General features: G+C 42.9%; 2 protein-coding genes across 3 annotated transcripts in view; both read left to right on the forward strand.

Moving 5' to 3' along the window:
• Positions 1-30,372: 30,372 nt before the first annotated feature.
• Positions 30,373-55,345, forward strand: arhgef39 (Rho guanine nucleotide exchange factor (GEF) 39; the record flags this gene model as incomplete). Its single annotated transcript, XM_080851253.1, is given in 11 exon segments — positions 30,373-30,531; positions 31,168-31,262; positions 34,822-34,942; positions 37,416-37,534; positions 44,679-44,749; positions 47,345-47,475; positions 50,038-50,256; positions 53,564-53,652; positions 54,712-54,883; positions 55,005-55,120; positions 55,306-55,345. Coding segments are annotated over 11 exon segments (1,329 nt in total). The 5' UTR covers positions 30,373-30,375.
• An 8,953-nt stretch (positions 55,346-64,298) lies between these two features.
• dennd5b (DENN/MADD domain containing 5B) overlaps positions 64,299-72,089 on the forward strand; it is a 62,334-nt gene continuing 54,543 nt past the window's right edge. For both annotated transcript variants that reach the window (XM_080851250.1, XM_080851251.1), the window contains exon 1: positions 64,299-64,613. In XM_080851250.1, coding sequence (XP_080707376.1) covers positions 64,505-64,613 — 109 coding nt within the window. In that variant the 5' untranslated portion in view covers positions 64,299-64,504. The remainder of the gene's footprint in view (positions 64,614-72,089) is intronic.

Raw genomic sequence — 72,089 nt, forward strand, 5'->3', positions numbered from 1 at the left:
AGAAAATGAGTGTACACTCTCACCGAGCCAGTGCCTGCTTTCTCCAGCGAAGCTGCAACTGTCACAACCTTTAGTGGGGTTTATGCTGGCGTGCTTTATCGAGTAGCTCTCAATCAAAGCTCAGGTAAACAAAAACATGACGGAGCTCGAGCCAAAGGGCACCAGGGAAGCTGACCCTTTTTCACTCCTGATGGGTGCTTCTGCAGCCTTTAAACAGAAAGTCCACTGAAAAGAGCAGCAAATTAAAACATACATCGCAATTAGTTTGAATGGTGCTCATCTCCATTATGAAGGATAGACCATCAACAAAGAGAGCTCTCTCCCGCCCCCACCACCCCAGAAAAAGACCTCTACTGGGACACAATTTACATAAAAGTCAGAGAAACACTCACTGATAGAATGGAGTATCTGTATGACATCTGCTGTACCTTGCACAGTGTGAACTACATGCAGCCCTGCCATCAGGGTCCACTGCATACAGGCAGCATGTCTATTCATATATAATATATATAATATATAGTATATATATATATACAGTATATACTGTTATTCTACTGTGCTGACAGATGACTACATCAGAGGATGTGTCAACAAAATGAATCAGGCAGATGAGAGAAATTACACAACAAAATAATCTTTACTCTATTTTAAACAGAAATCTGAAATGTTTCTAAATTGAAGCCACATTAATCTCTTAACAAGGCAATCACAATGCCACCAGCCAGCCTGATTGAATACTGGTGATGATTGTCATAAATGGCACGGTTGTCTGATCAAGTTTCTTCATTCAAACTAACGATGACAACAACCAAAAGGAATTGACGACGGCTAATTAGCAAAACCATAATGTTTCCCTCCTTTTCAGAAGCTCCCTTGAGGGCATTTTGAATCATTATGCAAATTATGTTTTGAAATGTCAATTAGCACACTAAGCAAGTCTTATGATTTATTATTTTGAAGAGAACTTCTTTCCGCACAGGCAAACTTTCTGCCAGAAGTCACCTGAAGTAATGAAGAGAGGGTGTCTGTCTGGGGGTGTGCATGATACAGACTTGAAATTCGACTTTTTTTCAACCGCGGTAACCTAACTTCTGTAATTAACACAAGTTCTAGTGATGATTTACAGAAAATAACGCATTTATTTACAAAAAATGTGTAACAAAAATATTTAATGTAAAAAAGAGAGCCACTGCAGAATGGACAAGATGTCTAAACTTACTACCATCTCTTGGCATTTCCAAGGCATGGCAATTTGCCTTGTTCCTAAAATGAGGCTCCACTTCCTTGCAGAGGGTGAAGTGCTGGTTTTTAGTGGTAGAGAAATTGCCCAATAAATCAACCAATAAAAGACAATGTTGGGTGTCAGTTAGGTTTTGTAATTGAATAATTACTGGACAGCACGCCATGGAGAAGTGATTACGGGCACGGTTCTCCAAATGTCAAAAAGCAATTGAAATGAATTACACAGCTTTAAAATAACTCCCAAGATAAGGCTACAATAAAGCTGTGCTCCGTTTACCCTGTTTAGCAAAGCTTCAGTCTCTCTTTTTCCCCCCTCTCTCTCTTTCTCCCTCTCTCTTTTTTTCTCCAACTTCTCCTCACCTTAACAACCAAAGAGTCCCTGGCTCTAAGGCACACAGTACACTCCTAGACAGGGTGTAGTGTATGGAGATACACATACAAATTCATTACTGAAACAATCATTCAGGCCAGGAATGTGCCTCTATCCCAGACCACCCTGTTAGCACTAACTACCAGGCTAACCCTATTTGTTCTGCTAATGCATACACTATCATTGGTGTGTCAGTAGGCTACATTGATATATTGCTATAAAAACGTATAATGTTATATTGTACCTTCAGATAACGCTAATGATCTTTGTCATTGCCAGTGTCACACAGACTACAGTGTTGTACATCTGAGTGTGGCCAAGGACACTGCTGCAAGAGTGAGAGTCTCGCTTGATGCTCGGATTCTGAGAGGTCCATCAAGTAATTCCTGTCTGCTCCATTATCACTGGTCAAGTTGACTGGTCACGGTAGGCCAAAATGACCCTTGGACCACCGGGAGATGTCCTGGTGCTCCCAACGGGCTGTCCGCCTATGCTCCTAGCTTTAGGCAAAGTGGTTTTCAAGGGTGCCACCTAAATGATTGTAATTATTAATTAACCTGAGTTGACGCACCCCCCCCCCCCCCCGTCCCCCCCCCCCCCCGTCCCCCCGTCCCCCCATCCATTCAAGTATGACACACAGACAAGCCTGAGGAAGGTGGCACTTTATGAACAGTAGGCATTCAGTGGTCAGACTAACTTTTTCATCTTGATGATGTCATCTCCATGCTGGGAGAAGAGTCTGTAAACTCTCTCTGACAGGGCTTAATATGAACCTTTTCCTAATGCTTTGATGTGATTCACATTGCTGAGAACCTGCATGCCTTTGACATTTGAAAAGTGTTGCCCAGATGATAGAATAACTCTTAATTCTAACTGGTTCATCCATTATCCAGAGGTACATTTCATGCCCTAAACTCGTTTCAAACCTCATTAAAACACTTGGTCCTAGATCCTATCATCCTGCTGTTCTGATCTTTCAGCAACATGTTCTTAAGAAAGAAAATGGAATCCTGCAAAAAATAACTCAAACCAAGACAGATTTCGACTTTGATTAAACATTGAGGGACATCAGCTTAGAAAGAACTGAGTTACGTCATTGCTCTGAGTCCACAAGACTCTCGAGGAAGTCTCCCCTAGTTATTGTCCACTGGCTGCAGTACACTGTCTGTTGCCCTCCTTTAAGTCTCAACTGGACCCTGTTGGCCTGAAAAAAGGACTTTGATCATTCATGACCAAAAACAAGATGGCTGCCTCACACAGCCCTTCCAAGCCAAGGAAAGGGACAAAATGCGAAGGCAGGGAGAGTGGGACTTTGATTGGCAGCTCGAACCACATTCAGAATATCAAGGTCATTGTTAATAAGATCGCGTTGATTTATGTTTTGTACAGATCCACTGGGTCTGCTGTGATGATGTCCCCAGACAGGGTATGCTCCCATTTTGATGCAAAGTCTGAAAAGTGAATGCATAAAATAATGAGAGCAAGTGATAGACTGAATCTTCATGGGTAATTTAGATATATTTCCTTTTTATTTGCTTTATATGCATAACAAATGGAAGCGTGATAAGTTGCCCTTGTGAATGAATAACTTGTATGAACTTTGCAAAAAAAGTAGGTTATGGTTTTTATAAACTTGAAAATATTGTGTATGTAAAAATAAGGCTTTATTAATGCCATTATAAAGTAATATTCCATTGTGAGTCTAATGTCACTGAAGTTGGGGTAGCAGTGAGTTAATAATTCGGATTGCATGTGCGTGTCCTCATGAAACCTTGTCCTGAGGTAACCTGCTTTCTGTTTTAGGTCAACATGATTGTTGCTGAGTTCTGATGACCTAATGAACTTATGTACATGAAGGCATTTGGTGGTGTTAGTAATATCCTCCTGAGGACCAACCCATAGACTTGTGTTCTCTGTTGTACATTTTTTTTAACCCCAACTTGTAAGGAAATCACAAAAAAAAGAGAAATGGGATGACACTATTTTTTTTCTTGGTTCCCAGGAGGATATGCCTATTTCCTGATGTATTGAACCAATTGGTCCTCACGCAGGGAAGTTACATACGTACAATGGCTCTATGGACTGCCACCATGGTCATGAACACACAGTGTAGAGTATATGAAGCGGGATAACCTTACCATGAAAAGAGATTAAACCAAATCAATATATATTCCTAGACAAAAGTTAAACAGTCTTAGCCATGTAGCAATTATGATATTTTAGCTAGAGGCACCCAGCTACCAGACCATGGTCGTTGATGAGCCAGGCTGGGAGGAGCTGAGAGTGTGAGAGTGATTCCTGTTGAAAGTCTATTACACCCCTGAAAGAAGATGTTTCAGTATGTTATGATGAATTGTCATTCATCTTTCATAACGTTAGATACTCTAGTTTAACCTCACTGAGTCAACGGACTTCAGGCTTTATGTGAAATTATTTGCTTAATGTTGTTGTGTGATTCTGTTTGGTGGAATGACAGATCACATTATAATGATGTAATGTTTAGGCTTAGCCCTATAAATAAAACAAGAGTCTCTTAGTTTGATAGCTTCTCTGCTTCACTTGCTCTCGTGCTCTTCTCTTTTATTGTTATTTTTGCCTCATCTATAAAGAGGATGTCTTTTTTTCGTTCATGTCTGTAACGCTAACTGGTTGAGTGGTTTATCTGGAAATTGCAATACATTTTTTTTAAACTGTTGGCTCCATCTGGTAATTTCAACATATCATTGGTAATCGAAGCACTGCTAGGACCAAGGTGACTAAAATAAATCTCATGAGATATGCCATAGAATATGACTGATGAAATGTACTGGAAGTAACTCAGAAAAGAAACCTGATTATTTATGTCAATTCTCTCCAGACTGACTGACACCATTCTTACCTGAGCTTTGACTTTGCCTGAGGTGATGTTACGGAGGATATCACATTAACACGCTAGATTTTACACTACACTATCATCATGTTTAGTGTCTAAAGTTTTTCTTTTCAACACCTAGTGAACAGCAGAAGATGATGGTGTACAAGAAGGTGGTGTGGTTTCACAGGATGCTTAATGAACCAAATGAAAGGCCAAAATCATGGCAATCTACACTGAAAGTACAGCAAGTTGTCAGATAATCTAAAAATGCTCATGTTACAATACAACACATTGTCATCCTTGTGAAAATAATTAGAGCTAATTGCATAGCTGAAAACCCTTGCATATAATGGTTATAGTGGGTAATAGAATGTGAGTCAAATTACATTTTTGCCCATTTCACCAAACTAACCAAATAACTCAGTTAGCTGTGATATCATGCTGTGTTAAAACAAACTGCATTGTATGTTTGCACTTTTGGGTGTAATAAGGCAGTCAATGTTTCACCACAGGGCTGCTGGTAGCCCAATTAACGCTGTCAGTAAATTTCATTGGCTCCATTACAACTAACCTGTTTCCCTCCGCAAAGATAAGCACTGTAGCACTCTAACTTTGACCACTGGTGGTTGAGATCCAGCCTTCCTGGCTAATATAAGACACATTTGACTAGTCAACAAAAACCTCTATAATAAAATAAGAATAAGATAAGTAAGAAAAATAAGAAAACCTCCAGATAGGAGTCTTCACCACTGCACCAAAAACTCTCCAAGGAAAAACTGTAAAAGTGTGATGTATTTCCTATTTCTCTCTGCCACAGTTGGTAAAATGTTTCATTATTTATCCAGTATTTCTTTAGGTAGTCAGTTTCTCTCAGCCTTTGGCTTTGTAGCCACACTATTAGATTTATGCTAAGTGCACAAAATGTATGAAATCACCACGCATTTAACTCAAAATGAATTATGAAGTGATGTCAAGGACACTTGCTCCCTTCAAGGATTGAGTTACTGTTATGTTTATTAAAATGGACAAGTACATTGCAAAGCTGTTAAATGTTAGTTAGCAATTAAAACACTGTCAGTTTTCTATTACTTTTTTTTTTTTTTTTAAGAACTCCCCATGATCTCCTAGATCTCCGTTCTAAATTACCTTGAGAAGACTCTTTTTGCCCACAATGATCAAATGTATTGTATTATCCATTATGACTGAAACTGTTTTGTTTTGCTTTCACTTCTACTGATTTACTTTAAAAGACCTTTAAGGCGCCCCTCCACCCCTTCCCCACTGCTACCCGTTGTGTGCTGCTAGTGAGCTCTATCAAGTGGTATAAATCTTTAATTTTAAAGATCAGCATTAATAGCCAAAACAGCCCAAACTCCTGGCTCTCCTCCTCCCTTTCATCCTCTCTGCTGGTGGAATTCCGGAGGGGTCTGCGCTCAATCGTTTGCTCCCCTAAGTACACAAAATTAGCTGCTTATCTGTTGATCTCCGTACATGATCCCTATGAAATCCTTTCAGTGCGTCCAAGGCTAGCGCCTGCAAAGGAGCCTGCTAGAGGAGCCAGCCCCTGCCTTTCTCCCTCGCTCTGCCCACAGAGAGAGGGGAAACTGGGCCTAATTAAATTGCTCTCAAAGACAATAAGGACTGGGCTTCTTCCTTTTACAGCCCTCCCTAGTCACCACCAGGGCTTTGGGCTAATGCTAAGCCTCAGCTTTTTACCTTGTTGATACACAGGGGCTCAGAAATTGAATTGTCATTAATCTTTTTTAGCCCCATGCAAGGTAGCAATATTTCAGAAAATAAAAAAGGCAAGATATACCAGCTCAAGGGGGGAATGAAAAAGAGTCAAGTTTGAGAGCACAGATAAGGCTAACAGAGTTAAGTTTTACTCACTCCTCTGCACACATTTTATATTCTGAGTGTAGTTGACACTGTGTGCTTCTAAGTGTGCGAGCGCAGAAAGTATGTGCTGTGTTTCTACTCTGCATGTTGTGTAGCATAAAGCAGAAGGTATTCTGCCTCCTTCTGTCTCCATGCTGCATTCATTCTGCTTTTTCTACTTGGTTTGGTCACAACACTGGGAGCTGGCTTCCAGAATTAGGCTGAGCATCACTTGTGCACAGGGCCAGTGAAAAGGCAGAGAGTGACTGCAGCTCTCATTAGCCGTGCTGGCTAGGCTATTGATTGCACCGGGCCACTGGGGGCTCCCTACCTGCAGTTGACTTTGTGCTTTTGCAGGAGTTGTAAGGGTCGGCTGAACAACAGGGACTATGCACATCTCAAACAAGATCTATGAAAAGCCTATCAATTAGGCTTTGAAGGTCAAGCAAACTCTCTCTCACTCACAACTCCTCCTAGATTCCCTCTTCAACTGGCAGTAGGCTATACTCCTTCTTTCTTTCTTTCTCTCTCTCTCTCTCTCTCTCGCGCGCGAGCGCATCATGCCCTCCAAAATACATCTGAAGACTCCATTCAATTAAATATCTCTCGGCTCCAGCTGCTCCCTAAGTGAAAGGTCATCTAAGTCCAGAAGGCTAAAAGAGAAAGGCTCGGCTTCTTCAGAATACCCTCTATCCCCCTTCCCCCCCTCACCCAACAAAGCCTCCCCCAAGCCTGTGCTCTCTCCTAATGATACCCACTGGTCAATCCCTAACTAGCAGTGACAGTTCCCCCCAGAAGCACCACTGTGGACGAGGAGCCAATCGATCAGGTGAAAAAAAAAATACATATAATGATAACCCGCAGACATAATGTCAAGCCCTTGCACCGTCCCAATTGGTTGACATTCAGGTAGGCAGAGGGGAGAGCAAACTGCTCAGACATCAAACAAGAGGTGCAGCAGTGAGTCTCGGTGCACCAACAGAGGTCAGCCAACCTCTCTCCCCTGAACTCTAATTACCACACTGTGGCCTGAGGGAGGGGAGAACGGGATGACCAACGACGTTGAATGACCCTCTCTCAGTAACTACATCACCACAGTATAATTGAGCCTCATTACTAGATCTACAGTGGAGCAAGTGTACACTGCATACATAAAGAGCATAAGAAAAGGCTGCAATATTGAAGGGAACATGGACATTGCCCGTGGCTTGTTCTCCACACAGTGTGTCTGGATCATTACCTTGTTTGTGAGTTTTGAATGAAACCCCACGTTAAATGCGATGTTTTTCTGAAAGCATGATTTGGCTTCAGACAAGGTTAAATCCTTATCCAGGACAGCAGCAATTATTATAACAGGAGTTGTGTTTTGCTCCTTTCACCCTTGAAGTAGAAGGCTGGCTCTTCACACTCAAATGTACTGTAGAAGACAAATGACTCCGCAGGGACAGAGTGTGCGTGGGTTCGTCTTACCCAGGCAATGCTTTGGCAATCTATTTTTCCCTTTAATTGCAAGCAGACAAGTGGAACCATACATCTGCTCAGTGCTGCTCGACCCAATACATAAGAGCCATTGATCAGTCTGGCTTAAAAACTGGTGCCACTTTCCAATCCCTCACTGAGAGCAGGCTAGGCATTATCAGACGAGCTGATATGATACACCAACTCAGCCCTGGTTCCGTCCCCCCTCCCCCGCCCCCTCCTCCCCCCTCTGGCCTCCCAGCCCACACCCTCCTTCATTTTGGGGCGTCTCTTTTTGGATATAAGATGGACAGACCGGCTGACTCCAGTGCTCGATGAGAAAGTGCAGTGCTGGGCGGTCTCTCTGTCCTGAAGGCCCATCAATAGCCCCTGGGATAGCTGCTTAATGGCCGTCACACAGGATGGCTGTCGCTCCTCCACTGATTAGAGCGATACAGCAAGAAAGGAGAGAGCAACTATCCACTACAGCAGAACCTGTCTATCTCTCTTTCCCCTTCTCTTCCACTACAGCAGAACCTGTCTATCTCTCTTTCCCCTTCTCTTCTCAAACCTGTCTATCTCTCTTTCCCCTTCTCTTTTCAAACCTGTCTATCTCTCTTTCCCCTTCTCTTCTCAAACCTGTCTATCTCTCTTTCCCCTTCTCTTTTCAAACCTGTCTATCTCTCTTTCCCCTTCTCTTCCGCAACAGCATAACCTGTCTATCTCTCTTTCCCCTTCTCTTCTCAAACCTGTCTATCTCTCTTTCCCCTTCTCTTCTCAAACCTGTCGATCTCTCTTTCCCCTTCTCTTCTCAAACCTGTCTATCTCTCTTTCCCCTTCTCTTTTCAAACCTGTCTATCTCTCTTTCCCCTTCTCTTCCGCAACAGCATAACCTGTCTATCTCTCTTTCCCCTTCTCTTCTCGAACCTGTCGATCTCTCTTTCCCCTTCTCTTCCACTACAGCAGAACCTGTCTATCTCTCTTTCCCCTTCTCTTCTCAAACCTGTCTATCTCTCTTTCACCTTCTCTTCTCAAACCTGTCTACCTCTCTTTCCCCTTCTCTTCCACAACAGCAGAACCTGTCTATCTCTCTTTCCCCTTCTCTTCTCGAACCTGTCGATCTCTCTTTCCCCTTCTCTTCCACTACAGCAGAACCTGTCTATCTCTCTTTCCCCTTCTCTTCTCAAACCTGTCTATCTCTCTTTCCCCTTCTCTTCTCAAACCTGTCTATCTCTCTTTCCCCTTCTCTTCTCAAACCTGTCTATCTCTCTTTCCCCTTCTCTTCTCAAACCTGTCTATCTCTCTTTCCCCTTCTCTTCCACTACAGCAGAACCTGTCTATCTCTCTTTCCCCTTCTCTTCTCAAACCTGTCTATCTCTCTTTCCCCTTCTCTTCTCAAACCTGTCTATCTCTCTTTCCCCTTCTCTTCTCAAACCTGTCTATCTCTCTTTCCCCTTCTCTTCCACTACAGCAGAACCTGTCTATCTCTCTTTCCCCTTCTCTTCTCAAACCTGTCTATCTCTCTTTCCCCTTCTCTTCTCAAACCTGTCTATCTCTCTTTCCCCTTCTCTTCTCAAACCTGTCTATCTCTCTTTCCCCTTCTCTTCCACAACAGCAGAACCTGTCTATCTCTCTTTCCCCTTCTCTTCTCGAACCTGTCGATCTCTCTTTCCCCTTCTCTTTTCAAAAGTAGAGGAAACTGTTGTGATCAGGTTTCCTTTACTATCAATACTGTCCCCTTCCTGGCCCCTGCCTATTCCAGTCACTCGTGCTTTTATAGCCTGCAGTTCTACCGTGCTTGGGCAACCAGTGGTAAAACAATAGCTGGCTAATTCTCATTACAAAAACTATTATATTGTTAAATTGTAAATGTGTCTTGAAAATAATTGAAAGTAATAGGCCAGGTTGTTTTTGAATGTTAAGGATGGTTACTTTGGGCACTGGTGCAACCCTTATATGTTTGCTTAAAATTAAATTACTAGATGTAATACGTAGAGTGAGAAAGTGGATGTTAATTAAATCTCTTAGTGATCACTATAGACGAAAAACTGGGAAAATGATGTGCAAGTTATGACTAAATGAAAACCTTTGAGCAATTCTTTGTTTGCTGTTCTCTCTTATTGATTCCGAGGTCATACATTCTCTCGTGTCACAAAGAAAACAAATGTTGCTGTGCTGTATGATTTCTCATTATATCCCTGTCTCCAGTGGTCCAGAGGCACAGCCTCCAATCAATGAAGCATGGGCTCTATGAATTGCCATTGTGATGATTAGGTATCGACCCCTCTCCTTATGGGAATGCTTTATGTGACAGAGAGACTGGTCGCATATTCAAATATCACAGTAGCATATCATTTCAGTAAACACTAAATCCATAACTGGATTTGGATTTCCTGTGCTGGGAGGAAAAACTGAAGATATTGGCCTATGAGTGTATTGGATAACACAATGCTACTGTTCCTGCTTAGAGCCGCCAAAGCACTGTGTATCAGGTGATACAGTAAGGCCAAAGATCCAAAGTTAACATGAGCACCAATCAACTTTTAGTTTAAGTCGAGAAAGTTATTATTATTATTATCATCAGATAAGTGAATTATTTAATTTAAGTGCCTGTAATTATGAAATGACTTTTCAGAGCGAAAAGCGACATTTCAGGTGTGATGTGGTTGTACAGATTGATAGTCATACTGCCAATCCAAAGCTGGCTGTGCAGAGGCCTCTGTGTTAGGTAATTGAATGCCCCCCTCCCAGAGACTGCTTCAGTCCTGCCACACTGCCTCCACCGATGGAACCAGAGAGGGGCTCATTTTTGGTCCGATTCTGGCTGTGCCACATTTCTACAGGTGCCACCCTCAACGTCTTTCATCTCCTGGGGCTCTTCACTCTCGCCTGCGTTTGAAAAGTCCCACTTGCTCCCTTTGATTGAACTCATTGGGATTACAACAGAGTTAATGGCTCCTGGGTTTGTCCACTTATTACCATGTGAACTCCCCCTCGGCTCCCCATTGTTTTCCACCCTTCCATAAAGATTACCTCCTCTCGCTGCAGAACTGCTCTATTGTCTCCGCTGGAGCGTGGGTGCCTAATGAAAGCAGAGTGGCAGCCTGCACAATAGAAACGGCCGCTGTGGCAAGAGGTGGCTCTGTGTTCATTAATGAAAGCGCTGGAACTGCCTTTAAAAATAGAAATGCTGGCAGGTCTTAGATTGAGCTATTAGGGACCTCATGATTGTATGTGAGGCTCCCCACCCTCCCCGGGTTTTAAACCAGCAGGTAACAGAGAAAATTGTGCCATGGAAGCCTGTTGCAAAACCTATGCATGTCTACAGTACATGCAGAAAAATGGCAATAGTTTGCTTTGTTTGTTTGCTGAAGTAAACAGCCAAGGTTTGACTCCTAACATTGTTTAGATAAGATGCTTCCTGCTGTGAAGCCATTTTTGCTTTTTGATGTGACGGCAGTAGGCATAAGGAGGTGCAGAAAGTGCCTTCGATAACTGAAATGGAAAACTATGCATGCTGGTCTACATCTATTAGCACTGGCATAACTACCCGATGCAAACACAGGCCATTAGATACATCCAATTTGATTTTGATTTTGTTATACATTTTTATGAAGAGATGTGCAGCTTTCAGAAATAGATCAATTGGCCGTCATATTTCTTTTCATTGACTTTTTGCATTCTACTGTAATACCTTGAGGACAACTAATGAATGCTTTTGATGGGAAAAGGGCCATAAATGCTGCAAAATTCATTTAGTCATCACTCCAAGGACAGCTTCTCTGAACAAACTCACGCCACAGTCAAAGACACCACTTAACAGACACTTAATTCATTTTCAATTTGTTTACAGTCCATTTACTCTCACAGTAATGTCAGGCTCATTTCATGATTTTCAAAGAAATGCCTTTTTTCAGATTCTAGAGTAGTGCATACTCCGTCCTGAATCAAATTAGGTGCTTGAGTGGACAATTTGTTCCTTGTATTCATGATGATCAATAATCAGGGTACTTCTTTACCATGGAGATCTCTTGCTTAACATTCTTTTTCTAGCAACTTAAGGTTTGCCTGTGAATGATGGTGTACATCCCTCTTCCTTTGTACCTCATCCAAAAAAAATCACAAAACATAATTCTATCTCTTGTATTCTTATAATCTTATATTCTATTTGCCCTAGCTGGTCCCATTTGCTTTCCCAACCCTGGACCTAAGATAAAAACTTTTCTTTCCATCAGCATAACTCACTGAGATATGAATAATATGTATTGTATCAGAGACACCAAAGCTATCATGGGGGAAGTAAGATACATAAGAGGGTTACACTTTGTTTGATAATAAGCCCGATAGCATCTTTAAAAAGACTTTACAAATAAAGGCCTTGGTACATCAGGGCACACAGAGGACCACTGGCCTATTAATTCCAGCTCAACTTAGCCTTAGACATCACCTTAAACATTTGCCAAAGAGAAAAGGTCAGCGGCACCTCTTGCTAAAACCTTTAGCGGTCTTTTGCTAGCCACTAGGAGAGCTTGGCACTGAGGGACTGTCAAAACTGTGAGGCCTCTGCCAAGAGAAGTGTTTGCAACCTTTAGTGTCCTAGCATCGAGGGGGGCAATCCATTTCACCTTAACAGCACTTTAAAGGCCATATGTGGTGTTTATGCTTTGGGTTACCCTTTTGGCTGCTCTGTCAAGGCCTTGGGGCTGATCTCTGACCTGAATACATATGACCAGAGAATGTTGTGAGACTGCTTTGGACTAAATGTGCCATAGAATGCCTCAGAATAATGTTCAAAGTCAAGGCAAACCTATTAAACAGGATGAAGGTATTTAAGGAATTGCATCAGACTAATACATCGTATGAACCAAACCTATCCATGTACCATGCTGCATAACATTTGATTACACCATCAAGCGTATCTTAATGTTACTTGGACCTCCTGTGTTCTGGTATCCAAATGCTATCCAAATCCCTGAAGAAGAACCTGGTCTGTTTTATGACTTCAGCTGAGGTGAGCCTATTGAACATGCCATACCATGGACAGTGTGACATCATTTCCCTCCATTACATAGAAATGAAGCCAAAATTAGTCTTAATGAGAGCTGCCCTTTGATTGGAGCCAAATTGGAACCAGATTCTGTTCAGTAAGTGCTTTTTGGAGCCAGAGCATGCGTAGTAAACTAGATATTGGTCAGGTCTGCCCAGAATCAACCAATTTGTGGTTAGATTTGCTCAATGTTATAGTTTGTTCTGGTTGCTTCACCTTTGAAATTAGCTTAGACATTCAAAGATATTCATGCTTTTTACAGTCATTGGGTGATATACAGGTGACATGCTACCAAGGTCAAGTTCAAGTTCAAGTGTTTTTATTTGTCACATACAATAAATTGAAGTGAAATGTAATAGGGTATATGCTCCACACTGTGCAAAAATAAATCAAATATAAAATAAATGAATTTATGAAGATAAAATTAAAAATGTAAATAATATAAAATTTAAAAATAACTCTAATAAAAAATTTGAATTTAAGTGTCTCACTGCCTGTGGATAAAAACTTCTCTTAAGTCTCTCAGTCCTTGAGTGTAGGTTTCGTAGGCGTCTACCCGACGGCAACAGGGTGAAGAGGCTGGCATTGGGGTGTGTGACATCCCTCTTGATATTTTTAGCCCTCGACACCACCCTCTTGTGATAGATGTTATTTACGTTGGGTAGGGACGCTCTGATAGTGCGCTCAGCTGAGCGCACCACCCTCTGTAGGTTGGCCTGGTCTTGAGCGGTACAGCTTCCGTACCAGACGGAGATGCATCCTGTGAGGACGCTCTCCACAGCTGAGGAGTAGAAGGTCCTCAGGATGGGAGGGGAGACCTTGAATTTCCTCAGCCTCCGGAGGAAGTACAGCCGCTGCCTGGATGACTTTATCCCATGTTGTGTGTGGAGGGTCCAGGTTAGGTCTTCAGTGAGATGCACCCCCAGGTACTTAAAACTAGGAACCCTCTCCACAGGCTCCCCATTGATGGTGAGGGGGGTGAACCCGCTGTCCTGCTTACGTCGGAAGTCCACCACCATTTCCTTAGTCTTTTTTATATTTAGGGCCAAATTGTTGGACTGACAGCACAGTGCCAGGTCTGCCACTTGGTTCTGGTAGGGCTGCTCGTTGTTATCAGAGATAAGACCCAGCACCACAGTGTCGTCTGCAAATTTAATGATGGAGGTTGAACATCCGGAGGCTGTGCAGTCATAAGTGTAGATGTTGTACAGCAGCGGGCTCAGAACACAGCCCTGAGTGGAACCTATGTTGAGGGTCAGCGGCCCAGAGGTAACACCACCCTCCACTTTCACCACCTGGGGGCGGTCAGTAAGGAAGCTGAGCACCCAGTTGCACATATGGGTGTTGATCCCCAGCGACCTCATCTTGTCGATCAGGCGGAGGGGGACTATGGTATTGAAAGCTGAACTGTAATCAATGAACAGCATCCTCACATAGTCCCCCCCCCCACCATCCAGATGGGTAAGACTGGTGTTTAGCAGGTTGGAGATGGCATCGTCTCTGCTTCTTTTTGCTTTGTATGCAAACTGGAGGGGGTCGAACGAGTTGGGCAGGGAGGTGCAGATGTAATTTTTCACCAACCTTTGCAGGGATACCATGCAGGGATGAAGTCCTCATGCATTCACTGGATATATGGGAACGGGGTTGTAGCATTGGGTTGGGAGGCTTGAAGAGAAACCTCTCTGAGATCATACGTTACTTGGACTTCTGAAGCTCACATGGGAAAATGAGGTGTCAAGGACACTGGACCCCAGCTGTCAACTGGCTGACAGTCACATGTCAATCATTTCTTCAAACAATTATTGCCTCACTTTCTCCAACATATAGACATGGGTTTTCATATGAACATTTGTCTCTGAACAATGTGTGTTGTAATGGTCTAATGTTTCAGAAGAGAACACTCTCTACTGCGTTAAAAGTTCAAACCCATAAGCATTAATAATTACCTAGCAATCAGCCATGTTGCCTACACTCCTCTATGTGCAGTCAACAGAAAACACACATCCGGTGGGGGGTGTTCTAATTAGGAGTGTTTTGCATGATTTAATCGATCGTCAAAAAAGTAAAATATCCACAAGGTATTAATTACTGCCTTTCTCCACATCTTCCGTTACCACATTCAGTATTCATTCAAGTGGGACACATTTAAAGTGATAGTCTCTCCACTATGAAACATGAATGAGCATCCAGGGTGGCCCCAGCTTCTAACAATGCCCTGAGTCAATGCCTTCGGCGAAACGTTTCTTTGGCTCATCTCTGTACAACATCCCTCCAGCCAAGAACCGTTCCCTTTTCAAGTGTGTTACACAAAGTGGAAATGTTGAAAATGCAGAGAAGAAGAAGGACTGCACACACAGATACATGTATCAAAGGCCTGTTGGCGTCAGGGGAGGGGAATACGCACACCTTAATCAAGACAAGCAACCATATTTTATTAACCAGCTATTTATTATTGAGTATATATCAGCTATCCATTATTTAGTGGGTGTTGCCTACTTCTTTCTTAGCCCTAAGACTGGTCTCAGAACAGAATACCTAGGGGCTGCGTTTTTTGGATTTATTTCCCTTGTATCACTGCAGGCATTTGTTGTTAACTTTCCTGCAACGTTCAAGGAGATGGACTCTTACTTGTGATGCATCCAGTCTTTTAACCAGTGGTGACTCAATCATTTTATTATCATATCAAGACATTCTTATGTCAGATATGATAGAATTGATACTATTTTTTATTTTTACATTTCATGGGCTTCCAGAAAGGAAGTACCATTGGTAATGTACTGTATGTCTGTTCTGAACTTCATACATGCAAGTGCAGTGTGTACAACTTAAATTAGGTTTCCAAAAATAACATATCCAAACAGTGGGTATAGATAACTGAGATTTAAACTTTACATTCAGTCTCTGGCTTCTTGGACACATTGAAATTGGTATGTAGATTGCAGTGGCACTCAAAGCTTCAGGAGCACCCTGTGAGCGCATATGAGCAAACAGTCCATTTGGCTCACTAGGTTGCTTGAGAGACATTTTAATTAAAACTGTGACATTGTATCATAAAAACCAGAAATCTAATCACGACGGAATAAGTATAATGTAATTATCAGCCAGGCTATAAATAGCTTTAATTTCATGCTTTGCGGAAAATGAAATGGGAATGGCATCAGGGTGTTTACCAAGCTTGCCACCACCCCCAGCCAGTGCCAAGAGACACAAGCCAAGTCCAATTTCCTCTCTCTGATCGCACGTCTGTCCATTCATCCATCCATCAAACGCTCTCTATCTGTCATTGACATCGGGTATCATAACTGTGCTTCATCTGTGGTCCCTCAGAGGTAATGGAGTATCACAAGGTACTTAGTGAACTGGATAACAGACAAGGGCTCATTTCCGTCTTAGAACCTGCCATGAAGCAGATGGTCTAATTCTCAGATCTATCCATTTGTTAATGACATGAGAATAAAGATACATGTGAGGTAAGCACAGCCCAAATTGGATGGCACTGTGGCTCGAAAACTTGAGACCAATTTAAACATTGTGTGAAAACATACTCAGGCCAAACAGGGCTGCTGTACCAGGCAGGGACTGAGGAGCAGAGAGCATTAATGACTGGCCCACAGAGAAAGAGTGAGTAGGGGGAGCAGGAATCCCTGATAAGGAGTCACCAGTGGCACAGGTGCAAGAGGTGAGAATCAAAACCATGTGTGTGCCTAATGATCAGAAGGGGTCCTTGAAGTGGTCCTTGGGGAACTGGGAGATAGAGGAAGAGAGGACCGGGCCATGAAAGAGAGGCAGCCAAAAATGAAGGGAATAAAGGGATCTTGGTCACAAAAACACGTTATAAAATATAAACTTGATACTCCTGGTTTAAATCTAAAGTATGTGTGTAAAAAGTGAAGGCAAACACTTGCGGTGAATATATATATTTTGTAATTTCTCACCAATTTACAGCTCCAGGGCTGGTGCTCTGCAAAAATGAAGTAATATACTGTAGGTGAGGTGAGTTTAAGAGCTGATCCTAAGCACTAGCGTCACAGTTCCTTTCAATTGATTGCCATTAAGCAGACAAGGCGGCAAAGAAATTGAAGATTGCAGACGCTCCCTCACCTTTGGTCCCTAAGGGAGGCCAAATGGAAGCACGGTCTTAATTATACCTACAAAAGACCACAAACCTGTGGTGCCCTGAGAATGAGCTCAGTATATTGATGCACACATTTGTATGATGGACGAAGTGGGGCTTTGCACAGAGCAATCATAAAACGGAGGTCTTGCGTCCATTAAACCAAGTTATTTTATGACTGAATTAGCCCCCGTTGCCATAAAGCTGGTGATGATTGGGCTGCTTCTAAAAATGTTAATTCCCTGTTTATGTTTATTGCTGTGTGAGCCCTGAAGTCTTATTTACTCTTTCATTTTTGCATTTCTGCTGGCCCCTCGGCCTGCTCCTCATTGTGCCGTCGCATTCATTTCCCCTGCAGTGACATTGTGATGGCAGCAGAACAGATGGAAATACAGGATTGTCCCGGCAAAATTCATCATGAAAAATGCATTCGACACCTGTGTAATTTGCCTAATCATCTTTTCCTAATAAGCTCCCCCCATTAATTATGCACGACTTCCACAATGCAATCAAGATAAAAGTAAATCTGATGACTTAATACCCTTTAAAATAATTGGTTCACCCCCCTCCCCCCCATACACACACACACACACACACACACACACACACACACACACATACATCCCACCCCACGGCTCATCTCTGGGACAGCTTTCCTTTTGATTCCTCCTTTCTTTCTCCTTCTGGACTTTAATTGGGATTAGAGAATCTAAAATGCATGGTATGGCGTGCACACTGTGTCAGGGGTGTTCCTGACAGGGGTTAGGCCTGCTAGGCGGTTGCGGATAGGATGTTTCCCTGCTGATTCTGTTGGGTAGAAATCAAGACTCTAAGCAGACTTAAAGAGCCCTCTCTCTCTCTCACCCCCCATTTTAAACCCTCTCTCTCTCTCTCTCTGCCTCCTCCTTCTCCTCTCCCACCGTCTCCCCACAGTTAGCAGATGCAGGTGCAGATGAAGGTGCGGCAGCTGTAAGTGCCTGTCGGTGGGGCTTTTGCGGGCCTAATGAGAGTCAGCCTTCACGAGCTCGCTGTCTTGCCGCGCGTCCCACCTGTCACATTGTAACAGGCTGTGTGTGCCTGGAATTAACGTGCGCAAAAAGCAAACGAGGGCGCATGCTGAAATCTCAAGCAGACTCTCCACATTTAAAGGCTGGTCAAGCAGAGCCCACTCACACAAAGTGGCCAGAGGAAGGTGGTATTTAGAAGTCCTGCTTTATGAACGTGTGGTGTTGACACTCAAAGAATACCTGAACAGGACTTTGCTGAAGAAAGGTGCACCATAGACTTCAAAGAATCCTCTACATGATAACATGCTGTATATCTAAACCTTTTGTTTGTCCTTGTTTTACTAATCCTCTGTGTTACTTTTCAATGTCTTTAACATTCATTTTTTTTCCTTGGATTTCCTGTTCCCACGTCTGTTCCTTAAATTTCCCTTCACACAGAGGCAATGATTAATGGGAAAACGTTTCTTTTGTCCTTGGTATGGCTTGCAGAACACTGCATTAAGGGGACATCAATAGCCAATATAGATACAGGGATGGAGCTGGGCTTCAGAGGATGCAGAGTTCCAATTCATCCAGCTGTTGCTTTTGCAGTCTTAGGGCTCACCTGCTGGCTCCGTAGGGAGCTCCAAGTCTTTTGTATTCCCTTCAAAGCGTAGTCATTAGGATTTGGCCATTAAAAGGGAAAGTCCTTTCTTGGGGAACATATAAGAGAACCGCCACCTACTATGAATGTATTATCAATTTAGTTCAAGCATGTTTTCACCTCAGTTGTGTTGGATATTAAGAGAACAACTAATTCAAGTAGGAGGGATTTTAAATTTCACCATTTGCAATAGCTATTATAATAATACTACAAAACGTCTGGTGCTGTAAAAGTTATATAAACCGGAATACTGTCAATTTAAAGAAGCAGTAAGGAGTTGTGGTTGAAAACTACTGAAAAGGCATGCAAAAGCCTTACCAACAACAGCACAGTTGGATTGCTAGCATTTTTCACTATAAAGTCCTCCTGTTGTTAAAGCTTTCACGTTTTCACGAGGTGGTCCTACCTAGGTGGCTAGTTGGAAAGACAGGTGTGTTTATCTGTCCCTCACATGACCATATACCAAGATGATACTAGAACTAGTTGCTTATAAACAAATGCTTAAAACGTGGCAAACTGTTGCATCCTGTCTCTTTAAGGGATGACTTTTTAGATATCTCAAATGTCAGAGGGGGAGGTGGGGGGGTGTTGTTGCACCTGTACGCCCTTCCATTTACAGGCTCAACAATCTCTTTGGAACACCAGCATGCACTCTGACGCTTAGAGCACCGAACAGCGCTCGTAGGAGCTTTTACTTCATTAATTTTGAGACTGCTGAAGTGTTAATCAATGCTGTTGCCAAGGTAACGGAACAAACAGCGAAAAACCAAGTCCCCCACTAATTGTGCTTTATTGTTTTAGACAGAGAGGCAGAGCAGGGGTTGCTGCGTGACTTCTGTTTACAGGGATGATGTACTTGTTTCTGCTTCTCCATCACTTCATTTGGAAACTCACAACTCACTGCAGGAGAATGTTTCCGTCAATTTAATTAAGACACCATACATGTCAACTCTTATGGATCCATTTAGATTATACACGAGAAAGTGCGGGGTGCACAAGAAAGTTTCGGGTGGTCTCCTGTGCGCTCCACATTGCACCTGACTATCCTCAATGGTATCCCATTGCCCCTGACTATTGCCACACTTGGCATTTAATTCAAGAAAAACAGTCAAATTATTCTATGCAACTTAAAAATATGCAGCTCCAACACAATGGATCATTTGAGATGGCATCTGCATAATTTGCTATGAAAAGCTACTTATTTGCACACGCGTAAACTGAAGCAATCCACGTACTAAGAGCTTTTATTTGTAATCCTTCCTGTCCACACTCAAAAGATGGCATTCACCTCCCAGAACATGAAAAATGCTAACAAGCTTTTCAAAAAGTATAAGTCGGAGAAAATCAATGGGAAGTTTTAATGGGTTTTATATGTGTAATGATAGAGCAGGTGAAAGGGCCGGGGCAGGGGTTAATGGCACTATCAGGACATAGACCAAGTTAAGTGCAAAGGAAAGGTCTACCACCAGAGGTTAATTAACCTTTCTAAACCCTAAGGTGTCGGAACACACATACATATTGAATGGAAGCTGCCACAAAAAGCCTGTAGGTCATGGCTAATACATTCTGGGAGTTACAATTAAAACATCATCAGACCACTCAAGATCTCGATTTAAGAGCCATTTATGAGGCGCAAATTCAGAAGGCAATTTATTGCAGTCAAAAGCTATCTGAACGGGGGGCACTCAGGTTAGCAGATATATAATTTGAGTCAATGGCATAGCAAGTAAAGGGACAGCAAGGCCAGCGATGCAAGCACAAAGGAATTCACACTTTTACAGGCAGTCACCGCAAAATCCACTTGTGTTTTTCCAGTTGTGTTGTAAAGAAAGCATTAGTCCAAGCTCATCACTTTTAAAGCATATCTTTTCAGTCAAACTAAATTTGATTTCTGTGTAGGTCTATTGTGAACACATTCAGTGTTTTTGTAGTGGAGGGCGGTTTTAAAATCTAGTCAGTAACAGCATTCAGACTGACTGATTTTACAGGAAATGCTATATAACATGTTCTGAGAATTTGAAGGCCAAGACTTCTTTTGTACAAAAGGCAAAAGATCACTACTAAGAAAGGGCACAGAGCCTCAACTGAGAGGCTGAAGAATTGTTAAGTCTTAACTAGAGTGTGTTCGGTGTATTCCTGAACAAAATCCATATCATCTGCTTGGGGCAAGTAAGGAGAACCAGGAGCAGTTCTGAGCATATTCATGTAGAACTTCCACACTTGATCAAATAGCAAAACTTTTGCTTTTAAAAGTCAGATCCAGCACATATACTGTACGATCAGTCCCTGAGTGACTGGTATCACCATCAATGCCTCCACTTTGGAGTCATTCCCAAGGCAAGCCATTCCAAAGGGAATGCACACTGGGAAACGGCTTTTTGCACACCCTGCCTTCCAGAAGCTTCTGAGCTGCGATGCAGCACTGGCCCGGAGGAGGGATGGAGAAACATGAAATCGCGGAGATGAAGCTCCCACTTCCTCCCCCCACCCCTCCGCCCCCCAATTCCCCGTCTTCCATCCTCTCCCATGGGCCCACCAGTCTACACCCTAAACAAAGACAACAAAGTAATCCCCACTGGAACCCGGCCATCCGTGGCCGCCTGTGCACCAGGAGAGGCTTCTCTCCACCCATGTAGTAATGAACCTGCAAGGCTTCTCCTGCTCTGTCTTCCTCCTTGCGCCGTGTTTTTGGCTGCACTTTCTTTTTTTTGCTTTAATTGTTAAAGTTGTCTATACAAACCGATATTCACATTGCCACTCTCTCCCTTTATTGCTCTGTGCGCATTTGTGTATGTGTGAGGTGTTGCGTGCATGCATGTGTGTGTGTGTGTGTGTGTGTGTGTGTGTGTGTGTGTGTGCACACATAGTTTTTGTGTCTGTGTATGTAAACCTCAAATTTGTGACTGCTTGCAAGTCTTGCACCCACTCTCCTGCGATGAGGACTATTCCCTTGGCAAACTCTTTCCAAGTAATTGCCCTGTTTTCCCGAATGCAGAGAATCCGGTGCCATGGCGATGCAGCGCTTTAATTTGCTGGTAAATAGGCTTTCTGCTGAGTTTAAAGGCATAGAGCCCGTTGTGGGATTTAGCTGTGGGGAGATACTCCGAGACAGGGAGGAATCATTAGGAGAGTAAAGCACCTTGGTTATGGCTGCATATTCAGGAAATGGAGTGGGAGGGTAATTCTGCAAATGAGATCTATGATGATAACAAGACTGACCCAGCACACACTTCAGTGCTGTCAACACAGTCTTGAATGCAGATACTATAGGATGGGGGTATCTCCTGGAGGGAACTTCCAGTGTTTCATTTCATTTGGGTGAATGCTGAAGCCCTTGGATGTAGGGCATTTTCATGACTCTCTTCACATAAATGTGATATTTCTGAATAATGCAACAACCTGGTGAAGAGGTCATTGTTTTGTTGATGGCATATTTTCACTTGCACCTTATCTTATCTTCTCGTTTGCCAGGTGAAAAAAACATGGTTATTTTAAAGGTATATAAGAAACAACTCCAATTAAAAATTCACACCACAAATGTGGACAATTAATTCACATTGAGTTATTCCTGTTGATTATGCTATCTGGCGACTGATACAGTATATGTATTTGTCCAAGTATTCATTATTTTTAACTGCTCACTGGCAATGTCCCTAGCAAGCAGCACTGCTTGGGTACAATTAAACAGTTCTTAAATATGTGATTCCATGTTCAAACACAAGCCTACTATTAAAAACAAATATAATATTCCTCTTTGCGTCAGTTTTAATCTATGATACAGCAAAGTTCATAATTCGTCACATTTCAATACAGACTTTTTTCAGAATTGCATTTGTTGTTATAATATAGAATTAATCACATACCTGCGACCGACCATTTTGAACAGGATATTTTGATATTCCCTGTCACTGGCAGTTCAGGTTATAACACTTGCACCTCTCATCAATTGACTCCAGGCACAACAGGGAGTCAAAGTTAGTTGTTATTCTTGATCATCCTTAGCCAAACATCAACTTATAACTCCAAAATAACTTGGTAACAATATTCAAAACAGCTTCAACAATTCATGATATGTCCATTCATTGTTCTGCTATCAGGGATTCTCCACTGCAGTTTCAGGTGGCATAGTCTCTGGCTCGCTGAATTTTGGTAGTGCTGTAATGTAGGGTGCAACCATGTTCAAAGGAGAGTAAATCACAATAATTAAAACTGACATTTCAGGAACAGCAGAGAGCTAATAATATGTCCCAATGAAATAAGCAACAAGACTCTCAAACCTTCTTTGCATGCAATCACTTTGAAATAAAGGCAAAATACCTCAGGAGGATAAAACAATTATGATGAGATAAAAGAAAGCTAAAAATAAGGTTGCACTGAAAAGGAATTTGCTGCTCATGTTTGTTCTTGTTGACTATCACGGTTAGAATAGTCTGACTTCAATGAAATCCAAGAGGTCTGTGCACTGGTAAAGCCCCTGAAATTGCAACACAAGCTCTGTTTGGCAGTAAGATGGACAAAAAAGTGAAATCCAATGACATATTCCCCAATGTATGGGCAATTCAAGTCACAGCATATTTTAGAAATAATACTGATATTTCAATATTTTCACTGCACAATGCTTAGTGTAGAGTCCCATCCAGTCCATGAACTCAAGCACTTTCTGGCAGTAGACTGAAGCATGGCATTCCCTTGGCACTAGTTTCTCTTTCAAATGGATCTCCATTGAGAGACTGTGACCGCCATTACACAGTGCATGGAGATTATTATATTCTTTCCTCTTGTTTGCATATATAACTGGGAAGAATAGCACTTAAAGGGAGAGCAGTGGACCTCTGTGTATTGCAAGGACACCTCTCAACAATTCCCCAATGCTACCTCAATTCAATAGCAGCTCTTTCTGACGCTTGATGTTTGAGTGACAGGTTTCGAGTGAGCTAGTGTCCCCCATCGTCAATTAGGTGCAAACCTCATTGACACGCATAAAACCCTGCCATCCTCTGCTTGTCGTAATTGCCGCCATGACAGTTTATCATTATCCATGAAAACCACTGGGTTTTGCCAAACACAATGCTTTTCAATGGTCCTTTACCACTAGAGTGTCATTCAATTTTTGTGCGTGTGTCTATTTGTTTCTGTGTGATTATTTTTCCCAGGGCCAAACAGTCATTTCACTTTAATGAGCTCACCATTTTCAAACATACAGAACACTGACAAGTATGGAGTGCCAGGTTGTGGAGGCTGATTGAGAGCTTTAATCAAGGTCACCAAAGGTAGACCACAGGCGATTACTGCAAATTGCTTTTGAAAATCATGGGCAGAGTTTCTCTCCATTTGTATTTTTCACCAAATCTTTGGGGTTTGTTTGTTTGTTCAACTCTGTCCACAACCTCATTTCCATTGCATGGCTTAATCTATTACTTGCTGTTATGGCCATGTAATTAAAGGTTTTACGTTTGAAAACTTTCGTGGACGTCTAGTGGAGGTATGTGAGTATGCAGTAGGTTCTAGCAAGATCAGTAATTAGCGACTAAAAGGGCTTGGACTCTCTCAGCCTGGAGCGACGCTACCTCAGACATGGCTGAAACCACTTTTATAATACCCTGAAGATATAATAATTCACACAAATTAAGATGAACTAGTTATATTCTTTCATTCTCTTAAATAAATGTTGACATGTTGATTTTAACGCCATTTGCCATACATTTATGTGAGGGTGCTTTTATAGACTTGGCAGTAACTGAGCAAAAAATAAAATAAGATATCCGTATCTTCATCAAGACAGGGATCATCACCTGTCGGCTGACTGTACTCAGGCCATGTTTATTATGATGATACTCCTTTTTGTCTGTGCTTACATGATTCACCTTGTTCTAGACTTTAGGCATAGTTCTTCATGACATCTTCAAGCCAAGGTAACCCCTCAGGTTTTGAATTATTCATGACCCGGAATCCAATACTATTGAATAGAGAGAGAGGGACTCAAAAGTTGAATTACAAAACATTGCATTCTTTCATCTCATGAAGTTTTTGCAAGGAGCAGGGGTCAATTAAGAGTCCTCTGGCAACGGTGAGCATGAATAATGCACCACAGGCCTAAAAAACCTTGGGAGAGTTGCTTTACTTGTGTAGATTATTGACACTCATACATTTTTTTCCTCAGGTAAAAAAGGCCCCTTTGTCTGTGGTGTCTCTTACCGTTCATGCCTCAATAGCCTACAGGCAAAATGGGCCTAATTTGCACAGGTCTGTTTGGGGGCCAATTATTATAATACCAATGCTCTGCAAACACAATAAAATGAAAATGGAAAAAAAAAAAACAATAAAGAATGGACCAGCCAATATCGTCATACATTTTAATGAAATACTCATTAAACATGCATTTGAACAGAATGATGATACTGTACTGAACATTCTTTACAATGTTTCACTTTAATTATCATCTGGTAAAGATGTCACTCGGATAATATGGATACTCAATATAATGCACTGGTATCAGATTCTTGTATGGCCAGTGTACACACATTAACTCTAGAGCAGTTTCTCATCAATTCATAGTTTATAATTATCTGACCTTGTAAGTATTATGTGGAAGTATATTTTCTGTGTCTTGAATCTGTTATATCTTTACAGAAGGAACAGTCCCCAAAAATGTCCCAGCAGTATTGTTGAGAATGGACAAGCACTGATTTGGTGTATGCAACCACATTTGCAGTTCTGTTAGTGCAACACAAGTACATGATTGAGAGGAGGGGGGAGACTTTCCAGTAAATTCAAGTAAGCAACACTCATATTGATCAACAACATATAGATACATCATTTTGGATCAATTGGATCACCACAAATCGATGTAGTAACGTCTCCCGAGACAATGAATAGATACTTTGGAGTGATTGAACAGTGTAAAGGCTGTGGACACGATTCCTAAAATCAGCTCAGGTAACACTAGATGTCAGTGTTCCTGCTGAGTACAATCATAGAGCACTCACACACTTGCAGAGGTTGTGAGGCAGTGGAAATGAAAGAAAACTAAGTTAATACCTTTACTTGCATGGTCCGTGGTCTATACGGATTTGTTAATCTGCAAGGGACTGTCTTTGAGGAGTTAGGGCTATTACTGTTCCACGCCTGATCAGGGGGCATCACTTTCATCTTACCCACTCATTTTCATAATTAGCACAAATTTGCTGAGATATGTTTTCTCTTTCCTTCATTTCCTAAGATGTATCATCTGGAGTATAAATTCCCCTTATAGACTCCTGCAGAGCAAAAGTCACAACAAGAATTTTCTTCTCCAGCCTGACGGTAAATAACTTTGAAGGCAAAACAGAGTTAAACAAGGCTGAATTTCTTTTTTTATTATTTTTTTTTTATTTTTTTTTTACAAAACACACGAACACAGAAAGGCATTGGCCAGATTTAGAATGCTACAGACTTTCACAGTTGTTATTAGTACACAAAGACACATGCCATCTCCATGTATCGGTGCTACTTTCTATATTACTATATATTCTATAATACAATATATTACTTACAACCACTATTACTTGCAAACAAATCATGCCACGTTAGTGTTCTTGAGTTCAAGGTGGGCGGTTTAGTTTCGATGTTCCCTTTGGTTTTCCCTTCCTAAGGGCTCGAGTAATAGCCAATGGTGCTTGACGTAAACCCGGAAAACTGAAAAGCGCGCTTGGATTCAATTTTGAGACGCAAGTCAGGTCAGTTTGTTCGCAAACACAAATAATACTTAAACCTTTGCGCAACTAGAATTCGTCAAATTGCTAATTTAAGTGTACGTTTAGGACGCGGCATTTAGGTTACCATGTCCGAAAATCCTTCAGCTTGCAATGACTGGGCGAGAGCCAAGTTAGACTACTGAATGTTAGTTTGTTAGCATTGTAGCAAGGAGGGGGTAGTCAGTAACGGTCAAAATTGTTTTGTAGCCTTACGTTATATTTACATCACTCTTATTTTATGTGTCACGGCTGATCGTACATTGATGAGCAAAACACGTAACGATGATAATGTTACACTATTTCTAACAAACCAGCAGAGTGTAACTGTAACTCTGGTAGGCTAACTTGTAACACTGGGCAAGTATGACTAGTTTGACGTAAACTACTGTCGTTTTACACTACCGCGTAAGTTTAGTAAGCAGATGTGGGGGGGGGGGGGACTTCCAGAATAGTGTTGTCTGTTGAGTAAAAAGACTTACCGGAGCAGGTTTTAAATGCGGAAGGTTTCAGCCTTGAAGCAATGTGTGAACCTACTCTTTGAAGTGAAGGTTAAATTAAATCCGTCCTTTGTTATGGTCCAGTTGCTCCATATCGTAGGCCTATGTAGTGTCTGTATTAGCCTGCACACGCCACTCATATTAGGCAGAACGGCTCTTGCATCTGTTTTGGGTTTAAAATTGACTGTTGGTGTTGATTCGGAGGCGATAACATTGTCACTATTGCGTAATATCCGTGTCAACCCTCTGGTGCGTTATGCCACATTTGATTATCAGAGGTTAACATAGCTGCCATCCAAAGCAGCTGACCAGGGTTTGATTCCTGGTCAGTGTAAGTGGTTTTGAACTGAACTCTCTTGTACATACTTCAGCTTTACCCTTTAATCAATTTATGATGTCACAAAGTTATTGGCTAAACATATGGCCTACACCGACTAATCTGTCATGGAGGTGCTCCTAAAGGGGCTAATGGGCCCTGTGAGGCAGGACCTAGGGAGAGAGCTAGTGACCAGAGGTGCCCACATCTATTGCCCCCTGCGTTGACTGGGTGTCGCAGGATTCACCACAGCAAGGGAGGTCAAAGTTGTGATAACCAAGTCAAGTCTTTTATTGTCAGATGCACAGAACAACATAGTCAGACTGGGCACTGAAATTCTTATGACATTCTTATTTGCCTTCTAACCCTTGGTGATAGAAAAAGGAGAAGTACAGCACTACACACACCACAGCAGTAGATGAAAATATAATGTTCTTGGCAATTTGTGTCATGTTTTCTTACATTACCAACATCAGAGGAAATATTTCAAAATGCAATCTACTCTTGCCTCCTTTAAAAAGGGCCGAGCAAATCTGTTCAGTTCATTTTTTGCTGAGCCGTTGGCCACTAACCTTGCCACAAAAGCAAGAATGTGGGGCTTCTGATGTCGGCCATCTTGTCATTCAGTGCAGAGAGGGACCTTTCTTCCTGACCCCCTCCTCCCTGCTTGTTGGCGTTGATCAGACCGGCTTGTTTACAGTGTGTTAGTGGGCGCTTGACGCAGGCCTCCCACGGGGCCAGACAGGGGTTAATTGCTGCTAAAGCGGTGGTCTCGGCCCACTCCCCAGCACCACTGCTCCATTAGAGATGACACTAATGAGGCAGTGCAGGGAGGACACCCCTGAGTAGAGGGACCGCATACAACACAGGAGGTGGTGGGGAGGTGGTGGGGAGGTGGTGTGGGCTGGATGGGCAGGAGCAGGGCTGCTGGGGCTGGGGTGTATGCTGATAAACCAGAGAGCTCTGTGGACTGGGCACTGGTCTCAGAAATAATGCATTTGGCTCATGGGAATAGCTGCAGTGTGTGGAGGAATTGTTTTTCCAAAAGCACACACAGGCTTTTGATTTAGTGTGTTTATTTTTTCTTTGAGATCATGGTTCATGGAGATCATCATCGTTCTGTTCCTACCCTAGGGCCTCATGTACAAGCATGGCAAACGCCCAAAAACTTTGTGCATGCCATTTTTCACTCTCTCGGCCGGATGTATCAAGAGTTAAAGAAATGTACATGTAAGCCTGCACAAATGCTAGACAATAGTGAGTCTAATAACAAACACAGCTTCAGGCTTATTAAAGGATATTGCCAATGGCAGTATAGAAAGTCTCAGTATTCAAAGAGACCTCCGGGGCATCGCTAGGCCTATTTTGGGGGGGGGCATTAGTATTATTTCCAATAATACAATATGATAGCCGCTAGAAACAATGGGGAGTGTACTTTTAAACTACACCCCATTGTGTCATCATGCAAATGTAACATTAATGAAATCATATTAATGATAATAAGTCTAATGAAGGCTACAATTAAAATGATTTTTGTAAGTAAAAGAGGTAACAGCGAAAATAATTATGCTATGGTCAATGTGTTGTGAAAATCAAGTTTTGAACCTTGTTTACATGTCCATATGGTGTCTTTTATATGATACGCAACATATCATGAGCTTAATAAGCAGTCAGCGTCATGACTGAAGATTTCTGCCTTGGATCTGCAGTGCACCAAGACCGCCTTAAAAACACAGAAACAGATAGCCTGGATTTCATACGTACCAAACCTAAGGAACTTATCCCATCAGGAAGGATGTGTAAAGTCTGTTTACATGTATGATATTACTTATGATGAGCTAGTTGGCTTTCTTCAGACCTTATACGATGTTCAAAACTTTTCTTTCTAACGGTCGGCACATGTAAGGGAGCTATGCCATCACTAGGGGCATCTACTACTCTACTTCTTGACAACAGGGGGATTCCAGACGGTACAGGATTATCCATATGTCAGCCAGGTGTAGAATGTTCCGATATAATGTGGCTGAGGAAGCTAACATTAATGATCACGTTGCAGCAAGTGTGGTTGTGCAAATGATCTGTGATGCAGAAATGCGACTGACTGATATAGTGGCAAGGTGGCCTAGATCAACTCGTGATTCATTTATCCTAAGTTGGCAGGGTTTGGTGGCTTGTTGGGTCACAATTAATTTGATGTCGAAATGTTTTAAATTTATGTGTGCAGTTATTTTGATAGATTTGTAAACTGCCTATCAAGACTCCGTGGATACCCAGTTAAAGAGGTGGCTGCTAAACCCCATTGGCCACTCACAGACAGGCCAAGGATTATTTTGTGTGGTTCTTTGACCCCACCACACAAATCTGCTGTAATTTCACAAGTCCTTCATTCTAGCTCCGTCTCACAGGGCCCAACGGTCCCCTGTTGGCGCACCCTCATGATGCGGCATAGTCATTGTAGGTCGTATGTTTAGGCAGTAACTTTATGACATCATAAATTGATTAAAGTTATTGACCATAGTCAATTATTTTAAACCAGGCCTGAAGCACCTACACAAAGACAACCTGCATTGACTAAGAAGAGAACCAAACCCACCGAACCAAACCGAACCTACAGTAGTACTGTGCCACCAATACACTTGAACATTAATTTAATCCTATCGCCTCGGAATTCCATACCAATAGTCACACTATTGACACAGGTCCGTAGCAATAATGCCAATCTTTTTCCCACGGAATGCCAATCTTTTCGCCTTAGTCACTTCGACAAAGAAAGGGTGCGTGGAATTATGGGTGTGCGTCATTTTTCCAGTGAGCTTTCCAGTGTTGTGTGTACGCTATGTCCAGTGTGTACGCCATGTTTTAGTAGGAATCCTACACAAGGTTTTGAACATGATGTCCCTGGTCCACGTCTAGATGGTGTTTGCATATTTATTATTATTTATTGCAGAAAAAGTAGCTAGTAAATAAAACTAGTACAGTATCTACTTGATTTGTTAGCATCAGTAACACAGTAAAGAACATCATTTGAGGCATTGAAGAAGAACATGCATAGATGAAAGGATTATGACTACTATGTTCTATATCAGTATCTGAGAGATGGCAGAGTGACCATCAAGATGACCTTTATTGGCATTTAGGTGTACGTGTGTTCTCCAACGCTTCCTGATCTGAGGTCAGCCTGTCTCTCTCTGTTTTGTGATCCTAGTGTCCTGCACCATGAGCTTTGCTCCGAGCCCGAGCCCGTCCTGCCCCTCTGGTGTCCGCAGCATCCGGGAGCAGAGGGAGCGCTGGGAGAAGAAGAGGAGCTGCGCTGGCCGGGAGCTGGTCCAGACGGAGCAGCGCTACTGTGCACAGCTGGAGCTGGTCACCACGGTCAGTGGACACCACCTGAGACATTAGGATTCTGTGTGAAAGCACAGAGGCCACTGGTCACTTTATTAGGATTAGGACACGAATAACAACCTATATCCAGCCATCAGTGCCATGGGGTTTTTCTATGTAATGATGTTCTCCCAACTGCATCTCACCCACGTTTACTGCTGTGTATGGTGACCTCTATGACCCATTGGCAGCTTTATGTTTATCTTATTACGCCCTTCTCCAGTTGTTGTGTAATTACCTTCCACTACACTGCACTGTTCACACCAGCCACCACCACCCACATTTCTTTTCATATAGTTTAGCATATGTGTTATATTAATGAATCGTTTGATTATCTAAAGTAACGCCAATTTATGAGAAATTGCATATTCTGTGCTGTGCTCTTGTCCACCCCACCCCAGCCCCCTGGTAATGGTGAAGTAGCTCAACTCCACACGCTAAGTTGTGAAGAGTAATTGAGATGTCAGCCATGCTGAAGTCTCTCCCCTCTCTCAAGGCCTCTTTCTCTCATTGTTCCAAGGGTATCTCTATAGAAGGTGGCTGGCTCAGCAAGATGAAGAGTCATACACAAGAGGTTCAGAAAAAGATTTAATTTTCCCCTCCTTCTGTTCCTCTTCTTTTCTACAGTACTTTGTGGAGATTCTGAAGGCCAAAGGAACCCTGAGGCAGGACATTAGAGAGAGCATCTTCAGTTCAATTAAATCCATTCATTTGGTAAACCAGTAAGTGTGCTTTAAATAATTAACTGCATATCTTCTCTGTGAAGAGGGTGGGGGAGAAATGGAAGGGTGTGTGTGTGGCGGCGGTGGGGGTGTTGGGCAATTAATAAGTGTCTAGCATGAGAGCAAAGTTTCAGATGAACTTGGAGATTGTCTGGCTTTTCTTGTCTTATGATATTCATACAAATGGGACTGAGAATTGATGTTGATCTTCTCCGAAGGCCTTTGGAATGTTTCATGTTGCCTTGGGGTTGTGTTATTCTTAATGCCTACCTCTCCATCACTTCTGTTTACTAAGGCGTACTTTTGAAAAACACAGAAAACCTCTGACATGTTAATGGATTTACTCATCTATTGCAACCTCTTATATAACCTCTATAGTTACTTTTTGTTGGAGGGTCAGTTTGACAGGCTTCAGAAATCAATGTGCCTGGGCTAGAGCTTACTCTTTTAATGGGCGAGCCTTAGTACTAATTCATGAGGCCCAGTCTTTGGGCCTGTAGACTTTCTGCTCGAGGGAAGTTTGGTACGCGAGCCAGCCGGCCAGCACAACAGAAACTGCAAACGAAAAAGCCAGAGACGGGAGAAATGAGAAGGAACAGATGAAATAACAAAATTGGCCTCAAGTGCAGCCTTGGCATTGATCTGCGAGCTGGTTCTGGAGAAAAAACAAACAGAAAATGAACTCGCAGGTGTCCAGAAGTCCATGCTGGTTAATGGGAGGATCATCAGAGTGCCATGGATAAGCTGGCTTTGGCACTGAGTTCTGATGAGGCAACACACGTTCTGATGCACTCAGGCCTCACACATCTGAGTAAATAATTACTGGCAAACGAGCAGCTCCCATGTCCTGGCTTCCAGTGGCCCTAGAGAAAACAGATCTGCAAACAGACTCTAGCCTGGCCGCATTAAATCGAAGTGCTTGCTAGATTTGCCGTTGCCTGGCCAATGAGTTTTGCCATTTTTGGAAAGACAATTCGGGAGGGAGTGAGGTCTACCTCATCAGACTTGACATCAACCCAGGCGTGAGTTTCTGCACCATTTTGTGGAGCAGCACTCCAGATTAGAGTTTACGTAGTCTTTGGAACAACAGGATCTGGAGGCTTCTGACAGCCAGGGAGGGCTTTATCACCGACCGTCTGATTGAAAATTATATTTACAGTCTGAATAATGAATCACAGTGGCTCCCTAAGGCTTCCATCAATGCAAGACTGACAGGCATCCTTAGTCTGCTCTCCCCAATGAAGATGGAGAGAGGAATCTCCAAGTCTGATGTATTGGTTAAATTGGAAACCTATCACCATGCATCATCATTATGATCAGTTATTGAATCTGTGAGGTGGTGTGTGTGTGTGTGTGTGTGTGTGTGTGTGTGTGTGTGTGTGAGGGAGGGTGAAGCGCAGTGGCACCCATTCAATTTGGATTCACTCAGAAATGGTAGTGCTCGAGTGATGATTAAAAAATCATCCTGAACTGGAGCTACCTCTTTGGTGGATTCTTACTGAAGCACTCATTGAATGGTAGAAGTGGTCAGTCCGAAACCAGTTATTTTTGTCTTCATATATGCTCCTGTAAATATTATAGGGGTGCTTTCAAATCTCTATCTCTGCTGAATGACCTGTTTTGATGTCTAAGATGTGCTAAATCAACTACTACCACTGTAGCTTGGAAACCACACTCACAAAACAATACATATATTCAGAGAAATAAACCGACTACTTTGGCATGGCCTGGTAAAAAAACGCCCAGGAAGCTACAGTCACATGCACGTGAGCAGTTGGGGGTGGGCGGGGTAACTAGATGCCATTGACACCTCCTGTTTTGTTTGTGTACTCTTGGGGTAGTACCAACTGTAATACATTCTGATTTTATTAAACAGTGCTGAACAGTAAAGGGAAAAAAAATAGAATATATTGATACACCAGTGCTATTCATCATCGTTTGGCTGTTCATGGAGTGCTGGGACCAGGCATGGTAGGAGCAACCCAATTATCCCTGACTGCTCCATAACAAACCATAATAACAAACTTGAAAGTGCTGTCACTTTACAGAGTAAGTAGCACAGAATCAAAACCATATTTGAAAGATGAATATTCCGAAAGAGTGCGTCTAGGGGGTTTCTTAATGAGAGTAAATGTGGTATGAAAATAGATCAAAAAATATCCCACATGACGGAAGTCGGTCCTTGTCACTGTCAGAGGGAGAAAAAGAATAAGCCGTCTAACCAAATGTTACACTCTGCACTGATTTTAGTTCTGAAATGAAATGTCCTGTTTTTCTTTATTCTGTGTGTGTGTGTGTGTGTGTGTGTGTGTGTGTGTGTGTGTGTGTGTGTGTGTGTGTGTGTGTGTGTGTGTGTGTGTGTGTGTGTTTCATTGTATGTATTGTGATTGTAGTGCATCACTATGTGTTTGTGTTCTTACTTAACTACCTGGTGACAATAATTAGTATTCTCTTGCTCCAGCTCTCCACGCATGATGTTTCATAGGCTGTCATTGTTTGGCTGAGGCCATACCCGCCCCAGATGTTGCAATTGCTAAGAATTAATGTGGATTAACATAATGTAGGAGGAATGCTAATGTTATCTTTGTCGTCTTCCCGATGGCCCGAGAAGAAAATTGCCCTTAAATAAATATATAAATATAATTCATAATTTTATATTTATCATAATAGCCTCTGGCTGTATGGGGGCGGGGGGATCGGCAACTGATTTTTCCCTGCCCCATGCCCTCGTTAGAACTCTCTTGGCGGTGCTGGCTTTGCCTTATTACAAACAGAGGCTACCTTGGCTTGCAACTTCATTAAAATGTATTTAAATCAACTTCAGCAGCAAAGTGCTCCCTCTTCAAGCATGTAACAACGTTACATCTCGGGGAACATCATTAGAGAGAAGGTGTGCGTGTGTTTGTGCGGCCCTGTGAGTGTGTGTTTGTGTCTGTGCATGCACGCCTGTTTGTGTGGATATTAGCGTCTCCAAGTTTGTTGAATATGCTCCCTCACAACTGTCAACACGCTCACCGACTTCCATCCGTGCGGATGCCTGTCTGCATTAGCTCTGTGCCTTTAAAGCCATTGTTTTGTTCCTGTCTCTTGGTGAGCATGTTCTCAAAGAGCCCCGTCAGTGCCCGCAGGGGGAGGCCCACTGCCTGAGTCCCACATAAACACCCTATCCACCGGGAGCAGACCTTAGACGACACCCCGCACGATTGACTACCGACAGCTGCATCTGTCAGGACTGTCACCTTTGAACTCTGCTTAACCTCCTCATTATTTTTTACCTAGAAGGCAGGGTTACCGAAACTGTGCCGTGGCAATTATATTATTTATCTGATTGCAGAAAAAAAAGAGACATGAGTTGGCAGTGTGAACTTCTATTCGCCCAGGTCATATTGGTACATGAAGGCCAGGAGAGGCTGTGTAAGGCTTAACTGTTCCCCAGTTAATGACTCTCATGAAGATCCCTGAGTACCCCGCTGGGTCTGGTGTATATATCTCATGAATGCGTTGTGTATATCTCATGAATGCGTTGTATATATCTCATGAATGCATTGTTTGTCATCAGGACTCTGTTGGCTCATCTGGAGCAGGGCAAGTTTGGTCTGGGCTTTGAGCAGTTCTGCCCACAGCTGCAGCATTACAGCACCTATGCTGACAACATTCAGAATGCAAACAAAGTCCTACAGGTAAGAGAGCTAAGACTAATGATATTATATGTGATACCCAACTGCAGATTACCTTTTTCTATGTTTGTCTCTTCATTGGCTTGATTTTTTTTTTTAAAGGGTTTAATTAAAATCTATTGTTCTGAATAATGACTTGTCAAGAAGACAAGGAGCCCTTTTGTGTGTTTTTCCTTTACAGTTGGAGGATTTAAATACGACTCCGCATCACAGTTAACTAATGCTACCAGCTGTCAATATTTATTCATGAATATGCATTCATCATGGATCTATGCTAATGAGTTCTGTTGCTTTCCCTCTCCAATTAGTCCCATCCTATTAGGCCATTATGTGCAATTTCTCCCGGAATTACCCCTTTTCTCTGCCGCTAGTGTGCTGTCTTGTTATGTCAGTCACTTGAAAATCTATTAGGGATAAACATTGGAGACCACTCTCGGATTAAGGCTGTGAGATGACACCTGCAACCTCTGTGTCTCCAAACCACAGACCAATTGTACCTTTAAATCTCTCACCTCTGTGTAAGTCCACAACCCCCATCAAGTTGAGTGGAGATGAAATAGCACAGGGGAAATCCATGCGCTAATTAGCTTCTCCGTTAGTTTAAATCCTTACACATCCTCGGTTATAGATGGCTAATCAACTGATTTGTGTTAGCAGGCCCCGTTTTGACATGGTGGCTTCAGGTTGATCTGGTCCCAAATATAAAGTAATTCATGTCTATGTTTTCGGTGTGCGTGTCTGTGTTGACCAGAGTTGTTTGCCATGAGTTTGAGTGAATGGTGTTTACGGTGTATTCCTCGCCTCGCAGCTTCTCCACTCTCTGAATGAAGACTTGCTCTGCTGCTAACATGTGCTCTTATTTATGTGCAGGAAGTCCTGAGTCTCAGTGATATTAATGTGTTAATTAAGAGAGGCGATGTGTCTGCAGCAAATTGACTGATCCCATTGATTACTGACTGAGCTACACACGTTTGCATCGATTCCTTCACCGGGTCTACATGACCGTAATTGCTGGAACATGGGGCTTTCTGCTGGCAGCAGTATATCGCTGAGAAGCACGTAGTCACCTACGCTACATAAGACCCCCACAGACCCATGCCTGCCTAAGTCACCATTTACCATGAGCATCTCGTGGCATCACGGAGGACACTGGTTAGAATCCGTCCTGATGTCATTTCTCCAGTCCACTCCCCACCTCTTCTCCTTCTCATTTCCTGTCCCACTCTTCACTTACCTATCAATTAAAGGCATAAAAAAAGCTTTAAATAGCTTTAAAAGTTTTGAATATGAACATGATCAAAGTAACTCTCACAATCATATAGATGTTCACCGCAACAAATGTTCAACACTAATAAAACTGTTCGGTTCTTCAGCCTTCAGTAGACAACTCCTCTTAGTAGGTCTTGGAATTGTTTTGTTTTGAAAAACAACAAAAGGCACTGCTGAAAAGACAATCTAGACAAAAGAGAGGGGGATTTGTTTCCTGAACACAAAAAATGGACAGCCCGGACAGGGTTTGAGGTTTCATGGACTGATGCATCTAAATCTAAGATTTTCAAATGTAACAGAAGGCAGTGCCTATAGACTGCTGCAGAAAGTATGCAAGACTCTTTGAACCATGTCTCGAGTGGTCAGTCAAGCATGGTGGAGGATCAGTGTAAGGCTGGGTATGTGTTGCAACATCTGGAGTTTTTGATTGAAGGCAACCTGAAGTCTTAAATCAAATATGTATCACATCATGCCATACTTTTGAAAACGTTTAAAAATGTTGGAAGAACTCTCTATCCGCAGACAATAAACTATAGCATGCATTGATCACACCACACTTTAACAAACAGTTTAGATTCCGATGGTTCCCCAGTCCACGCCTTATCCTTAATTGTTTCGGTGATTTCCTCAGTCATGATAGCTGTAAATTGTAACCAATATCTGATGGGTCACATACATTTAAATCCCACAGCCACAAGTCATTATTACCCTTCCATTGAATAGAGTTGGGAAGAGCGAGGGGAATGCACCACGTTATGTTCAGTCCCATGACCAGGCCAAAACAAATGAGTTGGAAGAACATGGAGGTTTAAATTGGAGCACAAATTGCAGTGTTGGCAACATTTGTTCATGGTTGTGTGATCCAAGTGTTAGACTGAATGGTGGATGCGTTCACAAAAAGCACTGAAGAAATTCTTGCAGATCTCTCAATTCATGAAATGTGAGCATATATCCCTCAAAATGGAAGTTTTCTTAAAAGTAATGGATAAGTACACTAGACACTGATATTATTTTCAGGGGCGGTGGGGGATGTGGTACATTTTCTACGTTTCTGACTATGATGGAGAAATAAATACACATTTTGACTAAAAATAATGGGATGGCCTCTAAATGTTGTTCACGCAATAATGCTGTTTTTGTTTCTACCTTAGATGTGCTTTTTAAAGTGCCAGTTAAACGTTGTCATTTCCCTCTTCTCCATGTTCAGATTCAAATCAAGAAGAACAAAGCCTTCAGGCGCTTCAAGAAGCTGCAGGAGTCGCGGCCTGAGTTCCGCCAGATGAAACTGGAGGAGCTGCTCCCTCTGCCCCTGGAGCGCATTCAGCAGTGAGTCCCCTGGGAGCGGCCGTTACACCAGTGCATCATTTAATGCATCATGTACACGTTAGTGATTCTGTGGCTGGAATTGATGCCCAGGTGTATGTGATACTTTTTATTACCCTCATCTTAACATAGGTTCATGTTACATGCCCTGCCGGGCAAAAAGCATTGTTGCGTGGGATTTGATGGTTTCATGTTTCATAGAAAGTGTATGTATAATTATTTGTTCCAGCGTATGGAAACAGAGTTCCTATTTGGAACTCTTCTGCATCTTACATGTAAACTGCTTGAACGAGATGATATGATATAAGGTTCCCAGATAGGAACATTTGCTTTTTTGTCTCACTTGAGGAAAAGTATATATCATATCCTGTCCCTGAGAAAATACTAGAAACTGAAGCGGGACTTGCAGACATTCTCACCCACCTGCTCCCTTGCAAGAGAAGGCCCCTTTTTTCTTCCTTTCCAAAACATGTGATCATGTTTCAACAGCATCAACTGCAGCATTGATATAGTCATTTTCTAAAATGAAGCCAGTGCATTTGGTTCTGCATCAGTGTCTTCTGACATCGGTGAGTCTGCCTCCTGTGATGTGACAAAAGTCCTCTGATTTGCTGTCATATCACTTCCCCCCCCCCTCGCGCTTGCACAGAGTGTGTGTGTCTCGTTGTGTTTTGAGATATGATTTTTGTTGAATTATAGGATATCAGGTGTAACAGCAAGGAAAACTGTCACCATTGGGTCGTGTTTTTCATGCTTGAATTCTCCTACGCTGTTTTGTTGTTTTTGTTAGTCGCCCTCTTCATCTCCCGAATTGTAGACTTTCAGCGACAGATGCAATTATTGTTTGAGATAGGACCTGAGCCAGGCCCTAGACTGTCCAATAACTGTCAACTGCCTTTTGTTTAGCAGCCGATTTTGTTGGCTTTAATTTCACGCGGTCTCAGTCCCCATAGTTAATTAGTGTAACAGGGTGAGAAACGGGCGGAAACATGCTTAAGAACCAGCAAAAATGACATGACATTGCTTTATCAAGCTGTGCAAGTCTATCTTAATTAGGCTTGCATGTCACCTCCACTTAGCAAATGAGATCTAAACATGAAAGAGGTAAGACGCGTCAATCTAGGCACAAAGATAATTACATTTTTATAGTCATCCGTCTTGTTAAACAGCCCCCCTCTCTTTTCAATTCACCCTTTCCACATTTTCCATGGGACTCTCTGTTTGCATTGAAGCAAAGAGAAGAGTTTTTTTTATTTATGTAAGACCTTCATTGATTGGTGCACTGCTGCATCGGTGTCTGTCCATGAGGAGAAATGCCCTTGAATTTAGCTGAAGAAATGGAAGGTATTTATGTTGCTATTCAGCTTCTTCTTCCGGCCAGCAGTGACATGTTCCTTTTCTTCAGTGCTCCTCCACTTCAGCCTTGATCAGTGCTTTTCTCCTCCACCACATCATCTCCCATTGATTCGGGGGCCTCTCCACAAAGAGACCGAGGAGGCACGGGGGACACATAATTGTGTGATGATCCTAAGTGGCGCTGTAGAAGTGCTCCGTTCAGCGAGAGCCCAGATAATAAGGAGTCTCACCTCTAACCGGGAAGCAGCGGAGATTGTTGTCACTTATCGCCTCTGAGGATGATGGATGGCTGCAGCCACTATGTCTGGAGCACTGGCACTTAATACGCAGAGGCGGGGAGTGGGATCAAAATCATTGCGCTTATTAAGAGGCTTTCTGAGGGGTTGTTGGAGCTCGCTGGCCGCAGGTTCCCTGGAGTCCCACTGGCCTTGACAGTGAAGGGCCCCCCATGCTGCTTTGAGGTGATCTTTAGACGGCGAGTAAACCACAAGTCCATCTGTCCGTCTGACTCATGGAGGTAACACTAGAAACCTCCACTAGAACGATGAAATTCATAACAATGGCAGATTTAAAACTGTAATCGATAATGAATTGCCATTCCCACTTAGCTGTCAATCGCAGCAAAGTTCTGTGTGTCCTCATTACCAAATGAAACAGTACGTTAAGGCATACGGAGAGCGAACCTCTGCGAGGCATAAAGTAATCAACACAGATTTCCAGTATAGTGGTTAAAATAGAGCATTCATTCATGGCACAGTTATAGTTAAGCTCTCATGCCAGTTAACCTAGCTATCTAACTCTAAATGAGGGAGCTATCTTAACAGTTGCTAGGGTGTGTAAATATGCCATAATCAGTTGCTAGGGTGTGTTAATATGCCATAATCAGTTGCTAGGGTGTGTTAATATGCCATAATCAGTTGCTAGGGTGTGTTAATATGCCATAATCAGTTGCTAGGGTGTGTTAATATGCCATAATCAGTTGCTAGGGTGTGTTAATATGCCATAATCAGTTGCTAGGGTGTGTAAATATGCCATAATCAGTTGCTAGGGTGTGTAAATATGCCATAATCAGTTGCTAGGGTGTGTTAATATGCCATAATCAGTTGCTAGGGTGTGTTAATAGGCCATAATCAGTTGCTAGGGTGTGTAAATATGCCATAATCAGTTGCTAGGGTGTGTTAATATGCCATAATCAGTTGCTAGGGTGTGTAAATATGCCATAATCAGTTGCTAGGGTGTGTTAATATGCCATAATCAGTTGCTAGGGTGTGTTAATATGCCATAATCAGTTGCTAAAGGTGGAGTTGTACCATGCCTATTTAACACTTACACGACTGTGAAGCATTCTAGGAGTGGGTGGGGTTGGGCTGTAAGATCAGGGTGGCAACCTACAGTTTCATGGTAACAATGCCTGGGTAACAAGGCCTGGGAACAGTGTGGGTTCTATGTCTCATGGCAGAGAGCCAAGTCTCCATTTTTAAGAACAGGATAGGTTTTTCGGAGAATAAGAAATTACTCTTTAAGATGATCATTTTGGCATTTTAAAATGTTTTGTACTGGTGCAAAGCAGATGTTTATTGGTTTGCAACTGTGTGACGAGGAAAATTCATAGGTCGGTCTGATTCCTTTTTCAGATTAGTTCTATTTGTTGTCCTGTGAAAAAAGCCAAGCCAACACATCAAAGCACCTCCACTGAAAGATTTTCACTGAGTTAGGAGTGGATTGTGAGTGGAGTGGAGTGAAATTGGTGCTGATTGTTATCACGCCAGACGTCAACAGGTCATAGCCACTCAACTGTGTCATAAGTAGCTGAAAAGGCAACCTGGAATAAGGAAAAATACTCCGGCATCAGTTTTCACCATCATGAGAGAGGGACCTGAATTCAAGCCATTGTGAAGAAGGGGTCTCTTTGATTAAAGTTTTGTGTACCTTACATTTGTTGCACACTTGAATAAACAACGTCCTAGATAAGTGTGCTGAAATGTTGTCTTAGTTTATTCTGACCAGCATAGAAATACACATCACTCCGACATTTCATCTTCAGTTCTCCCTCTTCTCTTAAGTTTCGTTTTTTGCTACACAACACCGTATTAGCTAAGACTGCATTTCATCCAATCACTGCCACCTAGTCCTAAAGCAACAGCATGAATAACTAGCAGACCTCAGCCAAACCCAATACTGCCCCATAGCCAACAGATGAGGCCAAGGCCAGCCCTATCTCGCAGTGTTTAAGAAAACAAAACAAAAACAGTCCTTAATCCAGATCCAATATTGGCTGGTATATTTTTGCGTAATCCTGCTGACAGACAAAAACATACAGCAACGAAAACATAACTTCCTGGTTGGAGGTAATAACGCAAAAAAGTCCATGTGGTGGGGACACAAAAAGTGCAATTATGGGGGTGGATATCAAACATTAATTGAATCTCCTATCGAGTGAGTGATCAGATCCCCCGTTGACTGGTTAGAAAAGAAAAAGAATCTCAATTTAGTGGAGGAAAAAGAGCGCATCATCTAAATTTGATAGCTTTCACATTTATTATACCAGACAACCTTTGTTATCCCCTCTCACAGTAATGAAATTAAATTTGACCGTAAAAATAGTTTGTCTTTCATTTTCTGAGCAGTCTATTCTCATTTGTCGACCATACTATGATTTCTCATTCTGTTTGATACCTCCGAGTTTACAGGAAGAGTAATAAGACGTTTGCTGCCTCTCCGAGCAGATATTCATTTCTCATACCTCAGAAGCAAACGTTGTGTTGAGTAATTATGCAACAGCCCAATGCTGTGTTCAATAACCCGTGCCGAATTCTGACGGCGCCTGTTGTCTCTTAATTAGGAATTTGAATTCTTAATGTGCGTATTTAAAGGAAAATAATTAGACACTTTTCTTCTTCTCGCCTCTTCCTCGCTGATGTGTGTGTAAGCAGCAACTGACCCAACATGTCTGTGGGTGGCGGGCGAGGGAGGGAGGGAGGGAGGGGTGGTGGTGAGCGAGCAGAGGCACTGAGCGCGTTTCCTATGCATATTACAAAGGATCGAGCACAGGGAGGCGTCTAAGTCGCTAACTAGGCCAGCACTGCTTTCTAATACCACACTCCTCTTCATTAGAATATCTGAACTGTTATACATGTGGTTCAGATGATGTTATTGTCTCGTTATTTTCTCTTTACTCGGGCACTAATGAGTGGGACAGGACGGCTAAACGAGGGAGTTCAGTTTACATTATTAGGAATGTGCCTCAAAAAGGCTCATTAGACGTATCTGGTTTTGTTACGTGAAGTCTCTAATTAGATTGCCTTTGCCCCCCTCTTCTTAATAAGGGCACCGCGTGGCTGGTTATGCCTGTAATTTATTTGTAACTACAAGATGAGACGAGGAGAAAAGGAAGTGAAATCATTTCTTTTTTAAAGCACTGCTTAATTGAAGTCTTAATTGGGCCATGTTTGGCTTTTCCTTCATTTCAAACAAGTAATATAACACTTTTCCCTTTTTGCTCCCCCCACATGTAGAGGACTTGTATGTAGGCTTTAATGTTCTCCACATAATGCGCTGTATCAGCTAAGATATAGCTTTGAGGATCGCCATGTAGTGTTGCTGCTAGGTGTGGGGAGCGGAGGGTTTGTTTAGACAAACAGCAAGCACAACCGCTTTTCCTGTCATGAGTTTGTGAACCTGTCACCCAGTATCAGCGCCTGCTGACATATTCCAGACTCACTCTAGTGTTTGTGTGGCGCTGAAAGGCAGACGGGCACCTGTGTGTCTGGTGAACCCCTCCCTCCAAGACAGCTCACTGAGAGGGACTTCTGTCTGCCACTAGAAGAGAGGGGGGGGGGGGGGGGGGGGAGACAGACACAGTGGAAATCAATGTCTGTTGTCAATGAACTCCAAGGTCACTCTGATGACCCAGGTTAAGCATTCTGAGATTGAAACTGTTCTCAAAATGTACTTTCGCTATAGAGACTAGCTGTGATGTCTTTTCTTCACTGTCAGTCTGGGCCTGGAGTATGTGTTTGTTTTTCTATCTGCCATCTGTCATTTTATGAGAAGGGAATCGAACCTGGAGTCACACCTCACGGAGCTAATTGTGAGTTCAGCCACAACAGCGGCATTAAGAGTTTAGGCTTTTTGTTTATCCGGCTTCCTTCTGTTAGTGTGGCATGGAGCAGGTTCCAGGTCTTTGATCATTTCCATAGCAGATAAAAGAATATTAAGGACTTAGGAGATACATTAATGGATGAGCACAATCAGGGTTTTTCCAGCCTGAGCTCTTAATATGGCGGCTTTGGCAGATATCCCGCACTCCCACCACTGAATAAACATGCTTTTTATGGAGCCACACGTCACTCACACTCATCATGTGTGTCAACGATGGCGGGAATGTGATGGGGAAGGAGGGGGAAATGAAGACGAGAGTATGGATTGATGGTGGGGGACTGGTTGGCTCTCCCTCTTCACCCAGGCCTGCTTGCTTGAACCTGCCCTGTGAAGTAGAGTTTAAAGAAGCGAGGTGGCATGTTCCTCTCACACCCCTCCCCCCTTGTCATCTTCAGCGCTGATGACGGGTGATGCGGGCGCTGCCACCAGTGTTTACGTTGCGTCGACATGACTGCAGGGAACGGCAGACAGCACTCCCTGGCATCTCCTTTCCTGCGCCCTGCACTCCCCCCCCCCCCTCCCCCAAGTTAACAAGCCTGTGTGCCCCCCGCCGTAGCGGAGCTTGCCGCAAATCGGAATATTTAAGCTCAACTTTCTTTGCCCTCGGGGAACGGCAGTCTGCCTCATGAAGGGGAGCTGCTACCCAAGGGGTGAGAGTGCAAGAGCAAGTGCTGGCTCACAAGGCTGCGCCCAGTATGCTAATAGTAGGTGAGGCAAATAAGCCTCGTTAGTGATTATTACGATCATTTGCCATCCTTTTTATGATGCTTCCTCCACCCATCAATTCCACTGAGGCCCAGCGTAAGTTGCTTACATTTTCTTTAGAGAGAGAGAGAGAAGAAAAAAAATATAGCAGGCATGTTTAATTCCTGAGGATCCTTTGGAGTTTTGAGGTCTGGTGAAATTTTTGGTAAGTTTAACGTTACACGGCAGGCTTTTCTACATCACCCAACCCTTTAATTCTCCCCCACCCCCTTCCAAGCTGCTTTTTCCCTCCCTAAAACGGTGAAATAAATAACCCTTTCTGCTGCACTTGATTTGGAATCAGCTTGTGATGGGGGTCATTTCCTTAATGGAGCCCTTTATTTGGCCTGTCATTAATAACCTTTATCTTCAGATGGTCCCACAATAGCACAATTATCAATATTTAATTTTTCCTGCACAGCAATCCATCTGCAGAAGGCTACGGTTTGTGTGCGGAGTTTAACACTGGTAGATACAGTTGGATGTTTGTGATCTTCTCTTTTGGGCAGGCATTTCAATGTCTGCCGTAATGGCCCATCTTGTGGAATCACAGTGAGAGAACAGAAGCCAGTTTTCATTTTGACCAGCAGTGCAGTGCAGTGTATGTGTGTGTGTGTGTGTGTGTTTGTGTTTGTTTACCTGCTTGTGTTTGTGTTGGTGTGTTTTCAAAGGTTTGGGCAAAATGTGTCTCCATTTGTGTGTTTGATCTCTCCCTGACAGATTCTTTTCTGTCCTCATGCAGCTGCCAAAAACAATGCCTAACTCAAACTGCATCCTGTTTAGAATGAAAAAGCCTACCTGCTAACCCTAAGCTCTGTTCTGCGCTTATTTTTAGAAAAGGGTGTGAGGCATTGTCCCGGTTTGTTTATTTTGTGTCTTCTCTTAGGTACAAGCACTTTCTGCAAGACTTGACAGAGAACACAAGTCCAGACAACCCTGAGTTTCAGCAGCTTTCAAGTAAGAGACTCCATCAACACACACCTCTCCAAACAACCTCTCATCTTTACGCTGCTCTGACGGGGAAATGGTGATTGGTTAACCTTGTGCCATTTCAGTATTCTTGTCTTGCCAGCTTCTATTTGAATCTGCAGCATTGGGATAACAATATAGTTCAGTGTGACATTCGGTGGTGCTTTAATTTTTTTTTTTTCTCCTGGGTTGACTGCAAGTAAAACTTATATTTTGGGTAGCTTACCAGTTGTGTGAAAGTAGGCTGGTCTAGGCTTGTCAGTGTAAGTGATGGCTTTCATTGTCTTATTTCTTTTGACAAACAGGAGTGTTCAGTCTCTCTGTTATCTCTCATTAGCCATTACTGTCACAGCAGACAGAGCTCTTGGAGGACTCGTGTATGGTAAAGCCCAACGTGAGCCTAAATTCTGGATGTGGATTTTGACATAATTAATTGGGCACAGATCAGAGGATATCAAGTGTGCGATATATAAATAAATAAAATCTTCAACATCAACAGAAGCTCGATAATGACTAATTTCTATCGTCAAATAAACAGCAAATCCGGCTTAAGCGCCCATGTACACAAGGAATTATTTATGTGTATCAATTAGAATCTCATTGGTTGTGTGCTGCTTTTGCTTACAAATTAAAACAGCCCCTGATTCTAAGATGAAGGTACGTATCCAAATTTGCCCCTCCATTGCCTCTTCGTCTTCTCATTAAAACAGCTTTTTAAAACTCCCTTGCTTTTTATTAGAGTGGAATAAAAAAATAAGTTTCTGTACTTAGCCGGGGCGTATTGTAAAGGGAATTATTTAAAAAACAACCCCAGACAAATCACATTGTATCTGATTAAGTGAACCAGCAGTGAGAATCACAGGAGACTTTGTTGTTGTTTTTCATACTCGGCTTCTCATGTTTCTTTTTTTGGTCTCTTTTGTTTGTTTTATTTTGGTTTGTGCCATTTTTTTTCCTCTTGTGTTTCAAGTGGAAAGCAGTTGTTTTAATTGCGGTAATTGCTGCACTTCTGCTTGCCTCGCCTTGAACCGCCATCTCATGACGCGCTCTCTGGCTCTGCCGGAGGTTAATGTTTAAAAGTTAACACTGGAGAGCTCCGGAAACAAAGTTCTATTTAAACACACTTGATGAATGAAATCAGCATGCTGATAGCATATGTCCATGGAATATGTCTTTACATTTTCCCAGTTTGTTACTGCCTCAGCAATGGCAATGGTTATACATTTAAAATTGAGGAAAATCTTCAGTTTAGTGGACCATCTCCAGACAAATGCTTTAGCTTGGTTTACAGTGTAGTTGTTGTGAAGATAAGCAGCTCAATTAAGCTGGGTGATTATAATGGCAAGAGGATGCTCAAAGCAGTTTATGCAGAGTTTACATTTCAAGGCTATTTGCTACACAGCTAAAATGCAATGAATTTTAATATAAAATGTTTTGCTTGTTTTGTTTTTTAGTAATGATTTAGTAAATGTCTGTAGTAAAAGTATTACTGGCATACTGTAATTGGAAATATTATTTGACCGTGTGTGTATGTGTGTGTACAGATGTTGAACAGGCTATTGAGGCTATTCTCATTTTGATATTCAACCAGATATCAAATTTGTAAAAAATGGGAAAGCACTTCACTCAGTGGAACTGAAAGCCAGCTATACCGCATTGGTCTCAAAGGTAGCTATACCGCATTGGTCTCAAAGTTAGCTATACCGCATTGGCCCACCTAGTTTGGGATGTTATCTGACACTGCTGGGTTGTCTATTCATTCTGGTATAATTAAGTATAAAACATACTTCATGTATGTCAAAACAACTAACAGAGTCCTTTTCGATTTATATTCTGCTGCAATGTTGGTGTTTATTGAGAACCACTTAATATCATTGCATAATGTGTGCCGTTTCTATTATACAATATTATATAGAATGTACTCAGGCTAGTTTAAACTCTTGGTTGAGAATGTTGGAAAAGTAATTGGAGTGGTTTATGTGTGAGGCCAAGTCTTTCTAATATTTGCAGTACCAGGCAAACGTTTTAGGCAATTTGTTTTAGCATTTGTGAAAAATATGAGTACAAATAACTACGTATAAAATGCAGTAAACTTAATATTTGGTGGAGCCTCCCTTTTGTCTTCAAAACAGCCTAATTTTGCCAATAGGTACACTTGAACAGTTTGTTAAGGTGCTTAGCAGAGGTTTTTTCAAGCCTTTTGGAAAACTATGGTTTATTTAGACTGTCTCTTCACATAATCCAAAATTACACTGGTTTCTGCTAGTTCCGAGCCGATGTCTTTTTTAATCTGCAATGTGGTCTGTTACCTTCTTACTCTCTTTCTTAACGGCATATTCACTGGAATACTTCACTATTTTCAAAAAGAGTGTTAATATAAAAAAAGATATTTCCTATTGGCACACTAATTTTAATAAGGATAGAAAATAACTGTCTAACAAATGTTTTTGTGAAACAACTGAAGTTCCTAAAACTTTTGCACAGTACAGTAAGTAGACATAGAGTTTATTATTCAGCTAGAAGTTGAGATTGAGTAGGTGTGCTGCTACGTCCTGTCTGAGATGTCCATGTTGATGGTTGCAGGGGCAACGAGGGCGGTCTCTGAGGTGTCCCAGCGTATCCAGGACAACGCCCGGAGCCACGAGAACCACCTGCAGCTGCAGAGGGTGCAGAAACTGCTGAAGGGACGCAAGAGTCGGCTGCTGGCTCCAGGTTAGTGCTTGTGATCAGCCATTCCTTTTATCTCCTGCTGAAGACTTGCCTCTCTCCTTCAGCTGTCTGTAGGGATGGAGAGAGCGAGAGGGAGGGAGGGAGGGAGGGGAGGGAGGGGGCAAATAAAAAGCGGAAGAGAAGTAAGTTGTGCAAAGAGGGGAAATGTGTAATTTCACAGACATTCAACAGCCTGTCTGTAATCGATCGAACGTGTGCAAAATGACTTGAGATCTGTAATTTTTGTTGTAAGCAATCGTGTCTTGACAACAGAATGAGTGGAATGTATCAATGGATCCTCTGCACTAATTGGCAAGGAGGACTGTGCTCTCTCTCGTCAGCTCTCTGCCTTTGTTGTGTTGCGCTACTTGTGGAGCGGTGGCCCTTTCTTCCATGTTGTTTGTCCCAAGGGAGATGGCCACGTGTGCAACAACAGATGAGAGAGACAGGCAAAGAGTGTGAGAAGGACAGAGAAAGTAAAAAAAGAGGGAGACAGAGGCAAAGAGGGAAGGAGCCTCGTTGTGAATGCCTCAGCCTGCCAATCTCCCCCAGGACCAATTAGCGTCTCTCCTCATCTTGTGGGCCGGCAGATGAAAAGGAAGCTGTGTGTGTGTGTGTGTGTGTGTGTGTGCACAAAGGTGGTTAGGAGGCTGGCGATGAATACCCAACGAGCTGCGGGTTGATTTCCTGCTGATGCGGATGTGGGAAGTTGAAGAAGCTTGTGCTCATCCCAGTGATCAGACCCCCTGAATTCTACTGAGAGCCCTCTCTTGTCCAATCTGTTGAGCCCCCAGCACCCCCCCCCCCCCCCCCCCCCCCCCCACACAAACCTTCTTGCCACTTCTTTCCCTTATACTTCAGAAGTTCTGCCATTCCACTCAAGACCATGCCCATCTCTACCCCCACAGCATCTAATGTGGGTAAAAGAAAGCGATGCTATACAGATGAGAGGCTTTTGAGCCCCTGAAACATATTAAGTGGCGCTTCAGGAGATAAGGAGGGGTCGGGTGGGGAGGGAATGGCAATGGCAGAGAGGAGTGGCGGGGGGGGGGCGACAGGGCTCTGAGACGCAAAGGCTGAATCAATGGGACATCGATACGCCAGACAGACTGTCTGTTTCCTTGGAGTCCTGGAAGGGCCGCTGGTGGCACTGTGGTCGTCCAAAGGCCCTGGCGTGGCTCACAGCCTCGTGCAGACAGATGGCCAGCGGAGGAGAGCTGAGCATTGATCAAGTCACCACCTAGCTCTCATGCACCATGAGCAGCAGATGAGTAAACATATAGATCTGCCTCGGGAGCTAGATTTCCTGACCACCATTTCTCAGCAAACCGTTTTTTTCTTTTCGCAGAGAACATTCCAGAAAGACAGAATTTGTTTCATTCTAATGCTGTCTGCATTGTGCACCGACTCGTATGTGACCGCTGCCACTTCCAGCCCTTAACGGTGGACTTCAGCCAGGTTCACCACATCAAAGCCGTCCTATCAAACAAAGTCCACTTCAAATTAACAATGATCATGCTTGCGGTCACCCCCATCATCCCTATAGTGCGTCCTTTTAAGCCTTTCATGATCTCTCGCCTGGCCACATGAGGAGGACCTGCTGGCTTTGTAGTGCAACCTTTAGCACCTCACAAACCACTGGGCCTTTGTAGCTGACCAAAGGTGCTCTTTGACAGGGGAAGTTGAAAGTGCTCGACATGGAGAGGGGAGCTCCAAGTTCCTGCTCTTTGAACCGGGGCTCTTGATGGTACAGACAGTCTCTCCCTGGATGTGTCACTCTCAGGCAGGGATGAGATGGAGAGGCAGAGGGGGGAGATTTGATGTAGAGTCTTCAGAGCCTCAGTCTGCCCTGCTGCACCTGATTTCCCCAAACACAAATTAAGGAGAGGTCCACATTGGCCTCCTGCAAAAGACTTTCTCTGACGGGTTGCCGTTTGACTGATTGTTGGGCTGTCTGAAGTTGGGCCATGTTGTGGGATGCTGATACTGAAGGCAAACTTATTTCAAACACACAGGAAAGGATACACTACATAAGGTTCAATATTCATATGTATGCATGTTAGTGCTAGAAGTAGACATTTGAGGAGTCTGACTATTTATTTGAGTCAATCTGAGGGAGAGGTCCAATCAGTGTATCCAATGTATTAGAGGCATGAAATCTCATTTCTGAGGACCACGTGGGACGATGTCTCTTCATTTTTACTACATATTAAACCTATGACATTTTAAAAGCAATATCACCCCAAATTGACCCCTGTTCTAATCATGGAAAGGTTGTCTGTGTCTGAGAACTTCCAATTGGATCCCCTCAGCTATGGCTGTTCCCCAAACGGCAATCACTCAGTGTTGGAGCAATTAAAGAACCGGTGGCAGGGCTAAAATTTTCATCTTATCTGTCCAAATGTCAGCATTTAATTTATTAACCATCAAATGACTGTCAGTCACCAAGAGGAGATTCTTCTTTGGAAATCCTTACATTTTCTGTCAGTTGCACACACATACACACACACACACACACACACTTCTTTCACACTTCTTGTTTCCCATGCTCCTATGTTTTAGGAAGATGGTATATCCGCGAGGGCTGGCTGAGAACTGTGCCCCCTAAAGGCATGGAGACCAAACCCAAGATGTTCTTCCTGTTCTCCGACATCCTGCTGCTGACCAAGCCCTGCGGCTCCCTGCGTCCCTCAGACAAGTTTGAGTGCCAGCGCTGCTTCCCCCTCAAGGAGTGCACCGTGGACAAGGTGTTCGGCCACACCAAGAGCCAAGGGGGCCTTATCAGTGTGAGTGTCTCCGTACTGACTGCACTGCTTTCCTATGGGTCTGAGATTCTAGACATAACAACAGTCTTAATATTTACAAACATAATGGCAACGGAAGCCTTCAGTGCCTAATAGGCAGTGGAGATGTTACCTGATGCAACTTTCATTCTACAACTTAACCAGTTAGGTACATACATTCATCCATATATTTCATAATGCTTCATGATACCAGGGGAGTTTACCCAACTGAGAGGCTAAAAAATAATGAAGAAACTGAAAAGATAACTGATGATTGTTCAGCCAGGAAGTTAAGCCATTCATCAGATTTTTTTCTCTCTCTTCAATTGATCTCAATCTGTCTCTGAGCAGACAATAGCACCTCTCCATCAAGCACAGAGCCCCTATGTTACAGGCATTCCTCCAGGGTCAGATGATTCATTGTTTAAATGGGAGTTTATCTGCCAGACTTATTATGAGTGCTGGAGAGCTTCATATCATTTCTTTCTTTCCCTGCTAATTGCCCTGATTCCTCATGTGAGGAGATAAGACTTTAGATTTAATGTGTGTTTACTCCTCTCGGCTTGATCCTTTTCCAGGTCTCCATGCACATGCTCCATGCAGGCTGTGTGACAAATTATGTCTAAATAGTGGCTGGTGATTCCCGTCATGAAAGATTGAACCAAATGTGGTGCTGTGCTCCAAACGAAAGCGTTTAGGCAGTCAGGATTTGGTTTGCTTTATCAATATTAACTTGGTTTGTGCTCCTTCATACAAACAGCTTCATGCAAACCCCAGTTTATGTCTTGCCATTGCCAGCAAAGCCCTTAACAACTTTGAACTTCATCCAAATTTGAGATTTGGATTCCAAAGAAAACTGTTTAGTTGGTCTCTTAATATTAATATTAGTTTACATGCTCACTAAGTCAATTAGTGCATGTGCAGATTGAATGTGGCCTCTTGGCTGTCATACCGTTTCACAAACGAGAGAGTTTTGCCCACTCAAAGATCCGTCCAACCCGTGAGTTTTTTTTTTATACACAATTGCGGTTTCCTTGACAACAAGCCTCAACAGGCCGTGGGTCCGCTGGGGAGCATCACTCAGGGGCTGCTGACGGACGGTGGTCCAGTGGAAGACTGCTGCCGCTGCCTCCCATTATCCATCAGATCCATCTCTTCCTCTGCTCCAGTCCATACGTCTTGCTCAAGCGCCTGTCGCCAGTACCCTGTACTCTCCAGCAGCCAGGCAGCTACACCATTATCTAATGGCAAGAAATGACATTTCATTAGCTTGTTATCCCATGGAGGCTCCACATGCATACTCAATAGCATTAGGCGTAATTTCTCATAAGGACACATTATTGATCCTCGGAGCCTCCACCCCCCCCCCCACCCCAGCCGCACCTGGACAGAGGGAAAGAGGCTGTCAGCACTCCGGGGCCCTCCTCATCTGTGCCATGAAGAATTAAAGGCAAATTAAATTTGACAGCTGGAAATGCCATGGCAATCTATATGCAAAGTTCGCAGCCAAAAAAAAAGAGAGGGAGACTGGTGAAAATGTCCCCCTTTTTTCGCCACGCACATGTGGAGAGAGAAAAGCATTTTTTATTTAGGGGGGAAAAAATCTTTTTCTCTTTCCATCATTCTTGTTCCTCCTTTCCTTTCTGTCCTCTGTCTCACACCCTCCTATCCTCTCCTTCTCTCTGCCTGTCCCCCCCCCCCCCCCCCCACACCTCCCTTTCCCCTTGCTACTTGAATATTTTTCTGCATCCGTGACAGATTCCCTTTGATGTATAAATAATCAAGCGAAATTATGTGCAGTGAGGAGGCACCATGCTCCAGCGTTCCTATTATACAAAGTCATCTCTACCTAAGAGGGTCAGATTTTTTGACAAATCCCTAATTACTACGCAGCCATAGAAGTGGAATCTATTTGTGCATAAATCAAGTCATGCGTCCCCCGAGTGGCTGGTACCTAATACTGCGCAGCGCCTATTTTGGCCTCGTTCACTGAACTCTGTAATTAGATAATGCTTTTGATGATGGTACATTTGAAATCTTAATCCATTTAATATATGAAGAGCCCCCCCACCCCCCACCCCAGCACGGAAAAAAGGCCTCCCTATTTGGGCAGGTATCAGTTCACTACTTTGCTACCATACATCAAAACTCCAAACCCAGTGGTACTAAAGATTCAAGTTGATGACTGATATGCTCTCAGTAGCTTGGGAAGATTCCCATTATTCCCCTCACCTCAGGTAAATGTGAGGGGTCATTTAAAATGTCCTGGACCCTAATTATAATCCACTCTAATGGGATTCTGTTGTAATTATTCAGGGATAAACCCTCCCTTTATTTGGGTATGGATGGCTGGCGTTTTCTTGTTTGACATGTGTAATCTTGCTTTAAAGTCTCTCTAATATGGATGAGTGATGGTAATTACTGTTGACTCAACGGATGAACCATCTGATATGAGCGCTTCAGGAGGAAGGAGAAGAAAGGAGCCGAAAACGGCCTGTCAGTTGTACAGTACTGCTGATCATTTGACTGTCATAACACCTCTGGTCTTAGACGCCAGGGACGGCGTGTCAAGAGGTGACCACAACAGTTGCTCTAAGCTGAACTACCAACATTTCTTTTCAGGAGTTTATTTTAAAATGTAACATTTCAAATCAACATGTTTTAAGATGAAACAATGAAAGTAATATTTTAAGTGGCTGTATTCTTGCAAACATATTTTTATGGAAGTAATTTCCACAGGTGTTGTGTCTTGTTTGGTGTCCATATGTCTTGCATGCAGCATTGTCATTATCTGTCTGTAATACCACTCCCATGTATTTAACTGTCTTGACATTTCTTCCAGCTCACTGTTTGTAATTTAACTGACAGTCTGCACTGAAAAAAAGTCCTTTAGAAATGTTGACAATCAGAAAATCTTTGAGGTCGAATTTTTTTCCACCCTGGATTGGGATGCCCTCTAGTGTTCATAGAGTATCATTACAGTGTGTCCACTTTATTCACAGCAGTGTATCAGATGAGCTACATTGTGCTCGCATCAGCGCAGGCAAAGCCATGGCAGCATTAGAGAGACAAGAAGCTCGATGAGTAATGATTGTGAGGGAGACAACTGTCTGATCCTTGAAATTGATCCCTTAGAATTCTCCACTCTTGAATGATGAGTCCAGTTCCTTCTGTATGCGGCGACACACAGTGACCTCTCTCTCTCACTCTCTCTCTCTTTCTATTTTTTTCTCTCTTTCTCTCTCTCTCTCTTTCTTTTTTTCTCTCTCTCTCTCGCTCTCTCTCCTGTCTTTCCTCTTCTTCCTTTCAGCTGACCTTCCCCAAAGCCAAACTCATGCTGATGTCCAGCAATCAGGAGGATATCAACGACTGGTATCGCAGCCTGTCGCAAGCCGTTGGGTAAGTGCCACGAGCCGAGGCCGGGGCCGTCTGCCTCTCAGACGCCAGCGCTCCGGCTCACAAGCATCGATCCCACCGCCAGCCACCCTCTGCCCTCGGCCTGTCACAGTAGCCTCTGTCCTCACCGCAGCCCTGCAGCAAAACAGGTTCAGTCCAGTGGTAAAGTTGGCGCAAGTGGCTCTCAAAGTAGTGTCTAGGTGTCTGGGCTAATGAGTTTGCCATGGAGAATGGAGTAAGAGGAGGTAGAGGTCTGGTCCATCATCATGTCACACCGGGGGGATGTTTCTGAGCGGAGCAGGGCCCCACTTTACTTGAGACTCACGGGAGCACAATTAGTGGTGCCCCACAGTAAGGCTATTTGGAGTGACCAAGGCCAGGGAAACTGACAGCTCAAATGAATAGCACAGCTGGTGACTCTGTGTGAGCCAGAGGTGGCGAACTGAAGGGCAGCATTTGACAGGATGTATTCACACTTAAAAGTGAATTAGTAAATTAGAGTGAGAATGAATGAATGAATGAATGAACACCGGGATTGTATTGTAGGAACATGTACTTAACACTCACTCAGCTCTGCTTGGTTTTATACACACCGTTTTTGAGTAACCTTTTATTAATTCATCTGCTTTTGTTTTGAATTATAGTATGGATTGGTATCATATCACTTACCATGGATCTTAAAATCCATAGTCCATAGCGATTGTTTATTGGTTCCGAAAATATAATGGCTTCCATTCAGAAATGAGTGTCCAGTTCCTGTTTTAATACAGGATCATGTTGTAGCTCTTGCTTGTGGTTGAGAAATCCAATCCATACTCTTAATGCACATTATTGCATTCCAGAAATCTTTATGTTATAAATTATCGACTTGTTGAGTTATCTTATTCCTTTACACTGCCACACATATGTGTGGTCCATACGACCTGCAAAAGCATGCAGTCCACTCCTCCTAGTACACAATCTGTGCAGTATTTGCAGATCAAGGTCTATAGGTCCACAAAAACGACCACTCCATTGCTTCATGACCATCTACAATGGGAGTGTTCCTTTATCTCTCCGCAGGCAGCTGAAGTCCAAGAGCACCATTGTGCACCGGAGAGATGACCTGTGCAGGAGGCCCCTGAGATCATATGAGGAGACCCAGCAAACGGCTCCCAGTGCTGCCCTGGCATCAGCCCCAGAGGACCAGCAGACCACAGCAAGCCCCCAACCACACGGCAGGAAGAGGAACATGGTCAGATCCCTGCTCTATGAATAGAAAAGCGTATAAATGCAGTCATTAGCATACTTTAAGGTTTGAGAGTAGAATATCGAGTGGTCCAGTAGGTCTCTGAGCGTTCCTGTGCTCTCCCCAGGTGCCAAGCGAGGTGGGAGGAGGCAGTCAGATCCTCACCAGCTCCCAGGCCACACCATCACAAACAGCTTCTAACGCCCCCAAAAGAATGAAGCTCTCTGATGCTCCCAAGGCAGGGTAAGGTTCTCACATGAGCATTATTGTATTTCTGTTGATTTATGTTTTATATTGACTTTCCTTCCTTCCTCAAAGATGTACAGTTTATGTATGTACACCTTCTTAAAGGCGTAACATCAGCACCAAGTATTACAAGATTTACACTGAAGGTACACAGTCATGTCATTTCTCCCATCTAACTCCAGGTCTCAGGAGTCCTCGGGTTCCAGCTGTGTGATTCTGTGATGAGATGAGAGGCTTAAGAAGAGCCGGAGCTCAGGCACTACACAGAGGTGTTTACCGAGATGTTTATCAGGTTATGACTGCTTTACAATCAGTACAAGCCACATGGGCTCCTCGGAGCTCTGAAGTATATTCAGATGATTCGTATTTTGAGCCTGTGTTTTTATAGCTGTGTTATATACCAAAGACTAGAATTGGGGGGTAAATATACTGTGGAAAGACTGTTACAGAATTATTTGCTTTTCAAATGAAATGGATCTGCGATTCTAGCACCAGCAGCGTTTAGTCAAAGCATTTGACAGCAGAACACTCCATACTCCATAGTATGATATTTCACTTAGTCAACACAAATGACATGTCTATACAACTACTTTTTTAATTCCATTTATGAAGCTGTTTATCATGTACTTACTTCTAACACAATGCTTGCCAATACTACTTACTTATGGAATACTCAAATGTCTTACGTGGTCTACTGGGAGGAAGAAATGTGTGCAATAGTTGAATGATGTGTGACAGCAACCTACCTTTTTTAATGAAACTACTCAAATAAGTCACTCCCCATAAACACTGATGACTGTGTATCCACTGGACCAAATATTATTGTATTTATACTCAGCAAAATATAGCACAATGATTTTATGTTGCAATATCTTATTATATGTGGAGAAAACAAATCTATTTCCATTGGGGTTCACTGCTTTTAAATGTAATGGGGTCACAAATCTATAGGTGCTTTTTATAACAATGTCTCATTTACTTTGGACATATTGCTGAAGAACTCTGAAAAGCAATAAATTCAGCGTTATTAATGGCCAATTTCTTTTGTCTTGTTTTCTGTTATTTACGTATTTTAAAGATTTAAAGACAGCTTTGGACATTAAGCTAACACAAATTACATGAACGCACGACGTTAACAGGTTTTTCTGCTTTTGACTTGCACTGACTTTGACTATTAACCATCTTTTGGATAGATGGCACACACAGACAGAGGAAAACAAACAATTCTCCCATTCAATCCTACTGTCCATGGTACCTTGTGCTAGTCATAAGTCCTGTTATGTGATTTTAATAGATACAACAGTTGCATCAGGTCAAATACAGGTGGTCACAGCAAGAACAACTAAGTGGAACTATCAACCATCAACAGGAAGTAAGATCTGAACTTAAGTAGTGTGTAAATATCCCCTACTTACAGGATATATATCTAACCTGAAGTCAAAGCAGGCTTTTATCCAAATCTTTCACAAGGCTGCCCTCTTTTGGTTTGTTCTTGAAAAGGCAAGTTTATACTTCATAGATCTCAAACAGATGATACCAGCCTTTTAAGAAATCAGATGTGCTGCTGCAGTGTGGATAAGGATGACTGCTTTGCTGTATCCACTAACTCCAAGTCTGAAATACAGAATATAATCTAAATGATCAACTAGGAGACAAGAAACGCGTTGGGGAAGGTGTTTGTATTGCACTTATTGAGTATACCCAGTGTGGGGAAGTGCAGAATGTTTGAGGATTTAGGTTGTCTTTTTTTGTGCCACTTCAAGACCACTACTTGTATTACTACTTGCCATAATTGCTCTTGTAGCTGAACCAGGGTAGGAGGACATTGGGCCTCACACAGGACCCACACCGCTAGTTAACCACCTCCATGCTTAAATGTCCCCTTTTAGAACTACATGGAACATTCATCCCAACATCACTAATAGAGAATGCCTTGAATACATGCCAGATTTGACAGAGTTGATGGTGGCAACAAGCAGCTTTTACCAGGTCTTGTACCACAATTTTTATAAACTTTAATATATATTTATGTTTGTACTTCAGCACTTATGATCCAATCCTCAGACGTTCCTCCAGTCGAATAGCCTAACTATGAGTAAAGCTTGGGGTGTTCTGGCTGCAGGTGAAGACTGACACTTAAGTTGTTTTGACATACAGTATTTCTAGTTGTAACTCTAAACTATACGAATGCACAGACCTTTTTGAAAGTGGATGCTTCAATCTCTGCCATCTGAGGGTCTAGTCATCTTTTGTTGATGGTTATGAATGAAATATTTAACAGCCACCAGTTGCTCAAAGCAAATATCAGCATTCAGCATCCTCAGCTGGATCTATATTGTGAATTAAACTGCCAGACTTCATGTCGACATAAATGTCTACTCTGTCAAAAAGTAACTGACTTTTATAGTTTCTCTGTATTAATAAACTACCTTGTGAGAGAATCTCTGTGTTTAATTCTGTGCTTGATGTTCCATTTATTGTGTTAAATGCATAATCGAGTGTATGTGGCTCTCTGTTGATACAGTAATTGCGCACCCCTACCTGTGTTGTGTCTGCGTATAAGACTGTCTGCCCACCCCTACCTGTGTTGTGTCTGCGTATAAGACTGTCTGCCCACCCCTACCTGTGTTGTGTCTGCGTATAAGACTGTCTGCCCACCCCTACCTGTGTTGTGTCTGCGTATAAGACTGTCTGCGCACCCCTACCTGTGTTGTGTCTGCGTATAAGACTGTGCACCCCTACCTGTGTTGTGTCTGTGTATAAGACTGCGCACCCCTACCCTCTGTATCAGTCCTCTGAATGCTCTCAGAGTTGCTCCATCATTACAATATTTTCACATGGAGAATTACTTTGCAACATACTGTACTCCAGTGGACAAAAGCTACATAAAGTTCAGGCCAGAAGACTTCAGTGGCAGTGACGTGTCTATCAGGTAAAAGCGTTTGTCGGTAGGCAAATGGCAGCCTCTTGAATTGACAGCCCAAAGGAACCAAAAAAGGTTAACAAAAGATTCCTTGTAAGAACTGAGGATAACTCTTTAACTAGCTTGTTGACTGACTGTGTAAAGGTCTGAAATTGAAATTGAGATGGCTGCTTCAAAAATATTTTGAGGATGTTTGTAGATAAGGCCCAAAAGTTTCATTGAAGATTGAAATTGTGTTCAGTGTGTATGGTTAACGTTAGCTTGGCGTTTCTATTCCACATTTACTGTGTTCATTGTGGTCTGGATACATTACATTACATACTGGGTTTATGGGAATCAATCCAAATGAGAGAGATCATCACATTTACATGTATTCATTTAGGCAAAGGCAACACATGATGTAGATTACAGCCCAAGAAGGAATGCATCTAGGACTAATGCACTTCTTAGAAATAAGTGATGGATCATTTAGGTTGAACTCTGCCAGATACAAGTGTACACTATTGTATTTGCAGAGAGTAAGGACATTGGACAGGAGCTACAAAAGAAAGTGTAAGGCGATTTCACATTTCATTTCATACAATTAAGTGCTTAGTAAACTTCATGTCCAGTCAGATTTGTGAAGACAGGGATTCAGATCACTTAATGGAGTTCAGTACCTCCTTTCACGACAATGAGACTTCAGAGGAGAAATGTACCTATCTTTAAACGGATGGCATTTCCAGACATGATTCATTACCATATTGTCCCCAGAGAAGAGGAGGATAGGCCTGAATGGTCAAGATCAGACAAGTAGATATCAAGCTGATTGCTGCTCTATAGGTCAGAATTAATGACTTGAAAATGATTTAATCAGTCAAAGGAAGTCAGTGGATAGTGATTAAAAGTCTAATAACATGCCTTGTTCTGCTGATCCAAGGCCCCCTGGGCCACTGTTTTCTGGATCATCCACTGTGCCTGCAGACCTGCTAGAAAGGTGTTGCTGTTATCAAGGTGAGTGGGGGTCTGCTAATCTTGATCTTATCTAGGGTGAAATGGCATGATTTAGAAACCAATGCTATATTACAAGTTGCAGGATTTATCTTTCAACCATGTTAGAACATCTGTGAGGAAAACTGATATCCATACAAGGCTGTTAAGCCTTCTGTCCAGATGGATCAAGACTGTTGAGTCTTCTGTCCAGATGGATAGACAGGCATCAGTTCTTGAGGCAGTAGGACTTGGACATCACTACTTGCCATGACTCTTTGAATGATCGCTCTGTGAGGTAGGTCTCAAGCCAACATGCCAGTTCAGAGAGTGTAGAGGATGTGTTGGGTCAGTGGTGAAGTTTGCTGATAAGTCAACAAGACAAGAACTGATGACTTCCATATTTTGCCACGGCAAACGGGATCGTTTCAGTGCCATGGTGACTCTTGAAAATATGGCTGATTTGGAGCAAACACATTTTTCTGTGAGAAATCTGTGAAGGGAAGTCCAGAGAATTAGCCAATGATGGCTGCCATTTTTTTTTATGTAAAGAACACAGCAACGTTGTCAGCAGTTGAAGAGGTGACTGGTGGAGGAGGTCGAGCAAAGAGGATGTTGATGTTGACTGATTTGCCAGTGGCATCGGCACTACTCATCTTGCTATGTCAGGATGTGGTTTGGACAGATAAGATGCTGGGAGGAGTAATGATGATGGAGGAGACTGATTCCCACTGGAACTGTTTGCATGTCTAGCAGCATGTCTGGTCATATTAGGTCAGGAAAGACATGAATGTTCATGGATAAGCAATACACATTACACAATACGCCATTGTCTGGAGCAGAAGACAGAAACTGTCCATTCATGTTCCCTGGTGGATGGTAAATGGCAATCAGATGGAGTTTGACTCAAGTGGTCATCGTGATTGCACAACCCTAAAATGAGGTATAGTTCTTGAGAAGCATGAAGAGAGTGAATTTCCATTGAGAGAGCCAGGTACTGCTGAGATGACCGGTGGCAAGTGCTGCCGTGTTTTCTGAATGAATCCACAGACATGACTGAGGATTGTGTTGCCTTTTGGAATACAGGCCATTTCTACGTTTGCAGAGAATGACAGGGATATGCTCAAATCACATGGTGTAGAAACAAGAAAGGTTAAGGTAAAGTGACGAGCCATTAGGGTTAATGAAAACGTTTGGAAGGGGTCCAGCTGGTATCCTTGCTCAGTAGACTCACATAGATATTAACACAAGGGGCGGAGTTATCAGTGGAGATGAGGAGAGGGGAGCAGGAGATCACAGAGGTCCAATGAGCGAGGAAACAAAACAGGATCCTACACAGAACTGTTGGAAATTGAATGACGTTGGCCTCATAGTGTAAACCCCCCTTTTCTCTTCCCTCACAAAACATATTTCATGTATTCTTGGTTCTCATGAAACATGCCACATTGAACAAAGCATAGATTTAAAAAAAAAAAAACACGTCAGCTTTCAAAAACATGATCAGCAAAGTATCACTATGTGTAAGCTAGGTTTGCTAAAGGGTAATTATCAGTCACTTAGCAACTTCTGTTGAATTTGTTTGTTATGAATTTTATGAAAGCCCTTAATTGCCTTAGATTATAGAGGACAAGTGCAGCAAGAGGTAATCCATCCATCATAATTGAGGTCTTTTTAAGTGACATTTGAGTGAGTGAGAAGCGAGTGTGCGAGTGTCTCCCTATACAGCCCCTGCTCTGGCAAAACTACATCATCAAAAACATTGAGATCCTCAAAAAAAATTCCCCAGTGATTTTTTCAGCACTGATCAACAAATCTGTACAGTGCATTCAGAAAGTATTCAGACCCCCTTTACTTTTTTCATATTTTGTTAAATTGCAGTCTCATGCTATCTCATCAATCATCAATCTATCATCAATCTACACACATAATGACAAAGCAAAAACCGGATTAGACTTTTCTTTGCAAATTCATTATATCTCTGTACTTTGCGCTCAACCCTGACCAGCCGCCCAGTCCCTGATGGTGAAAATCACCCCCACAGCATGTCACGGTTGGGTTGGTATTTGGCAGGTGATGAGCAGTGCCTGGTCCTCCAGATGCTTAGAATTGAGGCCAAACAGTTCAATATCAGTTTCATCAGACCAGATAACCTTGTTTTCTCACAGCCTGAGAGTCCTTCAAATCTTTTTTGCAAGCAGGCTTTCCTGTGTATTCTGTGAGGAGAGGCTCCCGTCTGGCCACGCTGCCATAGAGCACGGATCCGTGGAGTGCTGTAGTGATGGTTGTCCTTCTGGAAGTTTCTCCCATCTCCACACAGGACCTCTGGAGTTCAGCCACAGTGACCATTCGATTCATGGTCACCTCTCTTGCCAAGTGATTCTCAGCGGGGATGGCCATTTGACCTGCTAACCTTTCCTCCACAAATGTACCATTTACCGCATATAACACCATTGTACAGTGTCCAACTGATGGAGGTGACAGTCCCCTTGGTAATAATAGATAGCGAGATGATTCTCTGAGGATTGTGTAATTGTACAATAAGAAAGTTACCGGAGAAAAGTGGAGATCCCTAAATTATATGGTATAGTAATGTATGCTGTATTATGCCCACTGAACAATTAAACAAGTTTCAGTGGAAAAAAGTGCCTTTAAAGCTAAAATTACCCCGAAGACCTGTTTCATAAAATATAAAGACAATGAGAAAGTCTTCCATTTTATTTAGCTTTGCAGAAAATACAGAGATTTTGTAATTCCATTTATTCTAGAAATCAGAAATGGTCTTGTACATGACAAGTACATATGGCTATATGTTAGTTGCATGGGTCAACTAAATCTGAGAAATGCTTTGACATGAAATGCACATATTCCTTCTGGCCACTAGATGGAGACAAAGACGATATGAATCACTTCTTAACCTTGGTGGCGTACCAAACAGGGTCAGTCGAGCTGCCCTCATTCTGAGAATATGAGAACGTTTACGAGATGCATTTGCCATGCATGACATACACTTAATATTTGTGTTGCTGTCGAAGTAACTCCTCTCTCTCTCTCTCTCTTCTACTACACTTATACTAAAAGACATGACTTACTGCTCTCTCTCTCTCTCTCTCTCTCTCTCTCTCTCTCAATTTCAATTTCAATTTCAAATGGCTTTATTCGCATGAATGCGCGATACATTGTTGCCAAAGCACTCAATACAACAATATTAACAGCAGATAACAGCAACATTAGTGATAATACTGATAACAACACACACACACACACACACACACAAACACACACACACACACACACACACACACACACACACACACACACACACACACACACACACACACACAGAGAGATCAGCATTAAGGGAAAGAAAAAAATAAAAATAATAATAATGATAAAAGATAAAAGTAAATGAATAAATAAAACAAAACAAGGAAGTAAATACATAACCAGAAAATTATGTCTCGTGGCTGTCATGACAAGCTTTTACGTATTTCGCAGATACATATATTAAATCTGGGTGTTCACCCAATATATATTTAATTTTTTTATTTTTGTAAAGTTGATTAAAATTTGGGATTATATTTTCAAATTTTGGGAAGAAGACTGATCTAATTGGTTCAAATTTTTTACAATTTAGAAGGAAATGTTCTTCGTTTTCAACTTCTTGTGTGCAGTATTCGCACAACCTCTCCTCCTTAGGTCGCCATGTTTGTTTGTGGCGACCTTTTTCAATGGCCAATGTGTGATCACTGAGTCTGTACCTAGTGAGTGTTTTTCGGTTCTTTATGACATTTAGATAGTTAGCCACTTCATATTTTCGCTCTAAAGATTGGTATGTTTCTAATTTATGTTGTGTTTTAATCATATTTTTCCAATAATTTATGTATTTTTCTTTTTGTTGTGTCATGATTTCCTTAGGGTGTATTTTGTTGGGGTTAGAATTAAGGTTGAATACTAATTGGCTGAGGGCACTTTTTTCCAGATTCTGTTCTTGACACCAGAGGGCTTGATGATTGTATGATTTCGGGTCACTAGATTTTAAATGTTTATAAAATTTGACTGATCTTTTTTGGATTTTTAATAATAAGGGGAATTTACCTAATTCAGGTAATTTACTCTCTCTCTCCCCCTACACAAATACTAATAGACATGAAGTACTCTCCCTCTCTTCCCATACACTAATACTAACATACATAAAGTAGTGCTCTAAGAATTGAATATGTACTGCAGGGGAAAGAATGATCAAATGTGTTTGTTAGGAGAAGAAATACGTATATTTAAATAATCACAAACTCATCACAGTTACAATACAAACGCTCTGAGTGTTAAATGCAGCACTGTGATGTATGGGCAAGGCAATATAACCTTGTCCCCTGATCATTGACATGTGTAAAAAAAAAAAAAAAAAAAAAAAACATAGTTCACCAGATAAATTCACCTCACCAGATCATTTTGGTTAAGCAATGACTTTCACTATTTATTGTATTGCACTTTAAATACAACGTCCTTTGGTTTGCAATGCTTTCAGTTTGATAAGCAGTTATTCCTCAAGGGGGCAGTAGAGCCCTCTCCAATGCAATCAGACAATAGTTGTGTCTTCAACCATGTAAAATTTCAAATTTTGTATGTATAAAATGTACAACATTATAAAATGAAGTCCTCTATTTTACCCTTCTTCATTTTATTATTTGACTCAGTAAACAATGTAAATGCATTTGTAAACAAAGACTACAGATCCATGTTTAGCAGTCTGGGCTCTGTTGCTTCTCCTGTTCTTCTGTTGCTCTGTCTTTAGTCTGGAAAAGGCAGTAGACTTTAGGCTAGTTCTCATTTCATTTCTTTTTTTTAATGGTTTGATTGATGGTTTATCACCAATATGAATGTGTAAGAAAACCAATCAATTCGATGGAAAATAAATCATTATTGCCTAACTAAGTTAAATATTGGGTCATTATTAACCATGGGTGGTTGTGTTCATTATTAAATCAAGGCTTAAATATATTGCCAACTTGTTTTTTTACCATATAGCTTACAAACATGAGTTGACCACTGAACTTAATTTTTTTCAAGGCTTCATACGCGTTTGCCTGATCGACATGAAGTATGAGTACACTTGGGAAAAACTAAATCTTATATATCCACAGTAATTTCGAAGGTATATTCTGCCCCCTAGTGGCGACCAAGGTTACAAAAAGCCTCTCTCGAGCTCCCACCCTCGGAGGCCGAGAGCGAGGCAGTGATCAAAAGCTTGTAGTCGAGGCGCTTAGAACAGAACTGACAGGGCAGCAAGACAGAGCGGGCCAAAGGAGCTCCGCTTTTCATGCCAGCCTCTGCTAAATCAAAGCCGAAAAACAAACCTAAGGAAACTAAGACCACTAAAACTGTATTACGACTCCACTGTTTAGTGTATTCGAACTAGGTTTCGCTGCCTTCCATGGAGCTCCTTTCTTTCAAGTGTTGAAGTCAACCAACCCGATCCATTTTGAGCGAGGATGAGCGTGAACAGTACGGGGACAGGGTCGGCTCCGTGCCGCTTCGCCCATTATTTCGTGGTATGTGGAATAGACACCGAGACTGGGTTGGAACCAGACGAATTGGCCGGTAAGCTTAGCCTATTTAAAAACTGCACAAAATGTGTTTTTTTTTTTAAAAACCAGCTCCGCTTGTTTGGACACTGGGTTTTTATTCTGGTGCTTCTGTCGAAGGCAGCATAGAGCTGAAAGACATTCAAACCATGAGAAGCTCGGTTTGTAAAGTTGTTTTGTCTAGTGTACTAAGAGAACTTATCGATTGCTGTACCCTACTATTTCCTTTGTTTTGCCCAAACTGTTCGATTGAAAGAAAGTTGAACGGTTAGCACACCAAACTCTCAACTCTCAGATGCAAAGGCGGCAGCCTTTGTCAACAATGTAACCACACACATTCCTAAAAAAATGTAGCGTTGGACTCATGTTGTTGAACAGTGGAGTAGCCTATTTGTATTATGCTAAAATTATGCCTGATCAACCTTTTGTGTAACAGAAGCTGCGTAATAATTGTGTTTGTGATGATGATCTGATATAGGTAGGCTAGTTATTATAGTGATTGTTTCGTTTGAGCTAAACATCATTTTACTCCTGTGAATGGTCTTGAAAGGTTTTTAGGTTTTCGCCATTCATGTGATATGTGTTCACTATTCATGTTACATCATGTTAAAAAGACATTCGCTTTCAAGGCACACTTTCTCCGTGTGGGTGTAGATCTGTATCTATGTTTGTGTGTACATGAGAAGTCATCTAAATAGCAAGTGAATCTTCTCAACTTGATATTCTTTACAGGTGGCAATCAAGGCATTTCAGTCGATTATGTTCAGGGAATCAGAGTTCAGTGGACAAAATAAGTAGTGTTTTTGAAGCTATGTTCATGCTATGTTCATACGTATGTTCATGCGACATAACTCTTAGGAAGAGGTGCTAACAGCATCAGTGACTGTCTCTAAGTATGAGGTCAGAATAGCTGCACTTTGACCTGCTGTTTGTTTACCAAGTGCAGAATGATGAAACTTCAACTGTCTAAATGATAGTACTTGGTTGCTCCAAACACTATCTGTTTTCTCTGAGCTGTAACAGTGTTTGGTCATCTCTGGCATGCTTGTTTGCCCCCCTTCTCTCTCTCTGTTTGGGATTGGGAGTGATTGGGGAGCTTTGATTGGGGGTAGTGTTATGGGTGGTGTAATCTCTGACTTCTGGAGGATTAAATGGTGGGAGTCTTCAGCCCCAGACAGTGAGCTAAATCTATAGGCCATGTTGGTAGTCATGAAGACTTGTGTTGGGGGGGGGGGGGGGGGTGCATTATTTGGAAAGATTCCTCTGTTGTACATGTCCGACTTAGAATCCCTGACAAGGGACAATTTGGCCTTCGCCACACTGCCCATGTGGGAGACGTTTGCTGCTATAGAGGGCAAACCAGTACCCCAGCCTGGCTGGCCCTGAGTTGAATAAACCAGGCCAGCGTGTTCTGTCTGCTCTTGTTTACACTAGCATGGCTAACGCAGGGCAGAAGCTAAGCCAGAGAGCAATCACAGATGTCATTGTCCCATTTCTGAAAATGTTCCTTGGCTTCTGAGCATGATGGTCAGCTACTCGTAATCAGTTAAATTAAATTAGCTACCTGACAAAACCCGGGGTATCTTCCCCTCTCTCTGCCTTAAATCCCTAGACAGACGCACATTAAGTTTGAGAGCAGAAGCATTTGAAAGGGTAAGGGTGGGATTAAGGCTGCCCTGTTGGGGGACAAAGCAGTCTGGCTGATGCCCGTCTGTCCCCTAAGAGCACACATCATCAGAATATTGAGGAAGGGCTTAGAGGAGCTCTAGCTCCAGATGCTGGCTATGGGACATGATCGTGAGACAGAGTGGACATGGGACATGATCGTGAGACACAGTGGACATGGGACATGATCGCCAGACACAGTGGACATGGGACATGATCGCCAGACACAGTGGACATGGGACATGATCGTGAGACACACTGGACATGGGACATGATCGTGAGACACACTGGACATGGGACCTGATCGTGAGACACACTGGACATGGGACCTGGTCGTGAGACACACTGGACATGGGACATGATCGTGAGACACACTTGACATGGGACATGATCGTGAGACACACTGGACATGGGACATGATCGTGAGACACACTTGTGGCTGCATCTGGAGCTGCCTGGGTTGAGATGTTGATGATGTGATTGTCGTTGGTAGCATATTGTGACCCAATCTGTTGGGGGTTGGTGTGTCAATGGGCGTTGCATGGCCCATTAACTAGACGCTTCTGTCCATGTCTCCTATCAAACAACCATTCCCATGACACTGCCTAGAGGAGTGAACAGCCTAGAGGTCATCAACAGTCACAAACACTCCCCCCACACAGAGGAAGGATCATCTGGTTCACCCCTTACAGACATACTTCCATGACTGACTCTACTTGTATCAAGTTTCTCATTGTTGGCCCTGTCTGTCTCACATGCCTATAAAATAGCTCAGTACTAAAGTACAGTACGCACGCGTGACCCTCATTCAGAGCTGCTGCTTATTTCTGGCTCTGCTCCACTGGGCCGTCACTGTTAGAGTATCTGGCCCTGCCTTTGTGTGGGGTGGCCCTGTTCCCCTGGCCCATTGTTCTGGCCAGAGGGGCAGATTTCCTGTGGATCGCTCGCCTGCATGGCTGCTTGTCGGGTATCTCCTGAGTGTTCGTTCGTGTCCGTGCTGACACGCAACCTCTTTTGCTCTAGCTCGCTCTCTCTCTCTCTCTCTCTCTCCTCTCTCTGTGTCTCTCTCTCTCTCACACACACACACACACACACACACACACACACACATACTCCAATGAATTCCCCCTTGTCCATACGTAGCTGAAACTGTTCTGTTCTCCACGGCATGAGAATCAGCGACATCATGCTGACAAGTTTGGGGTTTCTCTCGACCGTCTCTTACATGTAACCTTATTTAGCATTCTTTCACTCATGGTTATAGTGAGGTGGCATATGCCTAGGCTGCTGTGTTCATATTAAATAGGCTTGAGGTTTATGAACTGTTTTTGTAACTGCATATTTCATCTGACCTTTTAGCTAATTATTTCGAGCTGTTGATTATAGGAAAAGAGAACATCTACTGAAGTTTTAAATATGACCTTGTTCTTGTGGTTGGGCCACCTTCCATGTTTGTTTGTGTGCTGCGTATTAATGTGGTAGTTGTCCCCAGCCCCAGGGAGCTGCCAGTGTTGTGTTGGGGGACAGTTGCTTTCTCTTCCCAGCGCAGCAGCTGTGAGAGCTGTGCAAAGCCAATGTGGTGATTTGATTATGCAAACAGACACAGCAACCTTTTCTCACACGCACACACAAACACACACACAGTCTCTCTCTTCCTTTCTCTCTCTACCCCCCTGTCTGATTTTGTGTGGCTGTTGTAGCTGAATGCTAGCGGCCCTGTGTCTGGAATGTCCTCTTTACATGGCTGTCTGGTCTGGGCCTGCGGGAAGGGCAACAGCACACGAGGCAATGACCCTCATCTGTGGTGTCTTGTGAGGAAATAGGTTTGACCATAGCATTTTATAAGGTGGGCTATGCCCCTCATCTGTGGTGTCTTGTGAAGAAATATGGTTCGACCAAAGCATTTTATAAGCTGGAACCACATTCCTTCTGTACATTCCATTTCCGACATTGGAGATAAATCACTGCATCGCTGTCTGTGTATACTAAGACCCCCCCAATCTGTCAGAGCTTGTGTTTGCATTCAGAGATGGTTGCCTTTATTAGTCATGGTTCAATATTTTAAGAGATCCCAAAGGCTTTTAAACGACTACTTGGTGAATTGCCTTTTATTGGGTTTGTATATTAGACCAGAGGGGTCCGGAGGTGCTCAGTTGTGTCTTTCTCTAAGGTCCCGTTTATGAGACTGGATGGAAATGGATTCAATACTTGAAAGCTTTTGAATAAAGGAGTATAAATAGTGTCATTCTGGCACAGCGCTGGAGTGTTGTACTATGATGTGCATTCCAAGCGCAGGGCATTCTGTGCTGAGGAAAGAGGGAATCTGTAAGGTGAGAAGCGCAGAGCTATTTTAGGAGGTGAGGCTGGCCGACAGCCGGAGGAGAAAGATACTTGCTTTAATGTTTTATGCTCGCTGGAGGTTCCTCCCTTACCCACCCTGTTGAGGATACCAGCACGTAAAGATGTTTGCAGTGCTTTGCATACCACAAGAATATCGTCATGCTGCAGTAGCTTCAGTCTCAGTTCCTACTGCACACATCCGGGCATAGCCTATTCTCCTTCCTCTTGGTTCTGCAGGTGGTTCCTGTGAGACCCTCAGCAGGACTTGGTCCTTGAGGGACCGGTTGGCGTTCAGTGGGGGCCCCCCCTACCAAGCCGTCTCTGTCTCTTTACACCTGGGCCAAACACACACCTCCTATCTCCTCATTGACCCTCCTGTAATGAGCCGATATCAAAGAGACAGGTCAGTTTGCAGCTCTGTGATAATTAGGACCAAGGGTATTAGGTAGTCTAAACCAAAGCAGCACCATCGTGAGACTGCCATTGTCCTTGACATCAAACAGAACTAATAAACCTGGCTTTATGGACAGAAGAGGGGGTGAGGTGGAAGGCTAGTCTCCTTCTCCTCAGCTACAGTTGGCACGTTTGACTGCTCCACTGCAGAGAGAGAGCACAAAGGGCTCTAAGAGGGCTTTCAGCCCAGGCCATCTGTCTGGAATTGCCAGCCTACATGCTAGCCTGCTAAGTAGCTACACTAATGTTGAGAAACCTCCACACTTCCACCCCACCCCCACTCCCCCCCCCAGGGACCCACAGGGAGTTCAATGATGTAAGGTTCTCTTTGACCTCCATACGGTCATCATTGCCCAGTGCACTTGGTCTCCCTCTGTGACACTCTGGAGTCTGGACTACAAAGAGAAAAGGAAGAGGAGAGAGGGGACCCTTGCCCATTTTGTAGGCACAAGGGTAGAAAAGTGCTCTCTTGTTGTATGTTGTACCGGGTGAAGTCTGTCTTCATGCTCTCCGCCGTACATCATGGTTGAATGGCCACTTCAGTCATCTTTGCCTTGTGTATTTTTTTTTTAAGGGATGGCAAAATGTCGAGATGGATAGGAGTTGACAGGCCTGGCTTTGTTAAGCCTGTTAGTGTAATCCTTTCAGATGGCTCCTCAAGGCCCCTCTGATCGCTGCTCTACTAAGCTGCCGAGGCCTGATCTAGGGTTCATCTCAAGATCAACATTTGACCTAAAAGACATGTACACTATAAACACATGCACACCCAAACACCCAAAACACATGTCACCCATGTGTATGCAGAGACTGAACCACATATGTGTATAGGGCCATGTGTATGCAGAGACTGAACTACATATGTGTATAGGGCCATGTGTATGCAGAGACTGAACTACATATGTATATAGGGCCATGTGTATGCAGAGACTGAACTACATATGTGTATAGGGCCATGTGTATGCAGAGACTGAACTACATATGTATATAGGGCCATGTGTATGCAGAGACTGAACTACATATGTATATAGGGCCATGTGTATGCAGAGACTGAACTACATATGTATATAGGGGCTAAAACCTTCTTTCAAGGCAACATCTAAACAAGGGTTCTCTCTTCATTGACATGATGTCAACCATCTCATTATAAATCCATTACTTGCATGGCCACAACGGCATACTTCCACCCGCTATAATGTGAAACCCAGCAATCATGTTTCCATGAGCTATCCATTGACCTTGGAGTGGCAGTGACAAGGGGCCCCTGCTGCGACTACTTCTCACATCACGTCAACGTTCATAGCGTTCATATTAAAGCTAAAATTGCCTGTCTTTAAGCAGTGGACCCAATGGAATTGCCTCAAGAGTATTGCTTCCTGCCAACCATGGGGTTGTCTTAAAAGCATTGCATCTAGTTGGGAGTCTTCTGTTTCCTTAGTAACTACCTTGTAATCATGATTTAACCACTTCCGGGGAAAAAAAAGAGTTTCCTTAAGATTTGCATCTAGCTGAGAGTCTGCCACTTGCCTAGGCGCTCCTAGATAGCCCTCTTATGGAGCAGTTAATCATGTGATGTGCTATTGACATACGAATGCCTGTCTGCCCTCTGACCTCCCAGCCCATATGCTCTGTCTCGCTCAGCTGCTGATGGGTGGAGGGGTTGGGGGTCACATGGGGCCCACAGTACAGGAGTGTGGCTGTGTGGGAAACTCCGTTCTTTTGTGTTGTCATCAGTGGAACATAGGTTTGCACACGGTCTGATCTGAAGATCTTTGTCAGATATCTGAACACTATGGCCACGGTCACAGGGGCCTCTGCAAATGTCACAGTGTTATTTCAGCCCAGTATCTGATAGAAATGCTGTTCTGATCTGTAGAGATATTGAGAGAGGTGTCAGCATGGTAGGACTTGTCACAACCTGTCATGACTTAAACCTGGTTTGACTTGCCTTTCCCTTCACTCAGACATGTTTTAAACCTGGTTTGACTTGCCTTTCCCTTCACTCAGACATGTTTTAAACCTGGTTTGACTTGCCTTTCCCTTCACTCAGACATGTTTTAAACCTGGTTTGACTTGCCTTTCCCTTCACGCAGACATGTTTTCCCAGGTCTCTTGTTTCTCCGGGATGACTGTGATGTGTTTATGTAGGCGGTGATGCTAACTCATCCAACACTGAGAGAGCCACGTGGGCTGAGATCATGAGCGGTACCAAGCACTCTCATCAAGGCAATACCACTGTGACTCATCTTCCGGTTGCTTCCACGGATCCTGCTTTGCACGTCTGGGTTGGCACCGGTTTGACTGCATGCGAGCGCTTGCCAGGGCTACACTTTCTGAAAAGGCTCAGCAGTGAATATGACATAACGCACCTCCTCTCCACTGGCGTCACGCTCAACGCTGGCCAGACTTTCTTCCAAGGGACGAGGGCCTCACAATCCTCTGCTCTCTCCATCATCACACTTTTATTGATGTCGTGGTCACTGGTCAGTGGGAGCAGCAGGAAGATGACATTATAGACAGACTGGGCCAATTGACCGAGATCAACTTGTGATTAGTACCAAAGAGGGCTTTCTTTGGATGTTTGTTCATAAGAGAACCCAAAGCTATAACCATCTGACCATGACCTCTGAAATGGCAAACAATCATCAGCCCCACATCCAGCCACAAATGATCCCTCCACATTTGGCTGCCACCTTGATTCAGTTACTATGGGTAATGTGTCACTCTGTGTGTAAACAAAGCTACTTATGTGCCCCCCTTGCTATTCAACAAGATGTAATGTTGCTTGCTGCCATTTCCAGCCTTCCGTCAGCAGAATCACTGGACGCCATAATAACCCTGTGCTGTGTGTTATGTCACAGGCGCTGTAAATCTGCTTACATAATGGAAGTTCTCCATCTTAACGGCACCGCTGGGCCTCCATCTCACAGATTACTCCAGCCGTACATGAGAAACACACACACACACACACACACAAAGCTCCCATTACAGGAATATGTCCACCGGGAGTGTGTCCCTACCATTCAGTGGCATAAAT

Source organism: Sprattus sprattus, assembly GCF_963457725.1.
Source record: "Sprattus sprattus genome assembly, chromosome: 14".
In the NCBI taxonomy this organism is placed as follows: domain Eukaryota; kingdom Metazoa; phylum Chordata; class Actinopteri; order Clupeiformes; family Clupeidae; genus Sprattus; species Sprattus sprattus.